The sequence below is a fragment of the Silene latifolia genome, chromosome Y, assembly GCF_048544455.1.
Source record: "Silene latifolia isolate original U9 population chromosome Y, ASM4854445v1, whole genome shotgun sequence".
Lineage (NCBI taxonomy): Eukaryota > Viridiplantae > Streptophyta > Magnoliopsida > Caryophyllales > Caryophyllaceae > Silene > Silene latifolia.
The window spans coordinates 20,853,825-20,925,913 of NC_133538.1; the positions used below are offsets into that span (position 1 = coordinate 20,853,825).

At 36.4% G+C, this 72,089-nt stretch overlaps 5 protein-coding genes across 9 annotated transcripts; 2 read left to right on the forward strand and 3 right to left on the reverse strand.

The window, feature by feature from the left end:
* The first annotated feature begins 4,543 nt into the window (after positions 1-4,543).
* On the forward strand, positions 4,544-17,213 carry LOC141633494 (gamma-glutamyl hydrolase 2-like). Of its 5 annotated transcripts, none has more exons than XM_074445954.1 (10): positions 4,545-5,039; positions 5,719-5,805; positions 5,907-5,996; positions 6,150-6,244; positions 6,921-6,981; positions 7,641-7,730; positions 7,839-7,901; positions 8,338-8,426; positions 16,583-16,675; positions 16,890-17,213. In XM_074445954.1, the coding sequence occupies exons 1-10, from the start codon at positions 4,632-4,634 to the stop codon at positions 16,921-16,923; spliced, it is 1,110 nt and encodes a 369-aa protein (XP_074302055.1). In that variant the 5' UTR covers positions 4,545-4,631; the 3' UTR covers positions 16,924-17,213. The 5 variants fall into 5 exon arrangements, with proteins under 5 accessions (XP_074302056.1, XP_074302058.1, XP_074302057.1 ...); XM_074445958.1 differs by lacking the exon at positions 4,545-5,039 and adding an exon at positions 5,440-5,573; XM_074445955.1 differs by lacking the exon at positions 16,583-16,675 and having other exon boundaries at positions 4,544-5,039; positions 16,890-17,048.
* A 567-nt stretch (positions 17,214-17,780) lies between these two features.
* LOC141633495 (uncharacterized) lies at positions 17,781-35,567 on the forward strand. The gene is made up of 9 exons (XM_074445959.1): positions 17,781-17,938; positions 20,060-20,115; positions 20,194-20,315; positions 21,836-21,995; positions 22,162-22,565; positions 25,311-25,832; positions 26,470-26,587; positions 26,927-27,033; positions 35,336-35,567. Exons 1-9 carry the CDS (start codon positions 17,870-17,872, stop codon positions 35,386-35,388), a joined length of 1,611 nt encoding a protein of 536 aa, XP_074302060.1. The 5' UTR covers positions 17,781-17,869; the 3' UTR covers positions 35,389-35,567.
* Positions 35,568-38,834: 3,267 nt separating this feature from the next.
* On the reverse strand, positions 38,835-39,773 carry LOC141627707 (uncharacterized). Its single transcript, XM_074440932.1, has one exon. The coding sequence runs from the start codon at positions 39,771-39,773 to the stop codon at positions 38,835-38,837; it is 939 nt and encodes a 312-aa protein (XP_074297033.1).
* Positions 39,774-43,635: 3,862 nt separating this feature from the next.
* LOC141627708 (uncharacterized) lies at positions 43,636-47,310 on the reverse strand. Its single transcript, XM_074440934.1, has 2 exons — positions 47,083-47,310; positions 43,636-44,169 (listed from the first exon to the last, which is right to left on the reverse strand). The coding sequence occupies exons 1-2, from the start codon at positions 47,308-47,310 to the stop codon at positions 43,636-43,638; spliced, it is 762 nt and encodes a 253-aa protein (XP_074297035.1).
* An 11,948-nt stretch (positions 47,311-59,258) lies between these two features.
* LOC141627709 (uncharacterized) lies at positions 59,259-62,885 on the reverse strand. The gene is made up of 2 exons (XM_074440936.1): positions 62,673-62,885; positions 59,259-59,690 (listed from the first exon to the last, which is right to left on the reverse strand). The coding sequence occupies exons 1-2, from the start codon at positions 62,868-62,870 to the stop codon at positions 59,259-59,261; spliced, it is 630 nt and encodes a 209-aa protein (XP_074297037.1). The 5' UTR covers positions 62,871-62,885.
* Between the last annotated feature and the right edge of the window lie 9,204 nt (positions 62,886-72,089).

Sequence of the window (72,089 nt, forward strand, 5' to 3'; positions counted from 1 at the left end):
TCGCCATACATATTTATTATGTGCGCCGAGATTTTAGCAAGATCTCTACAAAATAATAGTGATGTTAGCTCTAGTGATATTGGTGTTAGAATTGGATCCAGGGTGGAGAAAATTCCGTTTCTCACTTTTGTTGATGACACTATCATTTTCGCTAAAGCCTCTAACCAGAGTTGTAGAACTATTAAGTCTATTTTAGATAAATTTTGCACGATTTCCGGACAATTTGTTAATTTTGACAAATCCACTTTTCAATGCACTAGAAATATTGAGCGTTCTCTTCGTGAATCATTTAGAGGCATTCTCCATATGAACGAGGAAGCTCATTTGGGTAAGTATTTAGGATGTCCTATAATTGATAGCAGAGTGACTAAAAATACTTTCGAGAACATTATTCAATCTTCTTGCACTCAATTATCGAAATGGAAAGCGAATTCTCTATCACAAGCAGGTATACTAGTTCTTGTCAATGCTAATTTAGCCGCGAAGGGAACTTTTCAGATGCAAAGCTTCCTCCTCCCTTCATCGATCCATAATAGATTAGATAAAATTAATAGAGACTTTCTTTGGAATAAGAATCCTTCCCAACGTTCTCCTAATTTGGTTGGTTGGCATAAAGTTTGTTTACCAAAGTCGGTTGGTGGTTTAGGAATTAAATCTTCTGAAGCAGCTAATAAAGCTCTTCAAATGAAACTTTTATGGAAAATTCTTATGGATAAGGAAAGTATTTGGGTCAAAGTGGTATCTAAAAAATACTTGAGAAATTGTTCACTCTTTGATCATAAGCCTAATTCAGCCTCTTCTTGGCAATGGCGTAAACTAATGAGTCTTCGGACTCTATTTAGGAAAGGACTGAGATGGCAGGTAGGTAATGGTAGCAACATTAAGTTTTGGTCTGATAATTGAGTTTTTTCACACCCACTTACAAGCAGTATGGTTGATGATGATAGTAACCGCGATCTTAATCTTTTGGTTAAAGATTTCATAACCTCAGACAAGCAATGGGATGTTTGTAAATTATCCATTTAGTGAATAACGATATTGTTAATCGAGTTACTAACATTCCAAAGTGCCACATAATGATTTTCCGGATACCCTTATTTGGGGTTGTCCGTAGATGGAAATTTCTCTACCAAAACAAAGAACTTGGTTAGCGCAAGGTTTGTTCGATCAAGCTCTTGTCAAATGTGAATTTCAGTGGATTTGGAAATTGAATATTCCTCCTAAATTGAAATTTTTTCTTTGGAAAGCCTGTGTTGACGGCCTTCCAACGAAAAGTAGACTTCTCAAGAGTCATATTGATGTCCCACCTCATTGTGTTCTGTGCTACAATCATATTGAAAACAAAGATCATTTCTTTTACGAATGTCCCTTGATTGGGTCTGTCATCCAAGACCTGAACATTATTAGTTTCAACGAGTTTTTGTCAAATTATGATACTATTACAAGTCAAAGTTTTCTAACGAAACTTAATTATCTCAAGAATTTAATTCCAAAAGATGACTTTATAAAGATTATTTTTATTTGGTGAAATGCATGGTTCCATAGAAATGATATTATCTTTAATAATGTTAATTTAAGTATCAGCAAACTTATTACTTTATGTAATAATAGCACTAAGACATGGAATGTGACTAGATTTAAGGATCTCAACAATCCCGAGGTAGAAGAGTCAGCTAGAAACAATTCTAGTAAGGAAGAGATTTGGTGGGAAAAACCTACAAACGGTTTCCTAAAGCTAAATTTTGACGGATCGAGAATAGAAGGTAATAAAGTCGCTTTAGGATATTCTTGTAAGAGATCACAATGGTAAAGTCGTTTTGTTGGGAGCCAAAAAGTGCGGATCCAATAGTATCCTTGTTGCGGAAGCACTTGCTTTAAAAGAAGGTATTTTAGCAGCTAAATACTTAGGAATTTCAAATTTAATTGTGGAGGGTGATAACTTATGTGTTATTAACTCGATTCGAGGTACTTGGCAAATTCCGTGGGAAATTTTTAGTATTACCAAGGATGTGAAATTAGACCTTCATTTTTTCGATGAAGTGATAATTAAACATTGCTTTCGTGAAGCCAACAAGGTTGATGACTTCATGGCTTCAGTTGGACATTCATGTCCAACTCTTTCGAGGTGGTTTGATAGCCGGTGGCTTCAACTTACCTCCCTCATTCGAAAGGATGAGATAGGTTGGTCCTACCCTAGGGGATCAACCTAGTTTTCTTACCTAATCAAAAAAAAAAATGTATAAAAATGAAAAGGTTGAAGCTTGAATACTAAATCTTCAAGAAAAGATAAAATTCCCAAAGGATAAGGTTGTTAGGGATATTTTGAGAGTGTTTTGAAAGGTAGAGAGAGGAAGTTTAGAAATATTTAGGGTTGTATAATGAAGGGAAATCTGGAACAAAAAAGGGGGTATTTATATGAAGGCCCAATCACGAAGCCCAACAAGCAAATCCGCAGCTGCACCCGTACACTTGGTCGAGTGCTGGGTAGCACTCGGTCGAGTGCACCAGCCACTCGGTCGAGTGGACACACTGGTCCAAACTCCCCAGAGGCACTTGGTCCTATACTCGGTCGAGTATAGTGCCACTCGATCGAGTACCCTACTGTACTCGGCCAAGTGCACTCCTAGAAAATATGGGGTATTAAAACCGGAGCATGCCAATTAAGCTCAACTCAAAGGGCTTCACGGCAAGCCGATCGTACATCGCTCATAATAAGAGAGGGAAACAGGTTATACGAGGAAAGGTGGGAGAAATTTGTGCATATACAAGGAGTTATAGAAGATTAGAAGCTCTATAATAGCAAAAACTAGGGCATTTAATGCCCCCACCTAGCACATATTGGGAACCATGAAAATACACGTTCCAGCATCGGAGTTGCTCAATGATTAGTCAACTCAACCTGACCAAGGTTGACAATGCCTTATCCATGATAAAGTATCTCTTCTCGAAATTCGCGCCCAACGGAAACCGAAGTCCATCCACTAATGTGGGCTACCTCCGATTACTGCAATTGATGGGGCACGATAATTAGGCCCAAAACTAGTATCATGGTCCGTGAGACCTCCTCAAGGGCCCAAATAATCTAAAGCAGGACTCTCATATTGCTAAGGGAGGCTTGACCCGAAGAGAGGATGAGCTAGGGATTATCCCCAATCGAGGGTGGATTTCAACCACAGCTCATCTTGAGGATTGTCGTTCCATGTCAGCAGTACAATCGGAGCCACGTGGAGCCCCCACGTGAGTCTCTTCGGTCCGTACAAAATTGTCCCCTACAAATAAAGGCACAATTCACCTTTAAAGGTATGCAATCTCTAACTCTCGAAGCACTTACTATCACTACAAAAGTCTGGCTAAAGAAAATTTCCTCATGAGGGACTCAGTCGACCCCAAAGTGAGAACTAAGATTGACTTAGACATCAGAGGGGCTTTCCTCGGAATCCTCAGAGACTAGATTCGTTTCCTGTTTTAGGAGTTCAGCCGAGAGGAATAGAATAGGCACAAAGGACCTCACGTCCAAGGACCCAAGGAGCATCAACGTCGGATATAGCTTCGCCAATCACAAAACATCTATTAGTGTCGTGTAATTTGTATTAAGTATTGAGTAAATTTTTCCCGAAACAACAAATATTGGGTTTGTGAAGATAATTCCCTTTACTACTAAGAGAATAAAAACTCTCTTAAAACAGTAATTTAATTGTTTGCTTCTTCTACAACCAATCTTAGGCTATGTTTGGCAATGCGTTTCAGGTACCTGCTTTGACCGAAGTAGCATTTTTGACAAAAATTTCAGGTAGCTTATTTTTCTGCACTTGTTTGGCAAGTAACTTCTTTCCCAAATAAGCTACCTAAAATAAAATGCTATTTAGGATAACATTTGAGATTTTAGGTACCTGATTATAGTTTGTTTTCCATTTTTACCCCCGACAATCTATAATGTATTAAATAAATATTATACTCCCTCCATACCAGACCAATGATAACACTTACTTAATACGGTCGTACCAACCAATGGTAACATACTATAAATGAGTTGTTTTTTTTACAATAATACCCTTATATCATTCTTATATTTACACAAATGTCAAGTAGTGGTTCTCTCACCAACCCAACATTAATCTTTCTTATATTCAGCTTACTTTCCAGCTTTGCCCCAGCTTTTCCTTTTTTCTTAAAAACACCATTTTTTATCATGTTACCATTGGTCTGGTATGAAGGGAGTATCATTTACGTCATTTCACCAAAATAAGCTAATTTTCAGTTAGTTTGTCAAACATTTTTTTGTATAATCAGTCACCTTACCAGTTTCTAAGTTTCAGCTACCTTATCAGGTTTCAACTAATTCTTAATTTTCAGGTGCCTTTTCAGCTAATTTTACCAAACAAAGCCTTAAAAAACCGTGTATGTAACACAAGATCTAAACTATACATCAAAATAATAGGAGGGAAATCACCCGGCCCAAAGTCCAAACATCCTAACCCAAACCCAACCTAAACTGACCCAAACCCAACTTGACCCGATTGATTCTTTTGCAGAGGGAAGGTGAAGGTCCATTCGCCCCCCACACATGAACACAACACACACATCAATCTCGTCCACAATCAATCACACATTTACACTCAACAACTACACCAATGTCAAACATCATCACCAACTCTTCCAAAACCCCCCAATTATTATTATGGATAATCCTAATCCTCCTAATTTCCTCATTTTCAAACCCACTTCCTCAAACAATCATGCTCCCAACCCACCCGGATTTCACCTCACCATTTTCAAACTCAACCCAATACCATAATAATAATAATAATAATAATAATATTAATAAACACATCTCCTCAAGTTGCCCTGCTCCTGACTCGACCCGAAACTTCCGACCCGTCATTGGTATTGTCACCCACCCGGGAGATGGCGCTTCGGGTCGCCTTAAGAATGCTACCGGTGTTTCTTACATTGCCGCGTCTTATGTTAAGTTGGTTGAGTCTGCTGGTGCTCTTGTTGTTCCTCTTGTTTATACTGAACCTCGAGGTGTTCTTCTCAAAGTAAGTTGTTCTTATTGCTCGATTTTAATCAGTGGCGGAGACGGGATTTGTAGTTTGGATGGCCGACAAATTTTAAGGGACGAACTAGTAATGATATATGTTAAGTACCTATTTTTAGTTTATTGTCGAAGAAGTAGAACTTTTACAAGGAAATACTTGCTCCGGCCCAATTATTTGTTTACATTTGATTAAAATAACGTCACCCAGAATAATAATGTAAACAAATGAAGGAGGTGGAGGAAGTAGGCGAGTAGCTGCTTAGCTAGGTAACCCACCTATTTTGGAGAAGAGGGGATGTCAACTAGCTTAGTTGGTACAAAAGGTTGTACACATTTCAAATCCCGTCAGCATCAAATTCGGCCTAGTGACTTCCTTTAACCAAAAAAAAAAAAACTATTTTGGAGGAAAAACTATGTGATACGGATCTAAGACGACCTATACATCCAAGTAGAAATGAACATTAATTAGTCGTAAGGATATGGCTTTAGATCCGTTTGTTTAACTGGTTGTTAGGGTGTGTAATACGGACTAATGGTATCAATTTTTTTATTGATCAGTATGGAATAATCTATATATGAATTTGAAGATTCGGCCTTTTTAAGCTTGTTAAATTGTTTTCATTCTCATATGACTGGAAATTTAATGCGGATTGTTGTGTGTAATTGTATGCTATCTACAGAAGCTTGATCTATTGAATGGAGTGCTCTTTACGGGTGGGTGGGCCAAACGTGGTCTCTACTTCGACGTTGTTAGCGACATCTTCAAGGTATCATGTGTAAACTCCTTTTGTGGTTTTATAGATGCTAAATGGGATCAATAGTGTTACCGTTGTTAAACTACTTCCTTTGATCACACTATTTCCTTCAGAAAGTGTTGGAGAAGAATGATGTAGGCCACTTCTTTCCATGTTATGCAATCTGCCTCGGTTTTGAGTTGGTAACGATGATCATCAGTAAGGTGATTTAGTCCTAAATTGTTGAGAATCCATGTTTATATTACTTCTTCTTGAGCGTAGTTTGATACTTTCATGTTCTTCTAGTCGTTTTTTTATGTTTACTAGTTTTTTATGGTACAATATCCAGCTTAACTTGTGGTCATCGTTGATTATAGGACAACAATATCCTTGAAAGATATAATGCAAGTTATATGGCATCCTCTCTTCAGTTTGTGGATGATGTAAGCATTAAAGGAACTGTTTTCCAGAGGTATAGTACTTTCCCATAGATAAATGTTGCACCTTTGAACTTTGATGCAAAGTAGCCAATATGTTTATCCAATTTCTTTGTGGCGATATCTCTCTGTCTTATATATACGCTGAACCCTTGTACTTCTGTGCAAATTAATACTTCATACCATGTTCTGTACTTCTGTCTTTCTAATTCAGAAGCCATATAACCTTTGTTTTTCTGCTGCAAATGAAAGCTACAAATCATACCGCTAAGCAGAGGTAGTCCAATTTATTATGATAGTTATAGCCTTGTAGGTGTTGACTTGTAAGGAAAAGAATTACATTAGTTATCAACATACGTAGTATACCGTGTGGAACCAAGTCTGTTGAAGGGAGCATGTCCCTTCTTTTTTCTTCCTTCTTTGGGAAGTTTAGAGGAGAGGTAAATGCAATACATGAGAATTATTAACTGCATATCACCTCGTTTTTTGACTTTATTCAAGTTTCGGCACTCTTCATAAACAATGAACTTGTTGATTTTGAGTATATAATTATCTACCCATTTGCTTGGTAAATCAGAGACATGTTACATGCACTATAAGTATATTAAAAAGCTCTGGAGATTTGGAAAATCTCTGAATAGCGTTTATGTGTACGAAACTTACAATTTATTAACTTTTGTCCCTGATCCTTCTTTTCATGTTATGTTGTAGGTTTCCTCCTGATTTGCTGAGAAAGTTAAGCACCGATTGTCTTGTGATGCAGAACCATAAAGTGAGTTTCGCCAATGAAGTCACTTATATACTTCGTGCTGATAGGTCACTGATGTGGTCATTTGGATTTAATTGTCAGTCACCTTTCTATTTATCTAATACTCCGTATTGCTTTAGTTTCCGGCTGCTGTGATTAAACTGTCTCTTAGGAATTTCTGATGAGAAATTTAGGTTAATGCTTCTTAGACGTTTAGAAGGATTATAGCTTATGATTTTTTTACTGTTAAACCTTAATAGTGGGAGTGGTTAGCTTACTACTTTGTCTGGACAATGTAGAAAATGTAGAGCTGTTTTTGAACTCCTCACATTTTCATGGCGCTCTTTAGCTCTTGAATCATGTCATCAAGATTTTTTTTGGTCACATAGTGACATAGTCAATCCTCAATTTCCCATGCAGATTTTACTGATGATGTTTCTAAAAGTCGTTAATCTTTTTTGTATTTTTTTTAATGTAGTATTTTTATCATCCTTTTTGTACTCTTTTTATGCCAATTAGCCATAACATGATGTTTTTTTCATATTGTTGCCGTGTCTCACACTTGAACAGAAATCTGTAAGTTCTAACCGGATATAAGTAACATCGCTTGTGATTGAACTCGGCGTGCTATGTTCTTTGTTTGCTAGGTTCTTTAATATATTCAATGATTTGTTGCTGTCTAGTTTGGAATATCACCGAAAACACTAGAAGACAACCAACACCTATCAAGCTTCTTTAGAATCCTGACAGTCAGCGCCGACAGAAATGATAAGGTGCTGTGACAAACACCACACCCATGGTATTTATATGATTAGGACGGTTTTTGGTTTCCATTATGTGGTTTCTCTCATGTCGCATTTCTTAACCTGTTTTATAATTAGGTTTATGTATCAACTGCACAAGCTCAGCATTATCCTGTCACTGCTTTTCAGTGGCATCCAGAGGTATGTTTTTTTTAATTATGTTTGTCCTCGATTTGTTAGCTTCTCTTATTTATTTTATTATTTGTGTCAGATATAAAATATATATTCAGATGCAACCGTAATAGAATACAAAACAGATAACCAGAACTATTGTCTGAGTCCTGAATATCGAATTAATCTTTCAATTAATAATTCAGAAAGAACATTTACTTTTACTCTTCTGTTTTCACTATGAACGCTATACATGTGTAAGAGGTCGACAACTCGACATTTTATGTAGAAGTTTACCTTTGCTTATTGTTAAACTTCGCCAAATTTGTGCATCAGTTTATGACGAGTGATTAAATAGAGTGAGGAAGTAAATAAATTTGATAATTTCTTCAGCTCTAGTTTCTGTCATGCCACGATATCTTTGAATTAAGGCTGTACTGATACTCAACTGTTGTAACGGCCTCAGAAAAATGCTTATGAGGGGGGCAGCACAATGATCCCACATTCAGAAGATGCGATACAGGTCACTCAATGGGTTGCGAACTACTTTATCAGGTAACTAGAGATCCATTACCTTAAAGCCATAACCTCTTTTTGGTCTTCGCCTCTAGACCAGTAATTATTCCCTGGCTGGTGATAGAGTAAAGAAAAAATGTCCTCATTAACGCATTTGTAGATATAGTGAAGTAGCGCCCATTCACTATTGTCGATGCATTTTTCATAATAGGTGTTATCCATAAACAACCTCTCTGCATTGTGTTACTTAACACGTGGGTAGTACTGTTTACATCCGAGCCCCCTAGCCCTCCATTTGTAGGAACTCTAGAGGCATTGGGGTAATGTTGTTGAGTTATGGTGGTGCTGATGAGCTGGAACAAGTACTAACAATTTTTGAGCAGATTGTCCTTTATAATGCAGAACTTGTATATTACTGAGCCTTCTGAACTTTATATATCAGGGAAATGCTACTTTCCATTTTGATGTAGTCCTTTTCTTGCAGTTAATTGTATGGTAATTTTAATAGGGTTTAGAAGCTTGCCCTCTATAAGTTCGTAAGATGGGTCAGTTGAGTGAGTACTATAGCCTGTATTGTTTAGAAAGTTGAAATGAACTTATACATGAAGTCCACAAAAGGGCAACCATACTGGATTCTTATAATAGTGTTAAAGAAAGGGTATGTAGGGAAAAACAATATAACAAGAAATTGCGTTTAAGGATGAGAGGAAGGCCGATAACATAGGTTGAGAGTCCAGAACTTTGGCAACTTCAGATCAAAAAATCATAATGTTTTTGGCAACTTCAATTTATTTTGTTATATTGTCATTTTACTCCCTCTTATAGAAATTGGTTAGAGGAGGTCCTCTTTCATGCATTTTAGCTCAACATACAGTTTCAAAGCAAAACACATGAATTTTAAGTCCAATTTAGGAAGTACCAGAAGGATATGGACCTCATTGGAGGACCTTTTGAAAGGAAGAAACAGAGGATTAATAAAATACTCTGTAGGTCATTTGAAGATAGAATGACTTGATCTCAGATTGGTTTGCAACTTTGTCAAACCTTTGAGGAGGATGTTAGCATGCAAGTATTTGCAGCTAGTCCTAGATTTTAATCTTTTGACTTGGTAGAGACGTATTCACGTAGCCCTTGGACTTTGAGGTAGAGTGACAGTGAAACTGCCCAAGCCCCCCAAAAGTACTCATCCGAAGTGACCTGGATGTAAAAAATCCCAGACCGAATGACCATGTTTGCCAGTTTCATTCACCTCCTTATTTTTTGAGCTTATTTCCACACTTTGTGACCTGCCTCTCGAGCAAAGCTTGATGTCATAACCTGTGTTACTCCGACACGGCTGTCAGGTGGCGTGTTGCATGTCGGACACGACAGACACGGTGGTCGACACGACACATGACACGTGTCTGACACAGCCATGCCGGACACGACACTGACACTCCGTGAAGGCTTCGACAACTTACATGGCACTATTCTCTATGAATGACTTCTTCATCTATGGCAGAGGTGTCTCGACGACACTGGTGTTTCAAATATTAGGGTTTGGCTTCGATGATTTTTTTGGGTGTCGAAATTTAATGATTTTGGGCTTCTACCTTATTTATTCCTTTCAAATAAGATTCTTTTTATTTCAATAGTGGGGTACTAGGGTGTCCAGCTGTCAATGTTTCATATTTATTTCTTTTTTTATTCAATGGTGGGGTACTAGTCTCACGTGCTTAACCAGATATCTTCTTTTTCATATTTATTTCTTTTTTAATAGGGTTATTTTTTTTATTTTACTGTTTTTATTTTATTTTTCTTTATAAAAAAAATTGCAGGTTTTTTTTGACGTGTCGTGTCGTGTCCATTATGTCGGTCAAGACACACCGTTGACCATGTCGACGTGTCCACAAATTTCAGAAATTTCGTGTCAGACACACCAACACGTGTCGCCAGGGTTGCCGAATTCATAATACACATAATTCGAATTCGCAATTCGCTCAAAATAGGGAATTGAATACGCAAAGTATTACAAAAAAAGCAATTCGCGAATTCATAATTACTAATACGCTTCATTTACTTAATGATAATAACAAAAAACAAAAGGTTCATTGCATAAAGATCAGCAATTCAGCATTACAAAGTGACGAACCACCAAAATAAGTCTACAAATCATATTTTTCTGGTTTCTTAAGTAAACACAAAGTGACTAAACCAGACAAAACACCAAAATAAGATTAAGTTGCTAGTCTACGGATACATTTTCTCCTTTCCCTTTGATGATCTTTGAAGTTGATCATATTATATTGAATTTTTAGTTTTTAATACACGAATTGAACTTGTAAAATTCGCTAATTTTGATATATAATTCGCGAATTAGTGCGAATTAATACATGAATTAAACTTTTAGAATTCGCTAGTTTTTATGTATAATTCGCGAATTAGTGCGAATTAATTCGAAAACGTATTGTGAATTGATACGCGCGTATTAATTCGCAATACGCACCCTATGTTGGCGAATTAGGTAACCCTGCGTGTCGGCGTGTCTGAGTAACACAGGTCATAACTATGGAAGCAAGGGCTTGTGAGTGTGCTGATGACAGGAGCCCACACTGAAGACCTACATTCGTTCTGACCTAGAAGCTTCTTTGTACAGTTAACATTGTAGATTGACAGCTGGCACAGGTGACCATTGTAACTAACTATTGACCTAGTTTGTTAGAGAAGTAGTTAGTTTTAGTTTGTATATAAAACAATCCTTGTAACAGAATTCATTAACTTAATGCATTTACAAATTCTATTTACCTCTCTCTCTACTTTCTTTCTCTCTCTAAACCGTTACAGATATTTTGTTTCATCAAGCTTTGAGTTCATCATCAATGGCTTCCTTAAGCTCCATTAATGGAGGTCTCTTAGCTCATATTGCTCAAATTCACATGGTATCAGAGCAGGAATAGCCTGTCTCTGCATATCTTTTGTTTTTCGTTTCCAATTTCTTCATTTCATCTTCATTTTTGAGTTTTTAGTGCGTTTTTCTTTGATTTACGCTTCCGCTTTCTCTAAATCACATCAATTACTTCATCAATTCTTCGTTTTTTTACTTAAATTCTTCAAAATTCAAAAATGTCAACTGCTACAGTTGCTACTGATGCTTCATACAGTAATCCTTACGACGATCCTACTTTCTTAGCGAATTCTGATTCGCCTGCAATGGAGCTTGGAAATACAAAGTTTTCTGGTAAAAACTTCATGTCTTGGAGCAGGTGTGTGATCATGGCGTTAGGGACCAAGAATAAGCAAGGATTCTTGAGTGGAGCTGTTGCCATGCCTGCTTTAACTTCACCAAAGCATTCTCAGTGGATACGCAGTGATTATATGGTGCGTTGCTGGTTGTTGAATTCAATTGATCCTGATCTCAAGGAGAATTTTATTACTTGCAAATCTGCTAAAGCTCTCTGGACAGATCTGTGTGAAAGGTATGGCCAATCAAATGCGCCTTTATTGTTTCAATTGAAGAAAGAATTAAGGAATATTTCTCAAGGAAATGATACTGTTGTTGAATATTTCACAAAATTAAAGCGTAATTGGGATGATATTGATGAATTAGAGGTTATACCTGAGTGTGAGTGCGGTGCTGTGGATAAATGTACATGTAATTTGTACAGAAAAATGCTTGATATGTCTTTAAGGGAAAAGGTTCTTAATTTTCTCATGGGATTGAGTGATGTGTATGAGCATCCTAGGTCAAATATATTAGCCATGGATCCTCTACCTCCTCTTAATAAAGTCTATTCTATCATTCAACAAATCGAGAGTCAGAAGATGATCTCTAGCATAGTTAGTTCTTCACAAGATGTCAGCGCAATGAATGTCTCTAAGCAAGGCACTGGTAAAGGTCCCTGGAACGTGTGGAAGAGGGAGGATAAGAAGGAAGAAAAGAAGTCCAAAGTTGATGATAGGTGGTGTTATCACTGCAACAAGAAAGGACATCTTCCCGAAGCATGTTTTATCAAATTTCTGAACTAAAGGCAAAGTTTTTGGCTAGGTTTTCGGTAATCTTCGCTGGTACTTCTCTGAATGGACAGCACAATCAGGATTTCCGAGATACTACTTCTACATCACAAGATGTCCCACAAGATATGTTCCACGGTTTCATCGGGAGCATCCTCTCAATATCACAATCGAACCAAGTTTTCTTCTTTGCTTCCACAACAACAAAGAAGCTTTTCAAAGAAAGTTTTGCATCACAACTGTTCTCGGCAGAGGCATCTCGATCTGATTTGATCCTGTTCGTTGTTGCGCTTTATACAATCGGATGATGCAAGTCCAAAGGCGGGCTAAGAATGATTCACTGTGGATTTTTCGATGCTTCGTGAACTTTGCGGGTATCACTCTTGCTCATCCTAAGGCTTGTGATACTTGTCAAAATGCTTGGATAATTGACTCAGGTGCTACAGATCATATGACTGGTCATAAACACTACTTTGATAAGTTACAACTTTTAAACAAACCAATTTTAATAGGTCTACCTGATGGTTCCTCTCAATTAGTTACTCATGGAGGTCATATCACTCTTGAATCTAGAATCAAATTGTTTGACACTCTATATGTTCTCGCTTTTAAGCATAATCTACTATCTTTTTGCAAGCTATTGTCCACTACTAGTTTGCTTGATTCATTTTTCTGTGGACAAATGTCGATTCGAGACCATGCTTCTAGCATTCCCAGTGGTGTTGGTTTTCAAGAAAGAGGCTTATACAAGCTCAAGCATAGAGTTGGCAAGTTGTCACCGTTAGTAATCTTTGTCTTGAATAGTTCTAAATTTTTTTGTTCTAAATCGACATTGTAATAAGTATAATAATGTGCATCATTGCATGCCAGACTAGGGCACACTTCATTGTCTAAAATGCAGCATATTGCTGGTATTCCTTGTAAAGACATGAAGCATTATGATTGTGAAACTTGTTTGCAAGCTAAAATTCACAGATTGCCTTTTGCTAGAAGTAATAGTAGAGCAGCTTGTAAATTTGATCTTATACAATTTGATCTTTATACATGTTGATCTTTGGGGTCCCTATAAGATTGCTTCAATTACTGGAGCTCACTACTTCTTTACCATTGTAGATGATCATACTAGGGTCACTTGGACCTTCTTACTTAAGTATAAAACTCAGGTTGTTTCTATTTTAGAGAATTTCTTTGCTCAAGTAGAAAATTTTTATAACTGCACTGTCAAGATGCTTAGGAGTGACAATGGGACTGAGGTTATTCAAGATACTTGTTTAGGTCTCCTGGCAAGTAAGGGTATAATACACCAAAAGAGTGTGCCAGGGGTACCCCAACAAAATGGTAGGGTAGAAAGAAAGTATCGGCATTTGGTTGAGACTGCTAGAGCCATGATGCTCTTTGCTAAGTTGCCAAGAAGGTTTTGGGGTGAGAGTATCTTAGCTGCTACCTACCTTATCAATAAGCTTCCATCATCTGTCCTGGAATGGAAGACTCCTTATGAAGTTTTAATGGGCAAATTGCCCACTTATGAGGAGCTTAGGATTTTTGGGTGCTTATGCTATGCCCCCACAAACTCTTTAGCCAAGGACAAGTTTGCCTCCAAAGGGAGAAGATGCATGTTTATTGGATATCCTTTTGGACAAAAGGCTTACAAGCTCATCACAAGATTTTTGTAAGTAGAGATGTTATTTTCTTGGAAAATAAGTTCCCCTACCATGATCAGTTGGATAGTTCTGGCACTGATCCCTATAAGTTTCCTGTTCATACTGATATTGATAATGAACCAAGTTTTTCTCCTCCTCCTTTTGAAAATGTACAAAGAAATAATACTACTTCTTCATTTACACATTCAGAAATTCCAAATAATACTACAATATCCAATAATATACCTAATACTATTCCTAATACTAATACTAGCATACCAACTGTGTCTAGACAGTCTGTCAGACATAAAACTATTTCTTCTAGACTGACAGGGTTTGTAGTTCCTAATAATATTCAGAATATGTTGCATAAGGATTCTACTACTGGTTCTTCTGATGTTACAGCATCTTCAAATGCTGTTACTCAGACATTTGAACCCTCTTCTTACAGTCAGGCCAAAAATGACCCTAATTGGGTCTCAGCTATGACCAAAGAATTGCAAGCCTTGGAATCCAATGGCACGTGGGATCTTGTACCCCTTCCTGCTGGTTTCAAGGCCATAGGATCAAAATGGGTGTATAAAGTGAAGTTTAGACCTGATGGCAGTGTTGAAAGGCACAAAGCCAGACTTGTGGCTAAGGGATATAGTCAAGTGGAAGGGAAGGATTATAAGCACACTTTTTCCCCTGTTGCTAAGTTTGTGACTGTTAGAATATTCTTGGCAGTAGCAGCAGCTAGACAGTGGTCTATTCATCAGTTAGACATTAATAATGCCTTCCTCCATGGCTTCCTTGATGAAGAGGTATACATGCTTCCACCAGAAGGGTACACTAAAGCTTCCTCAGGGCAAGAGTGCAAATTAAAGAGATCCCTATATGGTCTCAAACAGGCTTCCAGGCATTGGAACATTGAGCTCACCAGACTTCTTTTATCACTTAGCTTTGTCCAATCCAAAAGTGATTATTCTTTGTTTATCAGGAAAGAGAATGATCTGGTTACCATTGTGCTTGTTTATGTTGATGATCTTCTCATTACTGGAAATCACACAACATTCATTCCTACTCTCAAAAGAGCTTTGGACAAAGCATTCACTATTAAAGACCTTGGGCTCATCAGATATTTCTTAGGGTTAGAGGTTTTGCAGTCTCCTGAAGGGATTCTCTTGAATCAGAGGAAGTATGTACAGGATACAGGCATGCAGGATGCCAAATCTGCTGATTTTCCTCTTCCTAGAGGACTGCATCTTTCTACTGATGATGGTTTGCCACTTTCAGACCCAGAATCTTACAGACGGTTGGTAGGCAGACTGTTGTACTTAAATTTGACTAGGCCTGATTTGTCCTATGCCATTCAACATCTTAGCCAATTTTTAAGTGTTCCCAGGGAACCACATTTCCAGGCTGCACTCCACGTGGTAAGGTATCTCAAGGGCACTGTGGATGCAACACTTTTTTACCCTGCTAATAATGCTCTGAACTTAAAAGCATATTGTGATGCAGATTGGGGTTCTTGCACTTTCAGTTGCAGATCCTTAACTGGTCACTGTGTGTTTCTTGGAGAGTCACTCATTTCTTGGAAAACAAAAAGCAAAAAACCATTTCAAAAAGCTCTGCAGAATCAGAGTATAGGGCTATGTCGTATACAGCTTCTGAGATTGTGTGGGTACAAGCCCTGCTGCAGGATTTTGGGGTCACAGTAGCTTTACCTATTCAGTTGAACTGTGACAATAAAGCAGCTCAACACATTGCTGCCAACCCTGTCTTCCATGAGCGCACTAAACACATCAATATAGACTGCCATTACATTCGTGAAAGGATTCAAGAAGGCCTGATTTGTACCAATCATGTGAAATCAAGCTTACAATTGGCAGATCTCATGACCAAGCCCCTAGGAGCTCAACAGCATCACTTCTTAGCTTCCAAGTTAGGATTGCAATTCACATCTGTTCATGAGCATCCAACTTGAGGGGGGGCTATGAAAGCAAGGGCTTGTGAGTGTGCTGATGACAGGAGCCCACACTGAAGACCTGCATTCGTTCTGACCTAGAAGCTTCTTTGTACAGTTAACATTGTAGATTGACAGCTGGCACAGTTGACCATTGTAACTAACTATTGACCTAGTTTGTTAGAGAAGTAGTTAGTTTTAGTTTGTATATAAAACAATCCTTGTAACAGAATTCATTAACTTAATGCATTTACAAATTCTATTTACCTCTCTCTCTACTTTCTTTCTCTCTCTAAACCGTTACAGATATTTTGTTTCATCAAGCTTTGAGTTCATCATCAATGGCTTCCTTAAGCTCCATTAATGGAGGTCTCTTAGCTCATATTGCTCAAATTCACAATAACAATATTCGAGGTCATTTATTTAAAGTAAGTTTTACTTCTTAAAAAGCGTGAGACTGAAGTGTTCCTGGTTATGAGAATCGGATTGGTCATATACTGTTTTATGCTAATGAGTTTTGAATCTAGCTTATGAGTACCGCGCTCAAGAACTTATCATCTAGACTAGCTGACATCTACTCAAGTATTCATGTTGAGTTCTCATGAAGTTATGTTTTGTAGTGAGGCTAGGAAATCTTCGATCAGAGCACCTGTTGAAGAAGTGCTTGACAATCTCATTTACCATTACAGTCCAACATACTGTGGCAAAGCAGGGTAAGCTTCCAGTGTCCAATACTTGTATAAATCCTTTTTAGGCTAATGTTAACGTAAAACCACCTGTAGATCTGATATTAACTTCTCGATTCGAGAATTAACCGCTTCCTGGAGTGTTTTACATATATTTTTCCTTGAGACAATTTTTAAGGGACACACTGATCACTTGTAGAGTTATAGACAACCTTTGCTAACTCTTCTGTTTTGTTAACAGGAAAGGCTTTGACGAGGTCTATATCTTTGCATAATTGTCGACTTCCACTCTTCCAGCATTGTTGTTTCTGAGGACTATTATTCTCTTTCTCCCATGTGTACAGAGATACAATGTAAATTTATCAATGTTTGATTTATAAATAATACAGTAACAATTTACATATTACTGTATTGAGGTAGATAATTCTGGTCATAGTCCGTCCATATTATTTGATGGCTTTGACCACAATAAATGGCCATGTTCTTTTCGGTTGGACTTAATGAACTGAATTGAACCGAATGACGCTTGACCTCAACTGAAGAGTTAATTTGTGTTCATTTTTACCATAATTAGTGAAAATATCCTGTGAATCTTACCAAAGTTATTAATGCATACCCTAACACACATTAGAAAAACCGATTTTGCAAAATAGATTCAATGTTTCAAGATAGATGAAAAGCCCCCTGATCCCCATTGAAGACTGGGTTGCATAAAAGTATGACTTCCAATAAAAAGGATGTACTTCAAATCTCTAATTACTCGCCTTCTTACCAAAATGATCTCACCGTCTTGTTCACTTGTTTAATTAGTCTTTAGTTCATATAAAATAAAAAAATTGGCAGAAAGATCAAATATTGATCTTGTTACAAGTTAATAATAAATTGCAAATTCTTAATTAAGATGGTTTTAAGCATGAAATCAATTTAAAACATTTAAATCGGTCTTAAGATAGAAATTTATTCAAAATCAATCCAAAAGATAAAAGTTAAACAAATTTCCACTCTCTTCGATAAAAATTATAGATTATGCTCTGTAGTATAATGACCCGATCCGAACCGACTGGTCGTCAACCACGAACCCAAACCCAATAGGCTAATATACATACGACAAGGACGGAGTGGCGGGAAAAATAGAAATGTATTGACCCCTAAAAACTGCGAACATCTTTGCGCCTCTCTCTTCCTCTCTTCTCACTTCTTCTCATACTCAAACCCACAAAAATGTCGGAATTCGAAATCTCAGGAATTCCTGATGAGATTCAAGCTCTCGTATCTGATCACCTTCAAGTGGTCATTTCTCTCTCTTTATTTTGCCCTAATTTTGTATTTCATTATCCTCGATTTACCCCTTTTCCCCTAATTTTGCTCATGTCGCATAATATTGTTTTTTTCTCTTTTCATTGTCGTTACTTTAATGGGTTTTAGAAATTTGGTACTGGGTTTTTGTTGAAATGCTTGTTGATTGTCAAAGTTCCTCGCTTTTCTCGTTATAGCCTTGGATTATTAGTGTTATGGTATGATTATGCGATTTGTTTGATTAATTGATGTTCTAAATCTAGAGTTGAGATTTTCGGTGTGAGAGGATTCCGTGGCGCTAACGTATTTTGCTCTTGGGTAGGTGGAAGGATTTTGTTTGGGTTTTTAAAGAAGTTAAAAGGAAAATTAGCTAAGTTCATTTAGCCATCTAGAGTCAAGTTAAGAACTTATTTTTAGTTTATAACTTATGATTAATTTGTAGCTTAAAGGACGTAAGGATGAATGTGATGTCGTTATAGATGACGGGAAAGAAATTGAAGAAATGTAGAAGCTATAGTAATATCCTGGATTTTTTTTTTTGTAGATTTATGTAGAAGGCGGTGTTAGTTGGATCGATTCGATAGCTTAGAGCTCTCAGTAAAAGGACACCACTTTATGAGAAGCTGTGCTCTTTTACTTGGAGATATTCTGGCTAGGCCTATTTAGTGAATTTCAGTAACATCACGATTAGAAATCTATTTGGGCACTTGGGCAACCAAGAGCTTTGTTGTATTGACAACTACTCCGTAACTCTTAGGGTGGAAATCAGCCTGGTAATATTGATGAGTAGAATACATTCTGATGTCAGAGCTTGTCAAATTATGTTTCTCTTGGTGCTAATATTTTGCACATTTACCTCTTGGTTGAGTATGGCGGAGATGCGTATGTTGAGGTGGATGTGCGGCCATACAAGGAAAGATCGATTAAAGAATGAGGTGATTAGGGAAAAGTTAAAGTGGCGCCAATAGAGGACAAGATGATGGAAAATCGACTAAGATGGTTTGGCCATGTGAGAAGGAGACCTATGGACGCACCAGTAAACAAAAAAGGTTCCTAGGGGTAGAGGGAGACCGAGACAGACATGGTTGAGAGTGATAGAGCACAATATGAGATTTCTAGGGCTTGAGGAGAGAATGGTGACGGAGAGGGCACAATGGAGGGAAATGATACATGTGGATTTTTAGTATTTGATGTTATTTGACATATTTAGTGTTTTTATTTAATTTTTAAAAAAATTATTTGTTCTTTTCTCCTTTATTATACTTTTTTTACCAACCACTTTCTTATATATTTTACTTGGTCTACTTTTAAGGTATCCGGACCCTTAAATTTTACTTCGGTTTTCAAAATCGTTTTAATCTTTATTCTCGATTTAAATTTTAAGTTTTTATAAAAGAAATCCGGACTTCGATTTTAAAACCTATAAGTTTACCTTGACTTTTGTATTATGTTTTGCTCTCCCTTTTGTTTTTCATTTTTCCTTTTCTATTTTTTTCGCATTTTGAGGTGTGCGTTCACCCATGGATGGTTCTAAAGGATGATTCATGTCAGCCGACCCCAAATCATTTTGGGATTAAGGCTCTGATGTTGTTGTTGTTTACCTCTTGGTTGACAAAGTTGGAACAATAACAGAATACATTACAGTGCAATGTCATTGGTAGCATGAAGAAGTTCCTGTAAGATGTTAAGATCTGCGTCATCTTATGTTATACTTCATACTTTTTGCTAGAAAAGTTCTCACTGGATAGCATTGTTGCAGGGCCGTCTAACAGGTGATAAATTGGTTTAGAGAAGAGGACCCTAGAGTTTGGGGTCGTAATGATCTGTGTGTATCATTATGGTTATCTTTTGTATGTGAGAATCAAATATTTCATTATAGTATAATGGTCAAGACCATTATACATTTTAATGAGCAGTGGTGTAGGTTTGAATTCTCTACTTATTATATTAATTAACCATCAAAGCTATGTGAAGGGCCTAAATTTTGACCTTTGCCCATGCCCTCCTTCAGTGAGACGATCCTGTATTGTTGTTATTCGTTTGAGGTTATTTTGGGTCATATTGCGTTACCTTTTGCATTGAGTATGGCTGACCAAGTTACTTCTCTCTTGGCAGGTTTCATACAAGTGGCTTAGTCGCAAATTTCTGGTGTCATCAAATGCGGCTAAGCGGTGAGACTAGACTTCCACAAATTTGTTCAAAATGTTTTTTTTTTCTTATATAGACACTTATGTCTCGACTTCGTCTAGGTTACTTCAGGAGTTAGTGGAAAAACATGAAGATGAATTAGAAGTCATATACTCTGTGGCAGGTTGGTTAAAAGGCTCTACAACGTTCCAGACAAAACTTGTCCCTAAACCCAAACTTGAAGGTGAAGCTTCTATTTAGTTTTTAGTCTGTCTTATGCTTTTACCGTTTTCACTAGATGTGAATAATTGCTTAGTTGATGCAGACTTGCGGCGTGCATAGAGAGTCCTCTTGATTTTTTCTGATGCAGTTCACTTTCTGATATCAAAAGAGATCTCATTTGTCATATCTCTTTCATCTCATTTGTCATATCTCGTTCACTTTCTGATATCAAACCAATCCCAAGTTCATCGGATAGTCCATTTACTTTCTGGCTAACTTATATATAGAAGCACCAATCATTTCTTTTCATTTGTCTGCCTGCATTTTGTCTATGATTTCAGTTCTGATGAATCACAAAATACAATATTTTTCGTATAAAAAATTTTATTCTAGTTCTACACTTCTTCTAGAAAAGCTAAAAAAAAGGAGTCATGCATGACTTAAGTAGAAAATTAGATCGTGTATGAAACCTTTAGTGGGAGTTTGGTTCCGAGTGGGGAAAGGGAATAAGAAAGGGAAACAAGGGGAAAGAAATTGAATTCCCTTTGATTAAAAGGCTTATTTGGTTTGGAACATAATGGGAAATGTTCACCCACCATGGAAACCCAACAACCACCATTCAAATACCATTAAAACACACCACTACCCATAACCACCACCACCAACGGCGGCCCTTCATCGCTCCAATCGCCGACTTGCGGCTCATATGCCCCACAGTCGCCGGGGCTCCGCTTCCCTTCCCCGTCCCCAATTCACCCTCGTTCCCTCATCAGGCCACCTTCATTGAAATTCTCTCCCCATCGCCGACCACCATGACCCCCACTTTATAAATCCCATGGTGTGTTTGGGGTTGGGGAAAAAGGTTTCCGGGGTAGAGATATTGTTTTTCCGGTGAGGGATGTGATGGTCGACGCCCGACGGTGGGGCTATGGTTTCGACACAGATGGTGAAGAGGTGAATCGCCGGCGAGGAGGGGAGGTGGGGAGGTGCTGAAAGCTGTAGTGGTTGGAGTTGGGGAGACGGTGGGAAAGAATGAAGAGGGGAAACAGTCGAAAAAAAGTGAAACAAACTACCATAAAAGGAATAGGAGAGTATGATTCCCATTCCCTTTCTTGTAGACCCCCAAATTGATTGAACATCTATCTATTTAACTTAAAAAAACTCTACAAAAATTCCAAACCTGTTGATATATTTTGTTTTATAGACGTATCTCTGCAACTATATCCTTAATTTTAAATCAGAGTCCCCGTGTTTGAAATTTTGAGTCTTGCCGAGTCTGGAACTTCGATACTTACCCCTGTACTACACTTCTACCCAAGTCGATGAGTCATAGGTTAACTCCACACTTTTGTTTAGGGAAAGGATTCTTTTATCGGCTCTCTTCCCTCCCTTGTTTATAAATGCTGTTCTTGTAGGCTCATGATGGTCCATGGAAGGAGATTTGATTAGCTTTTACAACACAGTTTAGAAAATGCTGATTTGTATGTTTAGGCTTGCATATAATTACACCTAATAAAACAAAATTCTGTTGACTATTTCCAGAGGCCAAGCATGATTTTGATGGTAATTGCTCGGTCCAAGTTTACAGTGTTCAAAGTTGTATTCCAAATGATGTAGCAGCTATATGGAACGCGGAGTTTATTCAAACAGAGGAGCTCTCCAAGCAAGCTTTGACAGAAGTTAATTGTCTCAGCAATAATAGGTAAAGGTGTAAAGCTAAATTTGCTGGATCAGCTTACTTATATACACTTCCAATACTTTGTATAAATGTGTTGGTAGTGTATTTCACCTAAGCATTGTTAAGTGTGGTCTGCTCATATCGCCCTATGAATGTGGCTTGATGTACTTCTTGGTCCTTTTTGGTTCAGGTTCAGTGGGGTTTCAAATTTGTTTGTTAAGCGTAATGCTGATGATGTAGATTCTTTACCAATGACAGCTATGAAGGCTAAAGGGGCCGGTGCTTCTGGTCAGGTTAGAGGTAGTTTGGCCAACCAAATTAGTTCTATTCCACAGCCTCAGAAAAAGCTGCTACATTCAAGCCCAAATTTGCGTCTGCAGTCCAACACAACCTCTACGAAAAATGTAACTGATAAGCCTGCTGCTCGTGATCTCCAGAAGGAGGTAGCTAAAGATAAACTTCCTGTCTCTCTGTCTAAACAGAGAAGTCATAGTGACAAGAGTCCAACAGGAGGTTCTTTGGCAAATTTATGGGGTCGTGCATCTTCAAAATCAAACTCCTATAAAGAAGACAAAGATGCTGCTCAAAACTGTGGTGAGTCCATTTTCAGAATTTTTTTGTTGAGCAATAGACAACTTATTTTTTTGTTGTTAAGAGAGTCACAAGGGCAGTTTTGATGTTTACGGGTTTCAAACTCATGAGTATCTTCACATCTGCATAAAAATATTTTAGACATCTGTTGACTATGAAATGCATCCTGTAGAGCAACTCTGTACCAGACTAGATGTCACTTCCTCCTTGCCATTCATATGTATACCGTATACCTATTCCAATTTGGGTATTTCCAGTTAATTGTATACATTTCCTTATTTAGCAAGTTTTAACTCTTGAAGTTACAATTTTACCCTCAACCCATAACCCTTGCCACCTTCTCCTCACTTCCCACCAATACATCAGCCACCAAACTTACCTCTCACCAAGCCACCATAACACTCCCAGTCTACCACTATAGTTGCCGACAACACAACCACTGCCACCCCTAATTACCGCTTTGCCCACCAAGTCTACAATTACCACTCAATCCTCCTACCTACAACCATCACCACTCAATCCACCATTTATAACTGCCTGGCACTCAAACAAACTCAACCACTCCATTCATTCATTCACAACCAACCGCTCGACCACGAACACTAAATTATGACCCAGGAGCAGTTCTGACTGTGGTGGAGGTTGAAGGGGTCGACAGTGGACGTCGTTAGGACGAGGGACGACATCTGGGCTCAAGCTGGTGGTTTTCGGTAAATATGTCGTTGAGTGTGAAGGTTAGTTATTTCTGGGCTTCGAATGGTGGTCTGACAGTGGCTAGGTGATGCGTGACTGCGTGAGTGCTAAGTTAAGTGTCTTAGGTCAGGTGGTGTTGTAAACAGTGAGCAGATCGGGGATGATGGCAACCATGGGCGGATTTGGGAGGGCCCGGGTGGGTGCCCACCATGAAATATTAGAAATAAATATTTATGAGTATGATAATAGTGCATGAAGTTGTAGTCTAGGTAGCACCAAAACGGACACGGACACGGGACACGGATACGACACGGACACGTGACACGGCATCCCTTGATATTTAGGACACGGGACACGTTATTTAAATTTAATAAAATATATATTTTATAATTATAAACGTTTGATTTTATTTTTATAAAAGTATTTGATATTAAATTTAAATAAGTGAAGCTAAAACTTGCCTTTGATTATAACTCGTTTTCATTTACCATCCAAACGAATCTTTTAATCAATCTCTTTTGATAGCTCACTACACGCTTAAAGAACATCATTCAGCCCAAATGATGTCCAAATGTCATGGACACGCGTCGGACACGTGCTCGAATAAATGTAGAAAGTTAGACACGGCTTTGTAGGTGTCCGACACGTTTCGACGTGTGTCCGAGGAGTGTCGGTGTCGGACACGGGACAGCTGATTAGGAGAAGTGTCCGTGCTACCTAGGTTGTAGTAGATCAGTTGGTTGAGGGTATGAATGTGCATTTGCCAGGTCCTGTGTTCGACTGGCACTGTCAGATATCAGTTAATTAATTTTTTTTTCCTGGGCTGAGTATATAGACGAGTAACTTTTATTGTTATTATTGATCTAGCAAAAACTGTCAGATATCAGTTAATTAATTTTTTTTTCCTGGGCTGAGTATATAGACGAGTAACTTTTATTGTTATTATTGATCTAGCAAAAACTTGTTAGTAAAAGGATTCGATCTCTTGACCTCAAGATAATATACCATCTACTTAACCATTGAACTACTTGTACTTATTGTTGATATAAGTACATGAATGTAATATATCCTATAAATTATAACGAGTGGTTATCGTCAACTAAAGTAAATTTAATGGAATCTATGACATTTTGGAGAAAAAATCGACGTGAAAAAAAATCGATGGAACGAATTAATTTGCCTTTTTTTTTCTTTTCAATTTCTAAGACATTAATTTATAGAAAAAAATTTCAAAATATTAAAATGTTTTTAAGATAAAAATAATGTACTGATTTTTTTTGTTCGGTGCCCCCCTTATACGAAATTCCTGCGTCTGCCCCTGATGGCAACTATTGATGTAGTGGTGGGTTAAGGTGGGTGTGGGGCGTTGGTTTGGGCTGGGGGTGGTGATGGCAGACTGGTTGAGTGATGGGTAGTTGGGAGCCCTGGAGGTGAGGGATTATATTTGGGGGAAAATTTTGAAACTTGAATATATTACTCCCTCCATCCCATTTTGTTGTCCCCTTACTTAATTTAGTATGATAAATTAATAAACTACCACTAATACCCCTAAGTTTTTAACTACCTTTCACCTTATCAAAATTGGATTGTCCTTTTTGTTATTAATTAATGGGGTAGAATAGTAATTTTATCCTATTTGTTAAATCCTTCCTCAAATGGAAAGTAGGACAATAATAATGGGATGGAGAAAGTAATAAATTTCCTAAAATGTTGTGCGAGACAAATGAGTGGACCATGGACAGAGGGACTATTAACACATTGGTTTTAAGAATTTAGAGATCCAGTTTCGTTTCCTTGCATTATTTTCTAACTGATGTCTAAATTGATTCCGTAGCATAACTCATTTGATTCGTATAAAAGTTACAAGAAGTAAGCCCCTGTTACATATTAACATGGATATAAAAAGTCTAGTGACATCTTGGTGATAGAATTGAGTGGGTAACGGTAAATACAAGAATATTAGCACCGGGTTTGACTAGGGCAAAATAGAAACTTAGGTGATATTTTTCTTTTCTTTGTTCGAAATTTGTTTACTTAAGGTGTATATTGTTACAGGTGTTCCTGATAGTGCAGATGCTCAAATTTGCACCATTGAAAATTTAGAGGCTGGCAGCAGTGATGACAATGAACCAGATGTCAATTTCCGGAGAGCTTCAAATGGTAATGGTGGTAAGAAGAGAAGGGTAGTACTTGATGATTCTGATGAAGAAGATTTTGAGAATGCAGTAAATTTAGGATCACCTGATCCTCCAAAAGAAAAATTGGTTCCAGAATTAAAACAAAAGAACAAAACAATTTTATTTGAGGATAACATATTGAACAATGAGCAGAAAGAAACTATACCAATAATAAAAGATGAGAAAGTGACATCTTCTGAAGCAAACAATCCCTTTAAGAAGGATTTTGCAGCTCTCGACCAAGGCAAGAAAGTGAGTTTGGTCTCTGCAGAAGTAAAAGAGGTTCCTCAGAGAGCAGCTGTCAGTACTAGTAATAAGAACAATACTACAGATCGTGCTCCAGGTTCACCTAAAAGGAGGAAAGTGTTGAAAACCCGAATTGATGAACGTGGAAGAGAAGGTATATTATTTTCTATCGGTATTTTTCTTGGGCCTGGAATGTTGTCCAATGTTTCTTGTGCTTTCCCTTGTCTTCGTTGTAAATACTTTGTTGGTCAGTACAAAGTTCATTTGTCGTATACCTCAAAAAAAGTTCATTTGTTCTATGTATTTCGAATACTAACTGGTACTCCCTCCAATCCAATCAATTTTATACATTTGATTAAAATATAACTCACATGTATTCCACAAATGTTTAAAAATGATTGAATGGAGAGAGTTATCTGTTTTGCTTTATGAGAATCTATATTATTTTGCTAGGATATATCGTAGATAATTGATCCTACTAGTTTTGCTATTTCTGCCTGTCAGAACAATGAAAGTTATCGCTTTTGCTTTATGAGTAAGTTGCTGGTCTGTCAGATCAAGTTTAGCATAAGATTTTAGATTTGAATTATATAAAAATGTTTTTGATCAATATTAGGCTGTGATAATGTGTTTTGGATCGGGTTTGGCTTTGGATTTGGATTGATGATCCAATAAGAAGGTGTATCGGTTTCAATCATGCAACCCAATCCGAATCTAATCTATTGTCATCCCTGCTTGTCTTTGAAGTCGGTCATCCAAGTGATATAATTATGTTCCTTTTATACTTGTAGTGACTGAGGTGGTATGGGAAGGCAAAGAGGAGGATATGAATCCCAGTAATGCAGGGAAGAATTCTAATAGCCAAACTGTGAAGACTGAAGACAATGCAGTTGTTGCTCCTGTTCAGAGGTACATTATGCAGTGTGTTTTTTTTGTATATTGCCTCTGTTTATATCCATTATACAGTCTTTTTACTCCCTTCAATTCTTTAAAACGCTCCACATTATTTCCCTGATGTTTATATGGGCTACTTCTTTTAATGAAAGTGACAAAAAAATCAAAATATTTGTCCACTACAGCTCAAGGATGATCAGCATGACAGAAAGGAAAAATGGGCATTATTGTACCCATGATTTTTTTTAGTTGTGTTTTGAAAGATTTGCATGGAAAGCTTTCAAAGAGTCTGAAGGAGTATAATTTTGCAACTTCTTGCTAGAATGTCTTATTTTTCCATTAACGGTCTTTCAGGGCGGCCACGACTAAAACGTCTCCAGCAACCGGAAACACTGCGCCAGCCCATGCAGCAGGAAAAGCTGGTGGTAAGAAAGGAGCAAATACTAAGGATCCTAAGCAAGGTAATATAATGTCGTTCTTCAAGAAGAAAGTTTGAACACGTTATCATTAGTCGTCTTCATTGTCTGTCTCTTTGTTTCTTCTACATCATTTTGTGGTTCACTAAGAGTGTGTTATATTTAGGAATTTTACAGATTTCAAATTTAGAGTCAAAAGGTTATGATATGCATAACTGTTAGGGTATAGCTTAAAGAGTGTACGGAGTATATAATACTCCCTCCCATTCATAATAAACTTCCCCTTTTATTATGACACAAAAATTAAGAGTGTGTTATAACGAAAGCAATATACATATGTGGTTCACTAAGAGTGTGTTATATTGAGGAATTTTACAGATTTCAAATCTTATCTATATTAATTGAAAAGACAATACTCAATACAGGATGCGCCATGTCATTCATCCAAACCTTTTTTTTTTTTTTTTTTTTTTTTGGGAAATTCAGGTAATGGTAGGTCCCGTTTACGTGGAAAGAGTTTATTTCTTTAAATCGTCTCTGACAAACATGCGACAAATTATGTCATAGAAAATATTTTATGAAATAAATAGATAATCGGCAGAAGTAAAAGTAATTGCATATAAACGGAATGAATTAAAAATCGAAATAAATGAAAATAATTACATATAATCGGACGGAATTACATAGTTAATGAAATAAATAGATAATCGGCAGAAAGAAAAGAAATTGCATATAAACGGAATGAATTACAAATCGGAATAAATGAAAGTAATTACATATAATCGGACTGAATTACATAGTTAATGAAATAAATAGATAATCGGCAGAAGTAAAAGAAATTGCATATAAACAGAATGAATTACAAATCGAAATAAATGAAAGTAATTACATATAATCGGACTGAATTACATAGTTACTAATAAAATTACATAATTACGTGAATAAATTACATTACTTACGAGATTTAATAACAAATAATGTGAATATTTTACAGAAATTAATGAAATAATTCGTCTTTGCCTTTATGCTTGACGAATATAGGTGTTCATACCTCCAAGAAACTTGGTGATTACGAAAAATACGTAACAATCAATGTCAAATCCCCGAGAACCACTATCATGAAAATTTTCAATTTTTAGAATAATTTGCCTAGGTTAAAGTTGATTATTAAATTATATTTCTTTTTTTGGGATGTAAAGTTTTTTAAGTATGCAAATTTTATTTACAATAGTATATTACGTTATTTCATTTTAAACTATTGCATGTGAACACGTACGTATTTGAAACAAGTGTAAACATTAATTATGTAGATCGCTGATTTAGACCAACTAGATAATTACAATACAAATGCAAAAAAAAAAAAAAAAAAAAATAGATCCAAAAACATTAATACCGGCCCAAATACATACCCGTGCAATTTTGCACGGGTTTAAAACTAGTTCAGATTCAAAAGGCTATGATATGCATAACTGTTAGGGTATAGCTTAAAGAGTGTACGGAGTATATAATACACCCTCCTATTCATAATAAACTTTCCCTTTCATTATGACACAAAAATTAAGGAAACACATTACCCTACCATATAAATAAATTTGGACCATACAAATACACTACCCCACCATACAATTAAACTAGTTTTCTTGCCCGTGCGTTGTACGGATGTTAAAATAATGTGTGATAAATTGTATAATAAAATGGAATATAGACATATAGTACATCGTTCATATCTAAGATTTTATGTATGCTGCCTGACCAACAAATAATTCCCGTTAACATAATATTGACATAAGAATAAAAGAGTGTTTGATTAATAAAATACTTTTTTTTTAGGAAAATAAAACCAATATGAAGTTTATATATATGATACTTAGACTGATAGTTTTTAGAATTTGTTCATTAATACCTGTTTGTTTTTCAATTGGTCAAGGAAAACAATAATATCTACTCTGCATAATCAACTCAATGATGCAACAAATCTCCTTCTTTCGAATAACAACCATAATTTAATCATTGTCAGATCAAAATGTAATTATGTAAATCATTTAGAGATAGTTAGAATGTTATATCTCCCGGTCAAACTATAGAAATACGTTTGAATGTGAACCAAATTCCAACATAATACTACATGGCTTGGGCTGCTTATGACTCAACACCCACACCCCCCCTTTTCTATAGCAATAGTCTTGGCCCCCATCTTCTCATTTGAAACAAAATCTTTCACGCAGATCTCTATTTTTATTCCCTATTCACACACATGATCTAAAACAATCTCATCACTTGAAAGATCGATCCTTGTCTCCGAAACTTATCTCAAATTTATCCAACTAAGTGAAAAACTAAACCCCTACTTATAGAAAAATCCACAGTCCAATGGAAACTAACCCTTGCTCTCGACAATGTTGTTAGAATTAAGATTTTACTTTAATTTGGATTGATGAGGTCAAGATTAAGTTTATCAGTATGATGTTTTGAGGTTGTTTCTTATTATTCATGTTACCTATATGTTTTAATGCAAACGATATTTTGCTGATAAATAAACTTATTTATTATCATTGTCCTCGCTAAACTCATCACCCTCCACAAATGCACCCTCCCTCCTTCCCACTAATTTACTCGCAAAATAAAACATTAGCCACTGTGATTAGTTCTTACTACTTGAAACAACCTCCAATCCACTACCAACATCACTACCTTTCTGCCACGTTTTACATCTAAGAAGTCATAAATCACATTCAGCTCCATGAAACACCAATCTTTACTCTAGATGATATGGATCCTCGTTCAACAAAGAAAAGTTTAAGAAGCAATCTTCTCTCTTATCTCTCTCCTTTTCCCTTCCTAGTCTTTTTCTCGTCCCCTCCCCTACCTCAATTCCAAATACTCAAACAAAGTATTTTGGTACTATGTTTGTAAACTGAATAAGTTTGAATATTATATATATACACACGAACTTTGCTATTTATTTCATTTTGCATAAATAAATCTTAGTACCTCCATCTCATTTTTATTGTCCTTTTTTCTTCAAATGTTATTATCTCATAATTATTATCCCCTTTCTAGATCTAGTAAGGAAAACCTTTAGTCAACCAACTCGTCGCAATCAATCTCATTCCCACTCGAAACAACCTTTAGCCCACTACTTAATCCTTTCGGTTAACACCTAAAACGGTCTAATATGCAAAGCTTTCATCTCTCTCTTGAAAAGTCCATCTAACTAACAGAAAACTAACCGCTACTTTCTAAACTTCATCATTTTTACATCCCGTAAAGATCAAGTTGAACATGACAAAAAAAAAATGCAGAAACTTAGGTTTTCTTTGATAACGACATATTGAACATTTTTTTTTAGCATTTTGAGAGTTTTTACACTATTTAAATAACAAATGTGATATTTCGAGTGTTGATCATCGACATATTGAAATAGTAGATTGTGGTGTAATTTTCTGTTTTACATTATGACCTTTAATTAGTATATATTATAAAGAAAATAAAAATTGAGTTTTTTTTTATCTCTGAGGAAATTAAAGATCAAACTTTATCTTTATCATATTTATAATTAATATTCTTCACTTAAAATATATAAATTTAAGCAAGTTCAAATAAGTTAGCTAAAAGTTATAAATCACGAATTGTACGAAGCAGTATAATCATTTTTTTTTATTAATATGAAATAAATGTCATAAACTTCATGAAAATATTAATGCAGTAGAGAACTATAGAAGAGTTGGCAAGTACATGACCCCCTTTTAGGTTTAATTTTTTTTCATTTATTTTTAAATTTTTGCCTAAAGGTGGTTAAATCATCGTATTATGCATGACGAATATGTCTCACCCTTCCCCAATTTGTATTTCTCCCTAAATTATAGTGATGATGAGCCCAATTTACACAAAAAAAAAATTATAGCATCAACAATAATTAGTTTGCTCCATATAATTGAATAGTACCGTTTTTTATGTATGTAAATTTTTCAGAAGAAAAGCTTGAAAGAGACGGTCTTTACTATGTTAGGGAAAGACTACTCTTACCCTTTTATGTGTTTATCATGACTTTTTTTTTAATGTTGATCGTTGCTTGAATTGAATCTTAACCTTATACATATTTCTATAATAAGTGTATCTAATTTATCTTCAAGCCTCATTCAAATCTATTTTATTACTCATGGTACCATTTTTACTTTAAATTGTAAAACAATCGCACAATAAAGTTTTTCAAAACATTTACTCATTTGTCATAATATGATATTTCGATTTGCATATTAGCAGCAACTTTCTTTATCTTTTAATACTCCTTGAAAAATAGATATCAAACTTTGTACTTATCAATAATTTGTGAATATCTTATTTAAATTTTGATTAATATACTTTTATATAATGACAAATGAATGTAAATAATATAATAATAAATTATCAATAGAAGTTGAAGTGTATTGTGAGGGAAATAACTTTAAAATTAGTAGGAGAAATACGTATGACATTTGAAAAATAAACTTCGTATTATGTATAATTAAATATGACATTAACAATAACAAAAGACGTAGGGACATATTTCAGCGTTCATTTCTCTTTACATGAGTAAATTTCATGTAGTACGTATTATGCATGCACATTTGTCACAACCCAGTTCAGCCTAGGACCTTTTAGCCTCATAATACCTCATTTTTTTAATCGGAAGTTGTCATAAAATTGGATATTATAAATATATCAAAGGTTTTTTTTCCTTCGAATTTAATAAAAAGTGAACAGATACTAATGAATAATTTTTTAGTATTAATAAATTGTAGATAATTAATTTATTTCGTGTTTCTAATAATAAAATTTTAAAATAATTAATTAATTCTCATTCCTAATAGGAAAATCATATTCCTAATTATAATAGAAAAATTTTAAATAATTATTATCTCCTAATTCTAATAGTATGATTAGGAAAAAAATGCCTTAATAAATTGTTAATTTATTTCCTATTTCTAATAGGAAAATTGTAAAATAATTAATTAATTCTCATTTCTAATAGGAAAATTATATTCCTAATTATAATAGAAAAATTGTAAATAATTAATTATCTCCTAATTCTAATGTTAATAGTATAATTAGAAAAAAAAGCCTCCTTTAGTTATATACTAGACTAGATTTAATGCCCGTGCGATGCACGGGCCTATTTGTAATATCCTATGAGTCATTTGCTTTTGCTTTCATCGTATGATGTTTCAGATCTTTCATCTGAATAAAGTGCCTAACTTAAGGCCCAGTTCTTTTCGGCTGAAAATAATTGAACTGAACTGAATTGAGCTGAACTGAGCTGAATTAAATATAACTGAACTAAACTAAACTAAACTGAAATATGTTGAAATTTAGTCCAAAAGAATAGGGCCTAAGATACACATTGAATGACTAAAGATTAAAAACAACTAAGAAAAACCAAGTAATTGCCTCTAATTTTAAAAGAACTCCAATGGTATATTTCATAATATTTTGAGTAAATTAATTAAATTCTTATCTTATTATTTTCCTACTTTGTGAATGCCTTGATAAGAAAAAACACGGAAATTATATGTTTACATTCAACCATTACAAAGACACATAAAACTTGTAGATTATCTTCCATAAAATCAAACTTGTATAAAACTTGTGCAAAAATAGTACTCCCTTATTCCTGTTTAGGTAAGTCGGGTTCTTCCCTCTTTCTTTTTTTGGTAACTTTTGTATGGTCCAAATTTAATTACGTCTGAGATAGAGTGGAATAGAGTGTTTTGTGTGGTCCAAAATCATTTTCTTAATTCTTGTGCAAAATAGAAAGGAGAGGAAATGAGTGAATAGGAGGAAGTATTTTTTTTCTTTAGTGTTTACCAAGAGTATCCCCTACCGACAGTTGGATCCGATATTTGGGGCAATCTCATTTGGAGTATTGAAGGCAATTTAATGGATTGACCCCTCCCAAGTTTGGCTTTTTCATTCGTAAGAGTTTGAAATCGAATCTCTGACCACTTGTTTAAGAGATGAGAGCCTTCACCATTCATACCAGCCAACTTTAATTGTAAAAATAGGATTTTAAAGTAGGACTTCTATTATCAATTAAAATATTTTTTGTGTTTAGTCCTTGACATTATTTTTTCTCTTAAATCATTGAATAATATCACGCTCATTTTCACATAAAATCATTTCATTATAGGACTACTTGTTATAAACATTGTGTCTAATATTCTTCGAATGGTGATATACTCCAATATAACAATGTATGGCTATTGTTGTTTATGGATTTGGTGTCTTAATTATCTCGTTGGAAAACTTTTGACATTGCTTGTATCAGTTGTATGTACTCTAATTCTTACGTAACCCATTCTCAAATTGACAATCACACTAAATCACTAATAAATACTCTTAAATCCTAACTGGACCCAACTTATACATCTGATAAAGATGATGGCTAAAATATGATACTATGTTCATTCTCTTATATATATATATATATATATATATATATATATATATATATATATATATATATATATATATATATATATATATTTATATATATATATGTCATTCTTACTTATTAGGATACTTATTTTTCTCTTCAATTTAGTATTGGACTCTTTATAATCGATTAAAAGTAAAATTATTTGATTTCCTTCAGGATGGATGTGACTTTAGTCGTTTTTTTAGAAAAACACGGGGCCGTTCCGGTAATTTTGGGGGCCCTGTGCGAAATCTTAAAAAGGGGCCCCGAGTACCATTTTTATTAATAGAATAATTTGATAAAGAGGCAATACCACCCGAGTTCAATTCCCAAGAATCGAACCCAAGACCATTGGCAATATGTACCATTACTCTTACCACTGAGTCAAGTTGATTATTATGTTAAAATAAGCGTTAAATTAATTATTAACTAACACGGGTATTTCTTACGATTGGGGCCCCTTCAAGTTGGGGGCCTGTGCAGCCGCACCGCTTGCACGGCCCCTGGGCCGTGCCTGGAAAAACATATACGTAATGATTTCTTTTCTTGGAAAACATTAGGATATAAATATTAAACTATGTCACCAGTTTATGATGAGGGAGTACAAATAGCTAAAGTAGAGTTATATTCCATAACATGTGTCTGAGTAACATATACGGATGATTACAATGCAAAAAAATTAACAATTAACAATATTATTGAAAGTAATACACCAAACTCTTTATTGACCTACAATTGCAAAGATCAATCATAATTATGCCTTCGCAACGCAAGTATAAAGTAGCTTTAAATAGGAGTATGATTGTATTTATAATTATAATTGATCTTGTTGATGATAAAAGGGATGATCCCGAGTAGTAAACATCCAGGTATATCGTATCTACCTTTTTTTTTTCTTTCTTTTTTTTATTTTTTTTTTTATTTTTTTTTATGTAGCACTACAAAGCTTTTAAAGTATAATAGAACTTCTATTTTAATGGAGGATAGTGTCTTAGATGATCGAAGTAGAATCGTTTTACTAAAGTCCTCCTGAACCCTAAATCATCGGCTAATTTCTGCACGAAAACCCAACATTAAATTCTTTTCGTTAGGATATTGTAAATAGTCACACAAAACCTGATAATCAAGAATCATGAAATAAACATGAAGAAACGAAAACTAAAAGTTAAAGTGCCGCTCATTTTTTCTTATAGTATTGTGCCACTCATAAAAGTAATACGGAACCAAAATAATGCTTTTACTTATTTATAAAGACCGTCAACTTATTTAAAATAATACATAAAGAAATCTATTGAGTTGTATTTCATAGTTGCATCTATTTTACATGCTCTATTAGACCTACAAAGATAAAAAGACACAAATTAATTGTCCTAAAAATAGCACATAGAATATAGCATAAATGTCATTACGTCAAAATTCTAAATAATAATAATAACAATATGACAGAGTTGCATAAAACAGGGGTTAAAAACATTAAGCTGAATAGGAGGGAATATATATACAAAAAAAATCACCTCGTAATTTTAGTTCTAGTAGCCCATATAAGTATGTATACAATAAGATTCAAGAAGGTTGCAAATAGGCAACGTAAAACTTAGGTGTTGGTTTATCATGATAAAACTTCATGCATACCGTACCACCAATATGCGGCCAAACTGTAGGACATAAGTTTGATATCATATGTTAGTAAGTAAATATAGCAATAAAATAGATTACTTCAAATTTGTAAAATTGCTTTCTCAAAATAAAAATCATTAGAGCAGAGGAAAACGACAAAAGATCTCATGTTTGAGATTTTAAATGCTAAAAATTACCAACAAAAAAAAATCTGCATAAGGCGTGGATGAAGAATTGATACCGAATTTTGAGATTACTTTCATGTCTAATATGCAGGTCGGAGTATTGTGAGATTGCTTGATATTCTTCATGGATCTGACATTAAGTAAAAACAATTAGATTCACAAACGTAATAATTGCAACAAACAAAACAACACGATTGCAGACAAATAAATAAATTGCAATGAAACAAAGAGGAAAGTAAGAAAGAATAGAATTAGACAGAAAAAAGTGTGCTTGGTAGGATATCATCATACCGCTTTATATATTGTGATATATTTCGGTACTATTTTTCCAGTTTGAACATCTCTCAAACTCTATTGCATAAATACTTTATTTTAAAAATTATTAAGATATAGATTTATTTGCGGTAGTTTGCAAAAGTTGGAGACTCTATAATCACTCGAAAAAAACTTCCTTTAATAATATAGATAGATAATATATATTGATGATTTGTACCACACAAACACTTACCAAAAAAGGAAATAAGGAAGTTATTACGAATAGACGGAAAAAGGAAATAGAGAAGTTTATATTGAATAAGAGGGAATACTTTTTAAGACCAGTACAGAAAGATCTAGAAGGAATTGCTTCAAAATGATGTAATTTGCCCCATTCTCCAAGGATAACCCTTAAGAATAAAATCCACCTAGTTTGAGAAGAAAATCTTTAAACTAAATAGGAATAACAATTGTTTTCCATTTCATAGCAACAAAATCATTCATTTGCTCAACCGATGGCCTCCTTTTATTTTCTAATATTATTTAAATCAATTATGAGTAGACCTTGTAAAAGTAACCCGACTTGATTGACCCGATCCGAAAAAGCTAACCCGAGACCCGAAGTGACCCGAATTGCATCACCCGAATGTGACCCGACAACCCGAATGGACCCGACCCGAGCTTTTTTAACCCGTACTGGCCCGACCCGAAAATGACCCGATCTGAAACCACCAAACCCGAAAATGACCCGACAAAATATAACTCCAATTAAACCGAAAAGGCTTGAAATGACTATTTCTCTATTATTCATTGACCCGAAAATGACCCGACCCGAAACAACCCGACCCGTTTGACCCGAACTGACCCGACCAACAAACCCGAAACAGACCCAAAACCCGAAATGACCCGTCTTAACCCGAGTTAACCCGAAATCAATGAGAAACCCGAACTGATCCGACCCGAATTGGCCCGACCCGAACCCGACCCGTTGACCCGTTTTGCCAGGTCTATATTTATGAGGACCGTATTAATTTAAGCAGCTAGTCTTGCTTGTAACGGGCTAATCCCGTCACAAGCTTGTGACCTCTCACAAAAAGGGAGAGGGGACAAGGTGGGGCACCCCTATGTGCTTCCCACTCACCTCTCAATGGGCATTTTGTGAGAGGAAACGGTATCCGTCACAAGCTTGTGACGGATATCACCAGTCTTCAATGAGATTTTGTGTAATTTAAGATGGTCTTAAATAAAAAAAATGTAAGTATATTAGTTGGGCACGTCATATTATCCTGCATATTCGTATTAGATACTCTTGACATTGTTTTTAGCTCAAAATATAGAAGCTTTTATTAAAAGGGTTTTTCTAACCTATGTCCACTAGGCGGTGGGCATAGGATAAGAAACCCAAAATAGAAAGTAATAAATGTATTTTCTTGTAAATCAAAGTAAAAGTAGTTGATATTGCAATTTCCCATAAAAATATCATTTATTTCTTTGGGTTTCTTATCCTATGCCTAGTGGGCATAGATTAGAAAAATCGTTATTAAAATAATGCTGAAAAATAAATTAATTGTCATTTTGGTTTGGAGAGAAAGTTAATTGTCAAAATGGGGTCCAACTAGGGTTGGACAATTTCCAAACCAAAACCAATCCATATACTCCTAATTTCGGCCCACCATATCAGACCCTCTCACCACCACTACTCCCACCTTTACGACTACCCCAACCACCACTTTCCATGGTCGGTGTGCACTTCCGCCACCGATCCTCCCGGCGCCATCCACCCCTCATCCTCCTCACCATCGTCCCCGAGACCCGAACTCGAAATTAAAAGAAGAAAAAAACTCTCTAGATTTTCCCCAACAAAAGCAATACTCAGAGTTCCTACTTTAATTATTTGTGAAAGTGTGGTTGTTCAGGGCGGTTTTAGAGGTTTGGTACGGGTGGTGGTCGCGTGGAGAGCGGGGCTGCGTAGAGTAGGATTCGGATTTTGGGGAATGTGACACGATTTTGAGGGGTTCGTTGTGGTGGTCTGAAGTGGTGGTGGGTTTGCTGTGGTGGTGGGTCAGTTGTGACGTGGTGGTGGTGAGTTTGTGTCGAGAATGTCAGTGGTCGGAGACTCGGAGTTGGGGTTGTGATTTTGGTCTGAGTACGGCAACTCCCGTCATGGAGCCTGGGTGACGTATGGCGGAGGTTGGTGTGGTGGTGACTGGTGGTAAGGTGGTCCATAGGGAGGTGAGAGATTGAGGGAGATTGGTCATCAAAGAAGTGTTGGGTAGGTTAAGGGGCGTTTGTTTCGTGCACGGGTATGAGGTTGGAATCAGGAATCATACCCGGGTGGTATGAGTTTGGAACTTGATTCCTCATACCTTGTGTTTGGTTCATTTTTGAGTGGTATGGGTTTGAACATCAATTAAGGTTAAAATGCGTAAATTAAAGTATTATAAATAATATTTTTCAATATTATAAAATCATGAATATGATTAGTTAACCAAATAAGTATATAAAAAATTGGATTTACAATATGCTATAATTTGTTTTTTCATATTTTTGATCAATTTAGTTTGATACCCGTGGGTATCAATCTCATACCCACCCCCCTCCTTGGGTATGAGAAACCCATACCTCATGGGTTTGAGGTATGGGTATAAAACCCTTGTATTTGCCAAACAAACACTTGGTATGGGTTTGGCTCATTCCAAACCCATACCTCATACCTTTTTTGGGTGAACCAAACACCCCCTAAGAGGTTTGGATATACCAAGCCTAGGTGGACACCAATATGATAAATAAGTTTCATTCCGAACCGAAACGATAATTATTTTATTTTTGTACATTATTTTAAAAAATGATTCCAAAATATAAGGAGCTTTCCAAAAAAAATTCTTGCGGAGTTAATAACATGGGCAAACTCTTGACATTCCAATAATAGTGAATTGAACCTAGAAATGCACATCCCTTTTCCTTGGAGACACAAATATTTATTGATGGCATAGAAAGGACCAATATACTTTTCAATAATGTGCAATTGCGCACACATGCATAATGACATCCACAAAAGACGCCAATTTTACGGCATCAAATAGTAATAGAGGAATTAATGTCTACCATTTGAGCTGCAAAAGATAACATTACACATGGTCTCAAATCTCAATATCATATGCATCTCCCAAATGCTCCAGAAATTCTAAAAATGGTTAAAAAAATATGGATCACCATTACCCATATCACTAGTTTATTTACCATTACAATCTACATTATTATATACAAACACCAAAACACCCCCTCTCGAAAATAACTTTTTTTTTTTTTTTTTTTTACAGCTGTAAATAAGGTTTTCACAGTTTCATGGCTTGCTTTGCAAGATTATGCGCAATACCATTTAACCGCCTCGGGATAAAATTAAAACATAGACAATGAAAGAAACTATAGGAAGCACGAATGTCCTCAAGAATGCCCATAATCCTATGGTCATCCTTGTCAGCACCTGCCAGTTGATTGATAAGCTGCAAGCAATCCGAAGAAATGTCCAGATGAAGATGTCTCCACTCTTGCGCCCACAGAAGAATATCTCGGACCCCCATGGCTTCAGCCTGTAAAGCCGATTCTGCTTTCGTGTGCACCTGTCTCCGCCCCAGTTCACTCCCCATATTATCATAGGCAATCCATCCAAAGGCCGCCTCAAAATTCCTGTTCCAGCTAGCATCAACCTTCACCCGTATCACAGCACATCCGCTTGGCTTACCGAGAATACACACAGGATGCCCATCCCTAATAGCCAAAGATTCCTCTTGAATTGTCCTTTCCTCATTCGGTCTCCTGTTACTTCTTTCCGTTTTTTTATCAAGAGACCTCTTCAGAATGCTCACTCGTTCCCGGATGGCCCGATATATCATATTGATGATAATGTGCGGGTTGATCTCCTGATTTTGAAATTTGATCCTGTTGCGCATAGTCCATAATGCCCATAGTGTAGCCACGAAGGACATCACCTTATAGATTCCTTCCTCTCTTTTGGCTAGATATCGGATCCAATTACAAATCCAGTCAGCGATAGAGACGCCCTTAGTTCCTTCTACGCGAATGCCCAGATCAGAACCTGCCCAGATTCTACTTGAAAAGTTGCAATCTCGAAAAAGATGTTCAGGCGTTTCCAATGTCCTTTGATCGCTGTCACACATGCCGCATGACGGGTCCACGTCAATGCTTCGCTTGTAGAATTCATGTCCTGTCGGTAAAACATTTGTGATAATTTTCCATAGGAGAATCTTCCACATTTGTGGAATTGGCAGCTTCCAAAGTATTTTCCGACAGAAAAGTCGGCTTCGGTCATTTACTCTACTTTTGTCTTTGGCGCTTCACCGCCCGATCATAAACTCCTCGAAAATTAATCCATAGGCACTCTTTACTGTGAAGATACCCGACGTCGTGTGAGGCCAAAAAATCTTATCCCTGATTCTTACTTCACAACGCGGTACAGCCAGGATCCGCATAGTCCACTCATCCGTGAATAGGCTCTTGATGACGCCTTCGTTCCAGGAACCATCAGGTAGTATCAGATCTCTAACCTGTAAGATAGCAAGATGGCTGGTATTGAGCCCCAGCCATTCATTTCTGGGTTCCGGCCTTTCTCCCCCAACCCATCTTTCCGACCACACGTTTAAGTTTGAGGCGATTCCAGGCTTCCAACCGATATTCTCCAGTACAAAGGATAGCCCATATAAGATACTACGTACACCCCAAGAGCATCCAGAGCCTCTGATGGGGTATAGCCCATCTTTGAAAAGCTTTTGTCCCAAAAATCTTTTGTCGGAAAATCTGCAAAAGAGAGTTCTCACGAGAAACAAGTCGCCATCCATGCTTGGCTAACAGAGCTTGGTTAAGACATTGAACATTCCGAATACCAAGACCACCCGCACTCTTCGGCGGACTTAGGAAATTTTTACTACACCAAGAAGTTTATTCCCCAATTTACATCCCGCCCACCAAAATTGTGTCAAAATAGAGTTAATCTTTTTGCCACACTTACCGAACTCGAAGACCGATAGAAAGTAGTTTGAGAGATTGGATAGAACCGATGAGATCGGGGTAAGACGTCCAAATAGGGGTGGGCATAATCCGTCCGGGGCCGAAAAATGGACCGTCCGGACCGAATCTAGTGGACCGAACCGGAATTAAAAATTCCGGTCCGGTCTCCGGTCCACCATATTCCAAGATTCCGGTTTCGGTCCGTCCGTCCGGGACCGTATTTTCCGGCCCGGACGGTTTGGACCTAATGCCCGAATTATTGTTATTTGCATTTTTTTCTTAAAATTGTATTTTTATTCCGGTCCAATCCGGTCCAACCGGTCCGATCCGGTCAATAGACCGGAATTTTTGGACCGAATTTGGAAAAGTGGGTAATTCCGGTCCAACGGTCCGTCCGGTCTTGACCGGAATATTCCGGTCCGGTCCCGTCCGAATTTTGTAATCCGGTCCCGGTCCATGAATTTTGTCGATTCCGGTTCCGGTCCAAACCGGTTCCGGTCCGGTCCGGTCCGGTTTTGGACCGGTGCCCACCCCTACGTCCAGCTGGTGATAGAAAAATTCCATTCCACGAAGAAACTCGTCTAGTGACATGATCAATAAGGGCTGCAAAGATCCCTTGCTTAGACTCTTTAAATTCCGCCGGGATCCCAAGATATTTCCCAATTCCATTATTCTTCTTGATACTGAAGGCTTTCATAATCGTCTGGGCCTTAAGCAGAGTGGTATTTTGACTAAATAGAATTCCCGATTTTTCCACATTTATTTGTTGCCCAGACGCTTTGCAGTAATCATTAATAATTTGCACCAGGTGAGTTACAGTTTCCTCTTTATCCTTGAAAAAGAAAATTGAATCATCCGCAAAAAAGAGGTGTGTAATAGGTCGCACATCCCTAACTAATTGAATTCCATGTATCAGTCGTAGCTCATTAGCATGTGCAATATTTCTGGAGAGGACTTCCATACATAGAATAAACAAGTAAGGGGATAAGGGATCACCTTGTCGAAGACCGCACTGAGGCTTGAATTGTGGAAGTGGGATCCCATTTATCAAAATTTCATAGCTCACCGAAGTAACACAATTCATCATAAGCGTTACCAAAGATTGAGGAAAACCATACTTTACCAAGACCGCCTCCAAGAAATCCCATCGAACCCGGTCATATGCCTTACTCATATCCGCTTTAAAAGCACATAGAGCTTGTCGTCCATACCGGTGCGTTGTTATCTTATTAATGGCTTCATGTGCCACGAGGATATTATCACTAATGTTTCTGCCTGGGAGAAAAGCGTTCTGAGATTCACTGATCAGTGAGCCCATCACCCTTGCCAAGCGATTAGCAATACATTTTGTCACAATCCTCATCGTTACATTACAGAGGCTAATAGGACGATAGTCCGAGACTCCTTCCGGACTCTCTTTCTTCGGAATAAGGGTGATGAAAGTCCTATTAAGTTCCCGGAGCACCCTGCCTGAATTTAAGACAGACAAGACAGCCTTCGTAACATCACCTTTGACCATAGACCAGCACCTTTGGAAGAAAACAACAGGAATACCATCAGGACCCGGAGCTTTGAGTGCACCCATTTGAAAAACCGCAGTGCGCACCTCCTTGGTTGTAAAAGGCCTACAGAGGCGATCCATATCATCTTGAGATAGCGAGTGCTCAAGAGGCTGAAGCAAGTCCTCGAATGCAGAGTGGTCTCGCCACTCCACACTTCCACCAGATGATAGAAAAAGATCCATGAAAGTATTCTGGAATTCATTTCGAATGTGATCCATATCATAATACCAATTTCCATCCGATCCTTTGATTCCATGAATGTGATTTCTGCCTGCCCGGCCTTTAACCCAATTAAAGAAGTATTTGGTGCATGTATCTCTATCAACCATCCATTTAGCCTTCGCTCTTTGCTTCCAGAAAGCCGCCGCTGCCCTTGCAAACTCCGTCACCTTCTCATTCACTATAGAATATTCCTCATCCCCATTTCCCGCAATGGCTAAGGACATCCCCTGCTCCAATTTTTTATCAAATTCTTCCCATTTCATGCGCCATTCAGCACGTTTATCCAGAGCCCAGTGTTTAGCACACGTCCTTATTCTAGCTAGTTTCCTATTCACTTGGTATGCCGGTGATCCTATGACAATCGTCCTCCACTCATTCCGAATCTTCTCCATACACTCCTCATGATCTAAGACCCCAGGCGTCAAGTTTATATGGTCTACTTCCTTTTGCATCCACAAGGTTCAGATCCACTTCAATAGGTGCATGATCCGAGATTTGGATTGGGTAATGTTTGATACCAGTATTGGGGAAAAGAGTAAACCAATCCTTTGATCCATAGGCCTTATCAATTCGCTCATAAACTCGCTTCTCACCCTCTCGAAAATAACTAAAAAGACTTAAAACTCGTCAATAATAATAGAGTCCATTTTTGAAATAATGCTCAAAAATAAAATATTTGTCGTTTTGGGTCGGTTTTGAAATTATTTGTCAAAATAGTGTCCACGTAGGCTCGGGATTTCTAGATCTGAAACACGCCACTAACAATGGCGTGTTTTGTGAAGGAAACACGCCATTAGCAGTGGCGTGTCTTTACAACAATTTTTTTCTTCAACTGACAGAACTTAAAAAAAAAAATTATACTAAGACACGCCATAGGGAGTGGCGTGTTTCGGCTCCGAAACCCGCCATTCCCAATGGCGTGTTTGTTTTAGTCCATTTTTTAATGAATTTTCTTTCCCTACTCATTATAAACACGCCATTGCCCATTGGTAGTGGCGTGTTTTAGGTCCAAAAATCCCGAGCCTACGTGAACACCATATTGACAAATATTTTTAAAACCGACCCAAAACGACAAATATTTTATTTTTGCAAATTATTTCAAAATGGACTCATAATAATACTATAACTATATGAATCGCCAACATTCTTAGAATTTGTCGTCGTTAAACCTATACCAAAACTCAGTAACCTTTGATTGACACTAGTCTATTTCAAAGTTGTATTTCGTCATTCCAACGCCAGTTTTAGTTTTGTCTCCGACTCCTTGTGACATGAAAATTACTTTCGTGGTTGAAACTTGTTAGTGTTGTCCAATTCAAACATAGGATCATCTATCAAGAGGAGAATAACAACCATATTTGAGATTCTCCTCGAGACAATTGCTCTTAACTTCGGGTGGAGGGATAAAGCAGTCCATAGAGAGCCCTTGCACATTAAAGGCAACATCGTCAATGACCCAAGCCTCTTCCATTCGTAGGATCGTGGGACCCAACTTGAAATTATCCCCAAAACGGGTAATGATGGCATGTGTTTGACCAGAATGGGCGATCATAACTCCTTCCAATGTCCGATAGTCCTCAATTTTCGAGCCCATTGTGGTCTCCCAGTACTGTGGGCAAGTACCAGGAGACTGAATTCGGGTCAAGTAGGAGTCTTCTAAGTAAACTAGCAAGCCACTCTTTTGGCTGAAGTAACCAAAGGTTACATGCTTGATTGTCTCGGCCGTGTTATCGCAACGATCAGCTAGGTCATTTTGATCAGCACATAATTTCAGCACAAAGCAATCTATGCCCATTATCTCCTTCTCTCCCATGTATTGAGCTACCGAGAATGCTTCTGATATAGCCATGGGATCTAGGCCCTATACAAAATGTTCCATAAAACAATTATAAATCGATGATTTAACATTACCAAACTGTTGTTTAAATGGGAGAATACATAAGCAATTGTATTCGTTTCCCATCTAAAACGGTGATATACAAAATCCAATGCTAGCAATATCAGTACAATGCTTCACACAACAGAAAAATGGTACATAAGGCATAAGGAAGCTGTAAATCACATTGTTATAATCGTATTTATTCTGCATAAATGATTGAAATGATCGCGTAACACAATCAGTAATCCATGTTACTATGATTTATCACACAAATTAATAGGAAATTGAAAGAATAATTTCATCAGTGAGGAAAAACGAATCAGAACCTTAGCACATTTCACAATTAGGTATGTAAATACTGAATAGAAGTCCAAGCAACACAGCTAACAACCAAGAAAACAGACTAATCCAAGTAATGTCATCTCAATATTAAACTTAGTATGTTTTCTTCAACTCATGTGTAGGCCTATTATTGAAAACTAGTTAAACTTCTAACCTGTAAGTCCAAAATAACAAGTACGACGTAGCAACGTAGCCGCGGTGTCTTAAAAATTCTCGTCTATAACATAATACATATAAATATGTTTAAAATTTTCAAATAGATATTAATATAAAGAAAAAATTGTGTCCCCTCCGGGAAGACCATCGTCCTTACGCACTTAGGTGTAAGGAGTACGGGACTACGGTCCTCCCGGAGAACACAAGAATTTTTCTGGAATTATACCAGTACATAGGACTTAGGAGTACTAAACCATGCCTAAAAAGGTAAATTAAGATAATAAGATAGGGTCAGAAAAGTCCTTTGAGTAGTACCAGAAAAGAAAAAGTAATCTATAATCCCATGTTACAACTTGACTAGTTCAGAAATCCCACTCATGAGATAGGTAGCACCAAAACGGACACGGACACGTGATACGGCATCCCTTAAAATTTAGGACACGGGACACGTTATTTAAATTTAATAAAATATATATTTTATAATTATAAACGTTCGATTTTATTTTTATAAAAGTATTTAATATTAAATTTAAATAAGTGAAGCTAAAACTTGTCTTAATTATAACTCATTTTCATTTACTATCCAAACGAATCTTTTAATCAATATCTTTCGACGGCTCATTTCACGCTTAAAGAACATCATTCACCCCAAATGATGTCCAAATGTCATGGACACGCGTCGGACACGTGCCCGAATAAATGTAGAAAGTTAGACACGGCTTTATAGGTGTCCGACACGTTTCGACGTGTGTCCGAGGATTGTCGGTGTCCAACACGGTGTCGAACACGGGACAACTAATTAGGAGAAGTGTCTGTGCTACCTAGCTCATGAGTACACTCCTTTTGTTTAGAGGGTGAGGAACAGCTAAGATCTTAAAATATTAGGGGAGAGTCCTTCAGATTCTCTTTCACATCTGAATCTGACAGATATTTCTTTTGGTTTCTCGTCTTACTTCATACGGTTGTTTAAGATAGGTAACATGTTGTCATTTCATAATAAAATGTTGTTATTTTCTGATAACATGTTACCATTATTTTTCACAATTATTTTTAGGGTAAAAATGACACTCTAGTGATAACATTTTGTGGATTAAATGTTACATTATCTTAAAAAATGACAATATTTTGTCGGTCTTATTTCAGACGGGAAAAATCCGGTCTGAAATAAGAATTTGTGTTCTTTTGGATACCATGATTAGAGTTGGCAATCGGGTCAGTCGGGTCGGGTTTGGGTCGGGTCACGTCGGGTCGGGTCATATCGGGTTCGGGTCATATTGGGTCAGCATACCCTTTCGGGTCGAGCCGGGTCGGGTTCGGGTCGTTATCGGGTCGGGTCATTTCGGGTCAAATGATGTATCGGGTCGGGTCGGGTCATTATCGGGTCCGGTAACTTAATCGCATTACTATAATTTTCTACCATTAAATTTAGTTTGTAACCTATTATTTGGTTTAATTAATCCATTACTAAGTCAAACATATCAATCTAAACACAAAATCACTTTCATTTTGATCAAAATTAAGCTTAATAATTGTCGGGTCATCAATTTAATCGGGTCAGTATCGGGTCGGGTCTGGGTCGGGTTCAGGTCACTGATAATCGGGTCGTAGCGGGTTACGGGTCGTCATCGGGTCGGTTTCGGATCACAATATTTTCGGGTTCGGGTCGGGTCAGACTTGTCAGCTCTAACCATGATCATTTTGTTAAAAATATTCAATTATTCTATTCCCCTCCAAATTACAGCAAAATCTTAATAAATTTCCACTTAAAGCTAGACCTTGCAAACGGGTTAATCGGGTTGGGTCAATTTCAGTTTTGCAAAGATTCTGGTGGGTCATTTTTTTTTTTTTTTTTTTTTTTGGCAAGAGTAGGTGGGGTCATTTTTGGGGGTATTGTTATTTAGGGATAATATGTGACAAACATTAGTGTCGGATCAGATGGAATAAGATCCGGGTCCTCTTTCGGACTCGGATTAGGTTAGTTTTGTCAAGTCTACTTCAAAATGGTCTGTTTATAACAGTGTGTTACAGAAGACTAGCTAGTTGCTATTACAACGAACTCCCAAAAGGACACCTTAGCAGAAAGAAAGTCAAGCATATACAAGTGAATTTCAAGGTTTGTTGGCCCATCATCATGCTTTGGTGTGTTTATGCAATATACAACGGGACCAATACAAAGACAACTCTCTCAAATCATCAATCACCTTTTTTTTTTTTTACAACATTTTTAGTGCGTTTTTTTTCAGCTCAACATGCTTGGAATAAATAGCAGGTACACAAGAGCTTTCATACAGAGGTCAGCATGTGAGATAACATATCAAAACAAATTTCTATTGCGTCATAATAAACAAAGAAAACAACTTTTTTTATAAAAAGATATAGTTATCTTAGAAAAAAGACCTGACAATACGATTTGGGATTGATATCTCTCAAAACTCCACTTGAAGAAAGATGGCTGTATAAAGATTTTGAAGGTGAACATGTAGTGGTTGATCTACGGGGTTTACCAAGGTTTTCACCACTGAAATTTGTAGATTTTGAAAGTTCAGTTAAAATTTTCAGATTTTTCTTGAGTTTTTTTGCTGATATTTCTTTCGCCTCCCTAACTACAAATCTTAAGTTCGCCATTGTGAGCGTGGCTAACTTCTGAAGCAATATTAGCCACAGTTATGACTTTTAGGGTCCGTTTGGATTGAAGGAATTGGAGAGAAGGGGAGGGGAGGGAAAGGGAGGGATTTAATTTCCTTTGTTTGGATAAAAAATATGGGAGAAAGGAAATGGAAGGGGAGAGAAATGAGAGGACTTATTTTCCCTCCTATAGAACAAACTATAATCTTTCCAAAGGTGGCAAGATTTGGAAAGAAAATATTATTTGGACTCTTATTATACCACCAACATCCTTCAATCCTCCATCCATTCTTCATCTCCCTCCTTCCTCCCTTTCCATTTCCCCTCATAATTTTTGTTATCCAAACACCCACATCCCATTTGCCCTCCCCTTCTCTCCCCTCCCTTCACCTCCCCTCATTCCCCCTCCCCTCCCCTTCCCTCCTAAAATTGTATCCAAACGGACCCTTAGGGTGTGTTTGGATAGCAAAAGTGGAGAGAAAGGGAGGGGAGGGGGAAGGAGGGAAGGGAGTGGGAGAGAAGGGAAGGAGAGGGGGAATGAGATGTGAGTGTTTGATCTTTCCTCCAAATCTTGCTTATCATGGAGAGATTTTAATTAGGCTTGGAAGAGGTAAATTGGATCCCTCCAAATCTCTCCCCCTCCATTTCCCTCCACCCTCATTTGCTATCCAAACAAGGGATTTTAAATCTCTTACTCTCCCTCCCTTTCTTTTCCCTCCAATTCCCTCAATCCAAACATACTAGAGAACAAGATGAAGGCGTGATGATCGATATCAAGATGGTAAACAAATATTAGACATTTAGTACTATTGTTGGTCATGTTAATTCACAAAATTGGAGCATTTAGTAGCTATAAACACAATGAACAACCACATTGACTTCAGTGGACAGTCCCTTGTCAAAAATTAAACACAATTGATTTATTGTACGTGTAGTACAGTGCACTCTTCAGGTCCAAGTAATAAGTGTGTAGGACAAAATCATCAAAATAACTAGTCAAACAAACTTACAATGCATCTACTCAGGAGAGCAACAACTACGAGTAACAAGATCCGGATTGCTAGTGGCCATTTGTTATGTAAGAAATCTTTATCACATAAAATTGGAATTAAATGTCTCACCTACTAACACTACATTTATTTTCCATTTATGCGTGTTAATTTAGTCCTAATGACATCACATCAAATTTTTATAAACATTTTCTTGTGTCACACAATTTTTTAATTTACAAAACAAGGGTATTGATCTAGTGTAGTTGTAAACTTGTAATGGAGGAAGTATGTGTCATATTGTGAAGATGGTTTCAACTATAGAGAAATGTCACACGTGAATGTCCCACATTGATATAATCTATTTCCACTTGATTTTAAAACAGAATTCCATAGAGCTTATGAAATGGATTCTCCCTCTTTTCAATGGAGCGGGTTAAACCCATACATAGACCTGGCAAACGGGTCTACCAGGTCGGGTTTGGGTCGGGTCGGATCGGGTATAGGTCATTTTCGGGTCAACTAAGTTATTTGTGATAATAATCAACTTGCAACAATAAAAATTCGGGTAGGGTTGTACTGGGTCGGTCAATTCGGGTTCGAGTCGGGTAAATTTTGTCAGGTTTACCCCTACATATGTTTAAATGAAGCTATCAATTTGGCAAATTAAAATTCATTTTAATTAGCCAAAACATGAGTATGAGATTATATTTAAACCCATGGTTTTGACATGTTAACTAAAGCCTTAACTTCAAGGACAAGGATAAAGAGAAATTATACCTACGAAATAATTCCAAATAATAAAACAAAGAATAATAGAAGTATTTGATAATTAATGGAAGGTTGTTAATCCTTGAAATAAACCTAAATAATCTTCTAATTAACGAAGGAGGGAGTTATCTTACATCTTCAAATGTGGAATGATCTCAACTTTTAGCACATGAAATGTGTGGGACCTAATTGGAGTACAAGGGATGCGAATGTTGGTATGACAACCTATTTGGTATAGGCCTATAGGGCAGGGGATTCAATCTTTAATCTTTTATCATATTTATTAAAACAACGTGTCAGCCTGTGTTGAAAATAATTATTTTTTATTTATTTAATAAAGGCCTCACCAACCCCACCCACGTTCACAAATCCTATTTTATTTAGAAGAATCATCTTGATAATTACCTGGACATATGATTATATGAGTGATAGTATATGACCAATGTGAATTGCTTATTGTTTAATACTCCCTCCACTTTTTTATATATGACGTTTTGCATTTACGAGGTAAGCCTTTGACTTTAATATTTACAAAAATATATTTGTTCAAAAAATATAAAAATGGTACCATTAAATTCCTTACGAAAAACTCTTTCATATGAGTATACATATCAATATATCATAATATGAGTATACATATCATAATATTTAGTCTTATATTTTAAGAGATATTGAAGAGAGAATGGAGTGTCTCGAAATGTGAGAAAGTCATATATAAAAAAATAGAGGTAGTATATTACAACTAATACTCCGCATTTATCGTTAACTTCATTAAAAAAAATTACTGCTAAAAAAAATACAATTAAATTATAATTAGAATACTACGTATTAATGATAACAATAATTATAAATATCACAAATTTGAACCATATCAATAGCTTAAATAATTTTTAAAAAGGTTCAAGATAATTAAATATGTTAAATTTGCATCAAGTGACAAACCCAGAAAAAATTATTAAAGATTGGACAAATTATTAGAATTAAAACAACAACAAAAAAAAAGGAAAAATCACAGAAGGTTTATGAGGCAACATTCACATAATCATTTTTGAAATAAGGTTCAAGATAATTAAATATGTTAAATTTGCATCAAGTGAAATAAGCAGAAAAAATATTAAAGATTGGACAAATTATTAGAATTAAGAATAGCAAAATAAAATGGAAAATATCAATTAGCCAGAAATTGTTTGCAATAAGATGCATACATATTTTTCTTTGAAATCCTTATAATCTACCATTCATGCACGGAGATCTATTGTCAAAACATAATGCAAGAAGATCAAATGTTTTAGGCGAGGTATTGATGGTGATCTTGAGTAAGGGAGAAAGAGCCTTTAGGATTTTACAATTCTTGAGTGAATGATAGAGAGCGGCGGAAATATGGGTTTATTTTTTTTTTTTTTTTGGTACATAAGAGGGTAAACACCCGAAAACTAGTGTACTAAACGAGGGATAGTAACCCCTAGGAGATCTTCACGCAAGATTGACCTAAGAGCATCTGGTGGATCATCAAAGAAACTGGGACTAGTAGATGAGAGAACGCCTTGATTCGCTAGCCAATCGCTTGCTCGGTTTGCCTCTCTAAAGACATGTTGGATGTGTACCTTCCACCCTGGTAAGCGGATGAGATCTTTGCAACGAAGAACAAGAGGTCGGAGGCTATTACTCACCAATTGATTTTCCAAGACTAGATTGACGCATGTTTCGTTGTCCATGTGGACAAGTAGTTTATCAATATTAAGAATTCTCGCTCTTTCCAGCCCAGTTACAAGAGCTAACATCTCCGCTCTCATGGAAGTACATATCCCACCTGAGAACATAAAAGCTGAAACAAAATTACCCGTATCATCACGAAGGATACCTCCGCACCCTGCCGGACCCGGATTGCCCTTTGATGCACTGTCCGTGTTCAGAAGGCACCAGCTGAAGGGGGGTGGATGCCATCGAATTAGCACTTCCCGAGTTCGATGACCCGGATTAGGTATAAAAAGAGAGTATTTATCAAAGGCAATCTTCGAGGACTCAAACTGTTGATGAAGAAACGAGGTGGGGTCTAACGGGTTATCTTGCGCACGACCAAAGGCAACATTATTTCGCCAACGCCATATCCACCAACAAGTGATGGCAAATTTCATGGACCAATCGGCTACCCCCACATCGATATTGTTGCTAGCATTGAACGATATCCAGTCATTATAAGGGATGTTATAAAAGGAAGACAGAGAGGGAGGAATACCGAGGAGGCTCCAAAGGTGACGTGAGAAAGGGCAAAAACAAAGCACGTGATCCATGCTTTCTTCTTCGGCGAGACATCTGGGACAGCTTGGGTCATCAGAAAGATTGCGACGGACCCTTGCGACATTACACATCGCTCTTTTATGGGCAGCTAGCCAAATAAAGAACTTGATTCGTTGTTGGACGGGCAATTTCCAAATAGCATGCCATCGAACTTGATTAGCTTCTGGAACCGGGTCCATACCTTTAATAATATTTAGCGCGGACTTGATCGTGAATTTCCCATGAGAGGTACCATTCCAGTACAACGAATCCACCAGGTTGGGGTCGGGTGATAGAGAGAATGAAGCTATTTTAAGGAGGCTCTCGCGCGGAAGAAAATTAGCAAACTCGTCCCACTTCCAACCCGATTCTTCATCCCACATGTCACTTACTGCTGCCCCCAATAAAGTTTCCGGAATAGGAAGAATAGCGACGTCCGACAGGGTACCTTCTTCAACCCAAGAATGGTCCCAGAAAAGGGTTCGTTGTCCATTACCTACAGCCGAGGTAGTGCCTTTAACTATATTCGCTGCCTGTGACGATATTCCTGCCCATACATTAGACATATTTGATTTGGGTTTGAACATGTCAATGTCACATCTTCCACTACAGTATTTAGCTCGCAACACCCTAGCCCAAAGGCTGTTTGGTGTCGACAGAACACGCCAGCCTAGTTTCGTCAAAAAGGCCGCGTTAGCTTGCCTTGATGAGGTGATTCCTAATCCGCCATTAACTTTGGATTTCTGAATGGTCTCCCAAGATAAAAGATGAATCTTTCTTTTGTTCTCGTCGCCACCCCAAAGAAACCTTCGGGTTTTTCTATCAATATCATCACATGTTGTTTTGGGAATTTTAGCCGTCTGCATACTATAATTAGCCATAGAGGATAACGTGGACTGAATGAGCGTGGCTCTCCCTGCCAATGATAGATGTTTAGTACTCCAACCCGCAAGCCGGGTATTAAATTTTTCGAGAATTCGATTGAATGTGTGCTTGGTGACCCGACCGTTGATAGTTGGCATACCCAGATATGTTCCCAAATCATCCGTCCTCTCGAAACCCAATACACTAGATACTTGCTGTTGAATAGCCGTGCTAGTATTTGGCGAGAAAAAGACTCTCGACTTAGTTACACTAACTTTTTCTCCAGAAGCTCGACAGAAAATGGATAGAACGTTTGAAATAACGGAAGCTTGTTCGGTGGTTGCTTCTGCGAATAGGACCATATCGTCCGCGAAGAACAAGTTTGAAATGAAAGGGCTATTAGAGCATATTTCGATAGGATTCCATCTGTGGCACCATACCTCTTCATCGATAAGTTGTTGTAATTTCTCCAGACACATAACGAATAGGTACGAAGACAGTGGGTCTCCTTGTCGCACCCCCCTTGACGGCTTAAACATATCGGTTGGTTCACCATTCCATAGGATTTGCATTCGAGCAGTTGTGACGCATTCCATTATGACATCGACTAAATAAGCGGGAATGCACATATCATTGAGAGTGTCTCGAATAAAGTCCCAACATAGACGATCATAGGCTTTTTCGAGATCGATTTTTATGGCCATAAAACCTTTGTTGCCTTTCTTCCTGCGCATGGTATGAATAGTTTCTTGAAATACCACAATATTATCTGAGATTTGACGGCCCGGAACAAAGCCACTCTGTGTTTCTGATATGAGATGAGGTAGGACCTTTTTAATTCTGTTAGCAAGTACTTTACTAACGATTTTGTACGAAACATTACAGAGCCCTATAGGACGGAATTGAGTAATATATTCAGGACCAATTACCTTAGGAATTAGAACAATATGTGTATCGTTGAAGTTCTCCGGGAATCCTTTGCCTTGTAAAGCCTTTATCACTGTATCACAAACTGACTGACGGATGACCGACCAATTTTTTTGATAAAAGAGAGCTTGAAAACCGTCCGGACCGGGTGCTTTAAGGGCTCGGAAATATGGGTTTATGATATGTGGGATTAAACAAGAATTTTAGTTGGAGAGAATGGGTAGAGATGTATATGTGGGGTGAGGGTTAGGTTTGTTACATGGGCTTAGTTGGCAGACTGTACTCCGTATATGTCTTTATTATACATACGGGTAGATATGTATTTATATGTGCATTTTAGAAGACAGACTTAGTTATGTGGGCTACTTTTTGGGTAGATCTGGCAAATCGGGTAACGGGTCCGACCATTTTGGGTCGAGTTAGTTTGTGTCTCTCATTGATTTCAGGTTAATTCGGGTTGGGACGAGTCATTTTGGGTTTCAGGTCTGTTTCGGGTCAAGCGGGTCGGGTTGTTTTGGATCGAGTCACTTTCGGGTCAACGAATAATAAAGAAATAGCCATTTTAAATCTTTTTGGTTCAATTAGAGTTATATTTTGTCGGTCATTTTCGGGTTTGGTGGTTTCGGATCGGGTCAGTTGCGGGTCAAGAAAGCTCAGGTCATGTTCGGGCCAATTCGGGTTTTCGGGTCACATTCGGGTGATGTAGTTCGGGTCACTTCGGGTTGCTTTTGTCAGGTCTATTTTTGGGGCCAAATTCTTATTTAAGACGGGTATATGTGTCTTAAGAATAAAATGGGTCAAATAGTTCATGTGATGTTGAATAAGATAAATGCGGAATACATAGGGAATAGCAAAAGATTTGTCTTAATGGACATATGGGGTGATATTTAACCCGTTTTAATATTAAGACGGATACCTTCATCCTAAGAAAACTAGCTGATTATTGTAGAGTAGTTATTCGAGAATCTTACACTATATATATCTGAAGTAAATGGCCCAACCCAAAAATAATACTATAATAATTATTATTGGATGATAATGTATAATGAATTGGACCATGTATGAATTATTGTATACGGTCTATACGGAGTATAACCCAAGACGTACATCCTCACAAGTCACAAGCTCATAGATGGTAGGGACTAGGGGTGAGCAAAATTTACAATACGATTTTCTTATAAGTATATGAAGCGGTATTTAATAATGCGAGTTTTTGAACATTCGATACTGTTTTTAATAGAAAAAAACCATGTCGAATACGTATAAAAAATTAACATATCAAATATGACTTTTTTTTTTTACTTTTTTTATACTCCCTCCTATTCAAGGTTTTCTTCCCCTTTGATGTGGACACAAGATTTTAGGAGATGATTAAAGAATGAATAAAAGAAGATGGTGGGATTTGTAGATTGGAGAGAGAAATGAATAATTAGAATTTAAATAAGGAATTGTGAGTTAAATGGGGTTTGGTGATAGTAGAGAGAGATGAATAAAATAACAGTAAAAGTTAGATGGGGTTTGGTGATAGGAGAAAGAAATGAATAAAATAAGAGTAAAAGTTTCTAAAATAAGAAAGAGGAAGAAAACCTGAATAATTCTGTTTAAGTAAATAGGGAAGAAAACAGTAAATAGGAGAGTATAACGAATTTGAAATAGCAAACCTGTGCAATTTGCATGGGTTTAAAACTAGTTAAGATCCCAACCCAAATTGCACGGGTTTAAAACTAGTGAAGATCCCAACCCTTCACCTCTTCTTTGCTATAATCCTAGAAATGCCAAGCACATGCTGCCATATAGGCGTGAGAACTAGACATCCAATAACCCATAATTGTCAATGTGAATGCCCATCATTTGCACAAACATCTATTCCTACTAATTAATTCCACCACCAAATATTACTACTCATTTAAGAATCAACTCTATGAAAAGTCTTAATTCATCTACCTAATGTGATCTACTTATAGGAGTCCAGATTCTCTCCAGTTCTAGGCTCCAGTACCCAACCTAATCTGCTACCACATGTATTGACAAAAAAACAATGGCCAAAATTTCATCATCAAATAAAAACACACAATTAAAGTACTCTGCTCATCTTTCGCCTAGATTCCATTTCCATACCCAAAAATCACTCCCATAATCCATCTCTATTATCCCTCCTCGTCAAATATCGCCATTTTCACTCAACTACCTCTAGAGGTGGCAATCGGGTGGGTCGAGTCGGATTCGAGTCGAGTTGTTTCGGGTGCGGGTTATCGTGATGTCGGATTTATTCGAGTCATATGAAATTGCGGGTCGGATCGGTTTCGGTTGGATTATTTCAGGTTATGACTTACTTCGGGTATCGGGTCGGCATAGGGAACCCTTGGTCGGGTGACGGTTGTTATCGGTAGGGTTAGTTAGACTAACAATCCTGAACAGTTCATATCATGTCAAAAAGTTTTAATACTAGATCATATCGGGTTATAACGGGTCACAACTTGTCCCTTAGGTCATTCTGTATTATTTTACGGTGTTATGCATCTATTCATATATAGCTAGTTGCTGAAAAATATATATAATGATATTGTATTTAAAATTTTCAATTTAAGAGTAATTACCATTGATTAATTGATAATGAATTTATGAAAAATAAAATCTCAGTTATATAATATTGAATGTGAAATAACAAAGAAATAAATATTTATATAATTTTGTACTACTAGCTATTTGGACATAAAACTTAAAATAAAATTTAAACCAAAATGTTGAAAATCGAAGATAGCTAGATAATAAAAGGATGTGTGAGAAATATATTTTGAATAGAATGTGAAATCACTAGAACTTGAATTCACCGAAATTCGAATTACTCTAACTATATCATTGACCGAACTTGAATTGATCTAAATAAAAATTTACTTGGGAAGTTCATTCGATTTCCTTACTAGATTTAGAACGTGGACAGTTAATTAGTGATACATTAAGATGAAGAAGGGGACAATAATGTTATTTTTTAAACTAGCTAAACGGTAGGTTTAACAAGAAAAGCTAGTTAATAAGTTTATTGAAGTCAAATTTTAGTTAAAAAGTTAATCTAAGCTTAATCAGCCTAAGTTAATTAAGCAAAGTTAACTTAAATTTAGTTAAGTTGATGCTAATTTTTAATTTACCTAAGTTCAGCTCGACTTAGCTCACATAACTTCAATTGAATTTAGTTTAGTTCCATTTAGCTCTATTTAGCTCAATTAAGTTAAGTTCAAATCAGTTTAGCTTAATTGAGTTCAATTCAATTCACTTTAGCTAGAGTTAGTTCAATTCAGTTTAGCTCTTTTACGAGCATGCTTCAGCTTAATTTAGCTATACTGTTCACTTGACTAAAGGCGCTTCAATTTAATTAGTTTAGTTTAGCTCAACAATTCAATTCGGTAGCTCGGTCTATTTTGGTGTTTTGCCGACTTTCTTCAATTTTAACTTAACTCAACTCAATTCAAATTTATATACTCAAATTAACTCTTACATCATTTTCATCTAGTTCGGTTTTTATTTGAGCTCGAGCTCCATTAATTTTAGTTTTTAGCTCCTTTGAGCCGAAAGATTAAGACCTAATCAAATAAAGTAGCCGAAATGTCTTTGCCAAATAAAGCTAAAAAATGAAAAGTGTATTAATTTCTTATCTAGTTAGTCTTGTGTAAGACGGTTTTACACAATTATAATGCAAAACGGATCCATATATAACCATATTAGATAAAGTATATATTAAAAAGAATTCGTTTTAAAGTACTTTTTTTTTTTGGTAAAAAAACAGGAATATTTGTAGTTTTTATTCCAATTACCTATTTTCTTACTAAAAAACGTGGGAAGTAGTCAAATATAATATTAAGTAGACCACGTTCTCCATTTCTATTCCTTTGATAGTGGTTGTGAGTTATGGTTTTGCCCACAAACCCACGTTTAACATTAATACCAATTTTAAAGTTTGTCATGCACAATTAAAACTTTGTGTATTAGGTTTATATATAAGTTAACTATATACAATATACACATAATTAAATTGAACGATAACTTTTAGTCAAACTTATAGACCAAAGTGTTAGCACTTCCGGACTCGTATATTTAGACAACATTCGGAGAACTATAAAGAAAAAAAAAAGTGTACAAAAATTCTTAATTTGTAAACTTAACGTTCATTCTAGTCTTATAAACATAGTCTTATTCAGGTCACAAGTATGTATCAGTTAGTCGAGTTTTACTCGAGTCGGGTTCTTTTCTTTATCGGATTTTATCGGCTATGGTGTTATCGGGTTCGGGTTATATCGGTTATCGACTGTTATTAAGAATCGAGTTATGTTGGATCGGACCGGGTCGGTTTCATGTGTTATAATTCTGTAGTATTTTCGGGTGTCAGACGGGTTCGATATCGGGCGAGTCGGATCGGTTTTGTCGAGTCAGGTCGGGTTTTGCCAGGTCTAACTACCTCTTTAACGGTGACACAAGGTGGAAATAAGTGATGGATAATGATGGCTTTTCTCAGTGTGACGGTCCGGGGACGAGGTGACGGCCCGGTGCTTTTCCCGTGGATATCAGGGGGTGGGTATTTGTGATGTTGGTAAGGGTATAATACAATTTGTTAGATCACCATTGATAAAATGGAGGAAGATGAAATCAAGAACTTTGTAAATGGTGGAAACTAATTTAATTTATCATGGAATGTGGGTTGGAGATGCAGGAGATGCATTTTGGGATGATGCTTTACATAGCGGTGGTAACGGCGAGACGTCGGTGATGGTTCTGGTGGCAGCAATTGATGAGGTGGTAGATTGTATGAAGTTTGGGAGTTGAGATGGAGAATTAGAGATGACCATGTTCTTGTTTAATTTAATAGGCTGGAAAATAAAAAGCCCATCATAACCCTTGATTTGTATCTTGTATACGTGTAAACTAATGAGGGTGGAACTGGACCCTCTGGAACTGGAGAGGATCCACACGCTACTTCTAGTGTCTGTGTGTCCTATATTTGGAGGAGAGTTTCTTTCCATTTCCTAAAACGAAATTGAGATGCCATTTTCTTTCGGTGGTCAAGATTGTATTCTGCCATCATCGAACGTCTCAAAATTTATGAGTAAAAATAAAAGGATAATGAGGTTTGGTGGAAAAAATATTATTAAATGAGTGTAAGAGAGAAAATGGAGAGGATCCATTTTCCTATATTTGTACTCCCTCCTATCCAAACCAAAGGTTACATTTGACTTTATTACGCTTGCCGAGGCGCGTTTTGAAACGTAAATATCTTTAGTTACACATTATTAAAAATTATAAAAATTTGATATTCTTATATCATTCATGACGATGAATCAAACAAGATCTCACATGACTATGTTTTCTCTTATGCATTACTAATAATACCAAAGATTCTCTACAATCATGAATAGTATCAAAAGATCAAATGTAACCTTTGGTTTGGATGAGAGGGAGTATATGTCTTGTCTAAAAAAATGAAATTCCAAATAAGATGATTTTGAATCACGAGTCGGAAAGTTTCACTTTATAAACTCAAAAAGATTTCGGTATAAAATTAATTGACAATATGGTAAATTGATCGATCAATAATCTCATTTTTAGTCGATGAGTGACATTCACACGTGAGGCATAAGTTTTAGTAAACCCAACCATCAATGAATCTTGTCTAAGATGATTAGTATATTAGACACCAAACCATTAACTTTGTGTCTCTATTACACATTCTAGGTGATAGAAACATTTAAAATTGCACTCACCCAAAGGAGGCCATTTTCTCAAAAGAAATGGAGAGGCAAATACTTATTAATGGTCCGAATTGCCTATTAACAACATTTAACGGTTCTAAATTTACGCATAAAAATAAAGGAAAATGAGATTGAAAGAGGAAATTATTATTTGAGGAGATTGTGAGAGGAAATGGAGAGAAAGGAAATGGAGAGAATTCATTTCCCACAAAAGTGGAGTGTATATTTCAATCTCAAAGTGTAAAAATCTTCTCCCAAACTAGAAAAGAGGTGCAAACACTAACAACTAGAGTAAAAATGTAAAATATTGAGGACTCAAAAAAAAAAAAAAAAAAAAAAAAACTCTACATTCTATAGGCCAAATTTGCTTTTTGTATGTATTTCATCGATTGCAATAATAATTTTGTTTAACTTCGGTTAAATACGTTTCGAAAAAAAAAAAAAAAAAGAACTTAACACCAACCTGGAGTACACGGCGAAGAGGGCGAACGCCGCCTTTAGCCGCATGTGAGCCAAGCCAGGGGGTGTAGCGCCAAGCCACATTACCATCACTACCAGCTAGAACTTTACGTCCATCAACAACAAGCTCAATAGACCATTTGTTAGGAAGCATCTGCCACATGACAAAGCAACCCTTGTGAGACGCTCCAGCAGCCACGACAGCGGCTGGTGAGCCGCTTGAGCCGGGTTCCTCAAGCATGGTCATGCTCACTTTCCCTGTTGCAAACACATTCTTGACTACCATTTTTTCCAGCCTTTTGCACCCTGTTGCTGCCCTGAAGTGCTCTATTATGTATTGGGCTGATGACGACACCTGCTTTACACATATTAATCAAATTTACTGATACTTCAATTCAATGACTGTTTTGCCATTGGTGAGGTAGGGTGATCAGATTACACAGCCTCCGTATAAATTGAAATCGCAAACTCGAATAGTTTAGTTTAATTTCTGGTGTAACGAGAGCTACAAGGACAAATGGCAAACAACCCCTTAACTTTGCTACAAAGTGAAATCAAACTCCTTTTATTTTTCCGGGCAAAATCTCACCGGATTATCAATTTCTCACCAACATCTCATGTCTTTCACCCTTTATACTCGTATATGTACTGAAAGACTTATACGAGTATTATTCTAGCATACCTTTGTTTCCAAATCCTAAATCTAACTTTCTACCTCCCTGTCTTCCACGAGTTCACGTATATGAATATTGATGAGATACTTGCAGGATACCAGTTTAACGATTTAAATGTCCGTAAAAACGATTTTGACATTTATCACCTACACTAGCAAGTTAAACGATTTTGATTGAATTATATAATCTGAATATGATAACTGACGTAATTACACGCCTCTCTCTAAAATCTCTCTCTAAAATTTCCTCTAAAAAAACCCCTTAAAAATCCCCAAACTCTCCGTCTTGATCCACCACTAGCCGCCTACACCTCTACATCCCTCTTCTTTGAAACTGCCTCTCCGGAGATGTGGCCATTCTTTGGCTTTGTCTCCCAGGTCCCGCCTTCATCTCTTGCTTTCAACCTTCCCTTTGATGCCCGATTGCTTTTCTTCGATGGGTTTCTGTTTCTCCGTCGTCCGCCAAGTGATCGATCTTTTTCCGGTCTCCTTTGTCATCCCTTGTCCGATCCTTCGATGTTTGGGTCCTTGTTGTTGCACGGTCTTCCCCTTTGCTTGGGTTTCGTTCCTTGTCTCGGGTTTTGATGGTCTTGCATGTCCTTCCCGGTGTTTGGTGGTCTTGCATGCCCCCTCCCCCCCATCTCCTTGTCTGTCTCTCCGTGTCTTTGGTTTTCCTCCCAGGGATGATCCCCCCATTTCCCCCATCTCTGGGTTGGTTTTCTTGGTTTTGTTCACCTGTATCGATGAGTATAGCTACTCATCCGTCTGTTGCATTGTCGTGCTTTGTGGTCGTGATTTGGGTCAGATATGGTGATCCCCCCATTCCCCCCACCTATCGGTCCCTTTTCCTTTTCCATTAATGTCTGTCAGTGTCGTCTCTTTGTTCAGTCTGTTTGTCGTTGTGGCGGTGGTCCTGGGAGGAGTCGGTTGGTGTAAAGGGTGGTTTTGTAGTGTGTTTCAAATCTTTGGGGTGGTCCTTTTGGTGTTAAGGGTGGTAGGTGTTGTGTGTTGGTTTCCTGTTAAGGTTCGTTGGGGCTTCGGGGTAGTCCGTCTTTTGTTGTTTTGGGTTTCGTGTATCGGTTTGGGTCATTGTGGGAGATTTTGTTCGATCTGTTGTTTTTTACGGGAGGCTCTCTTTTACTCGTCGTTTGTTCCGGGTTCATCATGGTTTTTGGTTTGAGGTGTTGGTCTGATTTGGCAGTTTCATTTTGGGGCGGATTGTAGTGTTGGGTAGGGTGGTTGTGGTGGTCTTTTTCTTGCCATGTTTTTAGTTATAAGTGTCATGTTTGTTTTAGTCAGTTTAATTTACTTATCTTGTTCCTCAATAAAGATCTCCTTGAGAAAGCGTCCCTTCTATGGTATAGGGTGTCTGTCCGTTACCTTTTGGGTCTTGCTTGATCTTGGAATCAAGGTTGGTGCCTTTTGGATCTGTGGAACGGAGTTTGGTTGCGGGGTCAGTCCTTGTTCTCATCTATCTACAGGCTGGTTCTTTTGGTTTGTTGGTCCTATGATCAATGGGTACGATTACTAAGGCGTAGGAGAGTAATCTCCACCGATGGCAGACTTCGTCGTCTTGCTTTTCACCCTTTTTATCTACGTTCTTTTCGCAAGAGCGTAAATACGCCTTGTTATTGCCACCGGCGGCTCGTATGTGCCGGCGGTCTTTGGACGTCACCGTGATGGTGAAGTCTGGTGCAAATGCTCGTTATCCATATTCCGTTTTACTCCCTACTATCTTAAGTTTATTAGTTTGTATTATTGTTATTGTTTTAGTTTTAATTAGTGGATGTATTATGGGCTCGGAGAGTCTGAACCGTATGTAATACATCTTTTCGCCACTGTCAAAAAAAAAAAAAAAAAAAATATAATCTGAATATCAGTTCTAGAGTATAAAAATATTGATGAGAATATGAAATATTGGTGAGAATTGACAATCAGATAGATTTTGACAGGAAAAAAAATAAAAAGGGCTTGATTTCAATGAAATTTGATATTGGTGAGAAATTGATAATCCGGCGAGATTTTACCTTGAAAAATAAACGGAGTTTGATTTCACTTTGTAGCAAAGTTGAAAGGGTTATTTGCTACAAAGTAAACTTAAAGGGTTTAATCTCACATCAAAGCAAAGTTAAGGAGAGTTGTTTACCACTTTCGCAATTCACGAACTAAGTCTAAAAAATTGCACTCGATTGAATTAGAGGTACTCTTTACAAATGAGCCGTAATTAGAAATGATTATCATTGTACGCTTCATAGCGACCAAACTCGTATACTCCGTATTAAATAAGAGGAAGGGTAGACAATTTAATTCACGTGTTTGCGTTACTAACCAAAAAAAATGATTACTCCCTTAATTGGTAAGGGTCAAGCCACATTTTCTGTAATCAACAGCATTAACCAACCATGCATATTTTCCAAGATATTTTGAAAATAGTTATTTTTCCTTGCAAAACAATGAGTGATACACCAAGGATGATAAACATACTATCTCCGTCACAATCATTTGTTTCACAATTGACTGGGACGGAGAGAATAAATACGAGTAGGACTTGTATGACCTCGTACCCAAGAAGCCAAGACCCAACAATTCATTGAATCAACCCCCAAAACATACTCCCTACTGTGACTTAATTAAATGAAAAAAAAAGAGTGAGGAGGAAGAAACCTGGAGGAGAGAGTGAGGAGGAAGAAGAGAAATGGGAAAAAGAGGGCAAGCAAGAACACTTAAGAGAAGCTTAAGATCAGATTTTTTATGAAAGAATAAATTCTTAACCCAATTCTTCAATGCATAACTCTTTTTTGAAAGCTTTTTAATTTCATCTTCGTTGCAGGGTTCTTCTGATAATGGCGCTAGTCTATTCATTTACTCCAATTTCCAAATTCCAATACAAGGGGAAAGAGAGGGAGAGACTAGAGAGTGTAGGTGGATGTGAAATTGTGAATGTCAGTTGTGAAATGAAATGAGTAAGATATAGACCCCGGCAAAATTGCTATATCACGCCCCCTGTTTTACTTGTTACGCCCCTATTTTTTCATTTATTCCTATTTTATCCTTGGAGTATGTAACTAATTAAAGTAAAAAAATATTTCTCGTTTTTTAGTTTATGATTTTCAGAGACGGGTTTTACAAAATTACTAATCGGAGACGTTTTTTAAATTATTGTTTTATAATTATTTGATTTTTGTAATATATTTTACAATAACTAATAATTATATTATAGTAAATGATTTTTGTTGAACTTTTCATTTTTGATTTAATTATCGCTTTGTCGTAACTGAGTTTGGGGCAATTTTTAGAGTAATTAATTTAATATGTACCCGGTCTTAAAAAGACGTATTTTCCACCAACTATTGCATTTACTTAAAATTTCACTATTCAAAAAAAAAAAAAAAAGTGGCCTTGTCTTGTGAATTACAAGACGCGGCCATGGTGGTGTCATGTGAATTACAAGACGGTGCCATGGCCATGTCGTGTGGTTTACACGACAGAACCATGGGTGTGTCATGTGGTTTACATGACAGGTCCATGGCCATGTCTTGTAAGCCACATGACAGTGCCATGACCGTGTCTTGTAATTCACACGACATGTCCTTGGCCATGTCTTATAATCCACATGACGGGTCCTTGGCTGTGTCTTGTAAGCTACATGACGAGGTCAATTTTCGTATTTTTTTAAATCGTGTTATGTGTGCCGCTAAATTTTATTTTATTTTTTAAATCTTGTAATCATTATTCTTGAAACGATATAATTTTTTCATTCATTCATTCTAGACGATTTTTTGTAACGATTTAATATCGTTTTGAATGAATGAGTACGATTTAATTTTATTTAATTTTGTAAAAAACCGTCTCAAAAAATCATAAAATAAAAAACTAGAAATATTTTACATAACTAAATACGTAGTTTAAGGGCAAAATAGGAATAAATGAAAAAATAGGGGGCGTAACAAGTAAAACAAGAGGCGTGATATAGCAAATCTCATCCTGTCTTTAGTACGGAGTACTAGATTATTGGAGGTGGTAACTGGTAAACAGGTCACCCGATCTGGTTTTTGAGGGATCTATTTAAGTTGGGTTATTTTTGCCTTGTCAGTTGCTACACATTTTGTTTAGGGTCGGGTCAGGTTATAGATCAATTTCGGATGTTAAAGTGTCGGGTTGTTTCGTGTTGGGCTTAGCTTGGGTTGGGTCAGTTTTGGGTAGGGCTGAGCAACTTTAGGTCCGGATTGGACCATTTGGTTTGAATCAAAACCGGACCGAATTCTTTTAGATTCAGTCCTCGGTCCATATTTTTTAGGTTTAAAGTTATTTTTTATAATTTTTATGAAATAGTTTACTAATTTACCTTCAAAAAACATTACAAACTCAATATTAACGATTATTTAAATCAAATGTTAGTTTGATTTGGCAAAATTAAATTTAATTAGTGCATACTTATTAGTGGCAACTGACAAATCATAGTTTTCGGTCTAATTAGGTGTAAGACTGAAGCGGACCTAATATATCGGGTTTGGTCCGGTCCAAGATCAAAACTTTTAGATTCGGTCTTCGGTCCGGTTTGGTCCGGTTAAGTCCGGTTGTAGACCGATGCTCACCGCTAGTTTTGGGCGGCCATTAGTTAAAATCTTTAATCAATTCCAATTTAATTATAAACAAAGGCAGCTCACAAAGTTAATTTTTTTTATTATGAATCATTTAAACCAATAAATCCTTTATTTTGATGTATATAATAACAATATTAATATGAGTACATGACTTAATACTAATACTTTCAGATATTATGGAGTCATTTGAAATAATTTATTATCGGATCAATTTCGAGTGGAGTCGTTTCGGGTTGAATCACCTCGAATTGGGTCAATCAAGGTTTGGGTCGGGTCGGGTAAATTCGGATTTTGGGTCATATTCGGGTTTATTACTTTCAAGTCACTTTCGGATCTTGGGCCAGCTTTATTGTGTCAGATCATTTAGGGTGAGTTAGCTTTGCCAGGTCAACTTTTTACGCTCTAATTGCGAATTACGAAGTATTTGTTCAGTTTTTCTTTTTATGTGTAGGATATTTTAATTGAGGATTAACAAATTATTTGAGGAAAAAAATGCTCTCTTTGTTTCAATTATTTATTTATTTTTGACATAAATACCTAAGTAAGAAAGATAACCATTTATAGCTATTATTAAAATATACGTGCATAAAAATGATATGGATGATCGAACTTACTTATAAACGTATTTTTAAAATAAAACAAAAAAACAGATAAGCAAAACCCTCAAAAAACACTAAACAAATTAATAAAATTGAGAAATAACTCCGTAATTAAGGCCGAGAGGCTGAACTTTGTTGGTGATTTAAGAGTAATTACCGGTTTCATTACCGGTTTCATTTTGCGTAATTAAGGTTGGTTCGTTAGTGGGTAATTTCTGAATAATAAATTGCAAGTTCGGGAAAATACGGAGAGTATACTTGCATAATTATTTACGGAATTACGGTTTAGCATTCAGACGAATGACTATGACGGGGAAACTAATTAAATGTATTCCTGATTTTGAAGAGTTGCAACTCTTCAGAATAACTTCCCTCCCTTCCCTGTTTTCCTCTCTATATAAACAAAGAGCAAGAGAAGAAGCATATATAGAAAATTCTTCAAACATCAACAAACGTTTAACAAACTACACACAATATTTCTATATTACGTCTCTGATCTTTGAGTGCCAAAGATAGAGGGGACCGTCTTATCTCAGTAGAAAAATTCGGTATAACCCAGGCACAAGAATAAGGGTCGAATTATTCTATTAGGAAAGCAAGAGTCGATTCGGTCTGTATTTGTTTGTCAAATTTATTGTTCGTAATAATCAATCCATTAACAAACTTCTCTCAATGTTTATTCGCTCGTTTGTTCTGCTATTTGGCTTTTACCTTCCTTCACTCGCTGTCTTCCACGAGTGTCCTCTACTGTTTTTCTTTTCTTGTCAATAGTAATCGTGTGGTTCATCAAGGAATTGGATTGATACTAGAAATGTAACATTCCGTCTTGATGGTTGATCTTGTCCGGTGGATTGTCTGGGTATTGAGTTACTAAAAAAGTGTTATGGAAGTGAGACAAGGTTGGCAACATTATATTGTGGTTATTTGGTAATATTATGGAGTTAGTATTGAGAGTATATGCTGTAGTTGGGACGATATCGTGAGTCATGTTGTGGAAGTAAGTGTGGTTGGTAGACCTAGAGTTAGGTGTCCAGGTTTCATAGGTTAGGTCGGAACTTTGGGGACGAAGTTCTTTTTAAGGAGGGAAGACTGTAATACTACGGATTTTATAGGCTGGTACTCGACCGAGTATGGCCTACTCGATCGAGTAGAGTGTGTCGTGTAGCCTGTTTCGCTACTGCCCAGGAACACTCGGCTGAGTATGCTGAATACTCGACCGAGTAGAGGGTACTCGGCCGAGTATACTTTATACTCGACCGAGTATCCGGTCTGTCGGGTATTATTTCCGCGGTCTTGATTAAAATGATTAGAGATTATTTATATAATCGTTTGTCAGTTTCTAAAGGCATTTTCTTCCAAAAACATAAACTACGTTTCTTCCCCCTCTAATCATCTTCATCAATTCCAAGGCAAAGGTCATCGATTGTGGGTTCTAGCACCATATTCCTTGTCAGTCGTCATAGTAAGTGTTTTATCTTTATTGATCTATTGTTGTCCTTATAAGTTAGCAAACCCTAGTTTGGATTAATTTGGGGGTTTAGGGTTTGCTCATCATATATGTGTTGATTGTTGATTACCATTGTTGTAGGTGATGATGTGGTATTTGTTATGCATTTGTATGATTGATTGCAGCATAGCGGATTGGGAAAAGGTAGGGTTCTCCCTACTCAGTTTACTGTTCATTGTTTAAGACATGATTGTTTTATGATTATTGTTATCTGCTGATCATCGGAGTATGGGCGTTGTTGTGACGGTGTTGGTGTGGAGGTGTTGTGACAGCCGTGGTGCTGTGTGATTGTGATTGTAGTGGAGTCACTTGCGGGAATGGTTTCACACCCTAGTTCGCCCTCCGTGGAACCCGTCACGGGAGGGGATGTGCACATTAAGGGACATGGATTGTTAGTCGCTCGTTGATGAGCTGGACTAGGTGGGGATGGGCTGCGGTCACCCACTGGCGGCAAGGATTACCTGTTGCGATGGGTAATCTGGCAGGGCTACACACTTCGGTGTGTAGTTGGTTACTGTGTGAGATCGGGAGATCGGGGATGGAGGATGATCAGCCGGTTACATTATTTGTTTGTCTTATTTGAATTATGCAGTAACTGACCCCGTATTGTTGTTTTGTAAAACCTGCGGTGATCCATTCGAGCATGGTGAGCAGATATGACAGGTAATGCAGATGTTTAGCTATGGGACAGACATGGGGAGTCATCACTTCGAGTCTAGTTTCCGCCGTTACGAGTTTAGCCGTCTTTGATTTCAGTTGTATTGAAGTCCTTACACCTTTAGTTTGAGTTGGTCTGAGATAATGTATTCGCTAACTCTTTATACTTTAATAAATATTGTTTGGAATTTGTAACTTTGATATACTAAGCTCGGGAAACCGAGATGGTAACAGGCTTTCATGCTAGGGTAGTCCTTGGTAAGGTACCTTGGTATGAGGGGGTGTTACAGGAAAATCCAAATCATGTGTTGTTATATACAAATTCACAAGAATTCAGAAAAACTCGTGTGGTTGAGGATGTAGGAGTTAATTCAAAATTCCTAGAAATATTGAATGCCTACATTTTACCAAAAAAAGGCCAAGCAAACACCCTCCCTTTTTTATAATTCATGGAATTTTAAATTTCTCATGATTAATCAGGCATTCGAACGAGGTTATTTTTTTTTTTTAGTTTTGACAATCCTTTATCTTCCTTTTTGTTTTCCCTTTATCACGCCAAGGGTAGCTTAGGATGAAGTAATTATTATCGAATTAATATAGGCTTAAAAAAAAGTAGATAAGATTGGCGGTTAATGGTGGTTTTGGAGGTTGGGAAGAGGAGGTGAAACAGGAATTACACCTTGATATAGAGATGAGAGAGGATTATTACACTATCTTCCACCATATTTCCATCACTTCCCTCCATTTTTTTAGTTTATTTAGACATTATTACCAAAGTACTTTCTTTGTCGTGGTAGTTTACACTTTTTCTTTTTTATGTGTTTCAGTCATTAATTTACACTTTTTCTTTCTAGTGAATAAAACAAATCATGTGGGTGGGGACCATTATATTTCCTCCTAATTTCAAGTTACTTTTGATGTTCTAATATTTGTAAACTCACTAGTATTAGGGGTCGTTTGGTTGCCACTTAGAAAACATAGGCATTGGAAAATTTCATGATTTTGAAAAACATGGGTTGTTTGGTTGCCATAAATTTTACAAAATGTAGGAATTAGAACTTCCCAGGAACTTCCAATGCCTACATGATGTGGGAAGTTGCTTACCTACTCCCCCCTGGTAGAGCTGGCAAACCATGACACGACACAAAAACACGACACGAACCCGACACGAAATTAATGGGTTTGGGTTGAGGTTCAATGATTCATTTATCTAAGTGGGTCGACACGAACACGACACGATATTTAATTGGGTTGGGTTTGGGTTGAGCTCTCTAAACACGAACCCGACACAAAAGACCTGTTTACTTAATTAATCCTAATTTTTCTTGATCCTCCATCACATAAATATACTTAAACTTTCCAAATATGGACATGACACGAAAACACGACACGAAATTAACGGGTTAGGGTTGAGGCTTGATGACCCATTTATGTAAGTGGGTCGTCACGAACACGACACGATATTTAATTGGGTCGGGTTTGGGTTAGAGGGTTTGTGACCCGTTTACATGCAACACGAACACGAACCCGACACGATCCTATCTGTTTGCCAGGTCTACCCCTTGGTCATTGCAAGTTCCTGTGGAATTTAATTCCTACATTAGCAACCAAACACTTTTCCGAAATTCACCTGAATTGGATGAGGGAACTTAATTCCCATGAATTGCATTTTCCTAGGAAAATTAAGTTCCTTGATCAACCAAACAACCCCTTAGTGTCCGACTTCGACCGGACTACCTCTATTTAACATTAAAATTTATTTTCAATTAAATAAGACTGCTTTAAAGTTGCATAAGTCATAATTTATCATAAATATATTTTTCTATGACATATTTTAAAATTACGATGAAATAAAATATGAGACAAATTCACTACTCTCGCTATTAATATTTTACTTAAAGCAATTGGTTAGCTAATTTTTCATATATACTTTCTTTTGTTGCTAGTATTGTTACTTTTATTACATTCGTTATTACTACTGTTACTTCCACTACCACCGCTGTAATTATTGTTACTTTCACTACTGGCGCATTAATATTGTTAATTTCACTACTCTCATTGTTACTTCTATTACTTTCACTACTCTCGCTCGCTGCTGATATTGTAACTTTGACTATTCAAATGAGTGATTCTTATCATATTACTATATCCAATGTTATTACAATTCTTTTCACTACTAACATAATTACTTTTATTATTTAGGCATGTAATTTTAAGTGCATTATATAAATATATTACATATATACATTAAATCAAATTAAAATAATTATGGAATATTATATTTTTTTTGGAAATATAGCTTGATTTATTTACCTTTTAATAGTTTTCAAAATATACCATAAGTTGGGCGTGTTTATTTTATGGAAAATCACCATATTCTGGTATTCTCTAAATTTATACTTCAACCAAAATCCCCTATTTACTAAAAGAATAGGAAAAACTTCAAGTTTTCCCGCCTAAACCACATTTCCTACTTTGATAAAATCTCTTATTTACTTTCCTATTTTTATATAATCCCTTATTTAAAATTTGTCTCTAAGATTGTTGTGATAAAAAATTCGTTCTTTGTATGCTAAATCGTAACTAAATGATATGCTAATAAAAAAATTGTAAACAATTTCATTAATTTTGTTTAAAAATATATACATTTCAACATTTCACGATATTACTCAATTTTTTGATTAGTTTTATAGTTAATTTTTTTTTTTTAAAAATAAAAACTCTACAAGTACCTCGTATTCATTGCGCGAGATCTAAACTAGTTATATAATATTTATTTATACTTCAATCAAAACCATATTCTAGTATTGGTGCCCGGCTACGCCCGGGCTACCTCTACTTATCATTAAAGTTTATTTTCAATTAAATAAAATTACTTTAAAGTTGCATAACTCATAAATTTATCTTTAATATATTTTTCTATATCATATCTTAAAATTACGATGAAATAAATTATGAGACAAATTCACTACTCCCGCTATTAATATTTTATTTAAATCGATTAGTTAGCTAATTGTTCATATATGCTTTCTTTTGTTGTTAGTATTGTTACTTTTATTACATTCGTTCTTACTACGGTTACTTTCACTACTCCCGCCGTAATTATTGTTACTTTCACTACTGCCGCATGAATATTGATAATTTCACTACCCCTGTTGCTGTATCTATTACTTTCACTACTTCCCCTGCTAATATAATTATTTTGACTATTCAAATGAGTGATTACTAACATATTATTATATCCAATGTTAGTATTGGGATGTTAGTACAATTATTTTCACTACTAACTTAATTACTTTTACTATTTAGCCATACAATTTTAAAGGTTTATATATTTATATAAATATATTACATATATTTATTAAATCAAATCGAAATAATTATAGAAATATTATATCTTTTTGAAACCTAGCTTGATTTTTTTTAGCTTTTAATAGTTTCTAAAATATAACCTACTTATATTATATTTGTGTGGGTTAAATAATTGTATAATTATATTATAATTATATGATGATACTAATTAATAATATAAGTGGGGCATATTTATTTTAAGGAAAATCACCATATTTTGTTATTCTCTAAATTTATAATTCAACCAAAACTATATAATATTTACATTGAAGTCCCTTGGTCGGGTCCATCACACAGTGCTATCGTTTAAAAACTATATAGTATAATTAAGTTGTATAGATTTATTTAATTACATTAAAGTCTCTTGATTTAAAATATATATATATATATATATATATATATATATATATATATATATATAGTATTGATTTGTCTATCCTTACCTTAATAATCATGTATTCCGTATAAAACAATGGTAAAATATCTACTAGGACAGAGGGAGTAATAATTATCTCCATTTTAAACAAACCTAAGTCTCATATGTAAAAGTAGACCATGGTAATTGGGTCATTAGATTAACTCGAGTCGTCATATTGTGTATATCAAATATACATGTAGACTTAATAAAGTTTTATTGGTTTCAATGACCCGATCAAATATGACGACCCGAATATTTATTATTGTACAATGTTCCTTAATAATTCGATAATAACAGATCTGTAAATAATCTGAACAAAAAATGACATGACCTAAACTGACTTGCCCTCACCCAATTCAGTTAATTGGTTTGCAGGGTTTACATTCAGGTCAAGTACGCATGGGCCGATTCATTTTGGGCTTTGGATCATCTCGAATCGAGTTATTTTCAGATCACTGATTGACAGAGTTCTCATTTGTTAATGCCAAAAAAATATATTTTGGAGAATTGCCTATTTATAAATTAAAATAACCTTACACCCATCATGCCATCACCCTTCAGGGCTCCCAAAACAACCTCGATTTACCAATTTAAAAATGGGTGCTGATTTTTGCAGTACCTATTTTACTCATTGCAGTACAGTGTGGACAATTATACCCTTCTCATTTTTCTTCTCTAATCTCTCTCTAATTTTTTTCTCTCTAATTTCAAACATCAAAGCCACTACTTAGACAGTTGTTGTCAACATGAAAATCTTGTACCACATTGATAAATTAGTTCGATAAATTAGTTTTATAAATTATCTTTACAACATTGTACGTATTACATTCCAAAAAGACATTGAATAAAAAAATTTAAAATTAAAAGCATTGATACATATACTGATACACATAAATAAAAAAAACAAATTCAACCATGAATGATGAACCATATACTACGCATCTA

Excerpts from the sequence above, each read along its gene's own strand:
- LOC141633495 (XM_074445959.1), top strand. The coding sequence starts at position 17,870 with ATGTCGGAATTCGAAATCTCAGGAATTCCTGATGAGATTCAAGCTCTC. Across the intron at positions 20,316-21,835 it reads CCCTAAACCCAAACTTGAAG|AGGCCAAGCATGATTTTGAT; the intron begins GTGAAGCTTCTA and ends GACTATTTCCAG. Across the intron at positions 25,833-26,469 it reads TGATGAACGTGGAAGAGAAG|TGACTGAGGTGGTATGGGAA; the intron begins GTATATTATTTT and ends TTATACTTGTAG.
- LOC141627709 (XM_074440936.1), bottom strand. The coding sequence starts at position 62,870 with ATGAATAGACTAGCGCCATTATCAGAAGAACCCTGCAACGAAGATGAA. Across the intron at positions 59,691-62,672 it reads CTCCTCACTCTCTCCTCCAG|GTGTCGTCATCAGCCCAATA; the intron begins GTTTCTTCCTCC and ends TGTGTAAAGCAG.
- LOC141627707 (XM_074440932.1), bottom strand. The coding sequence starts at position 39,773 with ATGTGGAAGATTCTCCTATGGAAAATTATCACAAATGTTTTACCGACA.
- LOC141627708 (XM_074440934.1), bottom strand. The coding sequence starts at position 47,310 with ATGGCGAACTTAAGATTTGTAGTTAGGGAGGCGAAAGAAATATCAGCA. Across the intron at positions 44,170-47,082 it reads ATCCCAAATCGTATTGTCAG|GGCCTAGATCCCATGGCTAT; the intron begins GTCTTTTTTCTA and ends CATTTTGTATAG.
- LOC141633494 (XM_074445954.1), top strand. The coding sequence starts at position 4,632 with ATGTCAAACATCATCACCAACTCTTCCAAAACCCCCCAATTATTATTA. Across the intron at positions 6,245-6,920 it reads AAAGGAACTGTTTTCCAGAG|GTTTCCTCCTGATTTGCTGA; the intron begins GTATAGTACTTT and ends GTTATGTTGTAG. Across the intron at positions 6,982-7,640 it reads TTGTGATGCAGAACCATAAA|TTTGGAATATCACCGAAAAC; the intron begins GTGAGTTTCGCC and ends GTTGCTGTCTAG.